The sequence below is a fragment of the Ylistrum balloti genome, unplaced genomic scaffold (genome assembly GCF_031769215.1).
Source record: "Ylistrum balloti isolate Yb309-2 unplaced genomic scaffold, AGI_CSIRO_Ybal_v1 Utg370874, whole genome shotgun sequence".
NCBI classification, from domain to species: Eukaryota; Metazoa; Mollusca; class Bivalvia; order Pectinida; family Pectinidae; genus Ylistrum; species Ylistrum balloti.
Genome location: NW_026782499.1, coordinates 161,956 through 234,044, shown reverse-complemented (window position 1 = coordinate 234,044; position 72,089 = coordinate 161,956). Strand labels below are relative to the sequence as shown.

At 35.9% G+C, this 72,089-nt stretch overlaps 4 protein-coding genes across 4 annotated transcripts; 1 reads left to right on the top strand and 3 right to left on the bottom strand.

Annotated features, from left to right (window-relative positions):
* The first annotated feature begins 414 nt into the window (after window positions 1–414).
* On the top strand, window positions 415–1,521 carry LOC132559204 (growth hormone secretagogue receptor type 1-like). Its single transcript, XM_060223823.1, has one exon. The coding sequence runs from the start codon at window positions 415–417 to the stop codon at window positions 1,519–1,521; it is 1,107 nt and encodes a 368-aa protein (XP_060079806.1).
* A 3,361-nt stretch (window positions 1,522–4,882) lies between these two features.
* Window positions 4,883–30,762, bottom strand: LOC132559198 (uncharacterized). Its single transcript, XM_060223815.1, is given in 11 exon segments — window positions 4,883–5,049; window positions 5,824–5,995; window positions 6,655–6,806; window positions 11,014–11,361; window positions 11,733–12,065; window positions 13,101–13,436; window positions 13,827–14,180; window positions 14,844–14,973; window positions 27,294–27,335; window positions 30,137–30,217; window positions 30,727–30,762. Coding segments are annotated over 11 exon segments (2,151 nt in total).
* A 12,115-nt stretch (window positions 30,763–42,877) lies between these two features.
* LOC132559196 (divergent protein kinase domain 2A-like) lies at window positions 42,878–48,129 on the bottom strand. Its single transcript, XM_060223813.1, has 5 exons — window positions 48,040–48,129; window positions 45,502–46,240; window positions 44,650–44,772; window positions 43,481–43,658; window positions 42,878–43,296 (listed from the first exon to the last, which is right to left on the bottom strand). Exons 2-5 carry the CDS (start codon window positions 46,201–46,203, stop codon window positions 42,932–42,934), a joined length of 1,368 nt encoding a protein of 455 aa, XP_060079796.1. The 5' UTR covers window positions 46,204–46,240; window positions 48,040–48,129; the 3' UTR covers window positions 42,878–42,931.
* A 19,672-nt stretch (window positions 48,130–67,801) lies between these two features.
* Window positions 67,802–71,692, bottom strand: LOC132559197 (uncharacterized). Its single transcript, XM_060223814.1, has one exon. It carries the CDS (start codon window positions 71,690–71,692, stop codon window positions 67,802–67,804), a length of 3,891 nt encoding a protein of 1,296 aa, XP_060079797.1.
* Window positions 71,693–72,089: the final 397 nt, after the last annotated feature.

Genomic DNA, 72,089 nt, shown 5'->3' with positions numbered 1-72,089 from the left:
TTTTACTGCTTTGTGAAATCATTGCATACAGAAATCTACATCCAAAAACACAGATGAACTGTAAAAAGCAGAAACCAACTTGCAATAATGAGAAATGTGACATAAAAGAAATTGTAACATCAATAATAGTATGTTGATGTATATTTCCAAAAGATAAACGAGTATTGCTTTGTCGTTTATAACAGTATGTTAGTTCGATATCGATAATATTACTGATTTTCGTAAATTAACATTTTTCTCGCTTTTAAGATTTGTTTATTCCTTAGAAGAAGTCCGTCTGTAAATATGCTTTTTTTACTAATAAACATTTTCTGTTTCTTAATTCATTTTGCTTGTTTATTTCGTTTAATTTTAAACTTAAATATTTCAGCAGTTTGACTTGACGTGCCCTTGAGATACCGAGCCATTATCATCATGACAAACGACACCACTTTCCATCATTTCCAAGAATTTCAAACTGCCGTAATGATATGGCTATATTTCCCGCCATTTTTGATAATCATCGGCACCATCGCCAACCTTTTAGCGATTGTTGTGCTTCTTCGCAAGCCCATGAGGACATCTAACACCATGTTCTACCTTCTTGTCCTATCGTTTGGCGACATATTTGTTCTTTACACAGGCCTGCTACGTTTTTGGCTAAAGTTCGGATTCGACCAAGATATAAGATTGATTTCAAACGCTTTCTGTAAGTTTCATGGTTTCCTAGTATATGTTTCACTAGATTTCACAGCATGGGTATTGGTTGCTGTCACTGTAGACCGCTGCTTTTCGATTTGTCATCCATTTAAAGCTAAAGTTATTTGTACCCGCAAAGTGGCGAAAATAACAGTTTGTGTTATTTTGGGTACTCTCATAGCGATCAACGGACATCTATTTTGGTCGCTTGCAATTAAGGATCTCGCGGATGAAATCCAGTGTACCGGGGTTACATACTTTGCTAATTCAATATGGCCATGGATTGACTTCAGTGTGTTTAGCGGCATTCCGTTTAGTATCATGATTACTAGTAATATCATCATAGTTCGGCAATTGTGTCGTTCTTCACGGAGACTCATGGCTCATAAAATGACGGACAGGACCCGTTGCAACGCCGAAAGGTCCGATATTGCTGTTGTTAAACCCGATTCAAATTCAACGTCAAATCAACTCAGATTAACATCAAATAGTTTGTCTAAAAATGGAAGTGAACGGAATAGAATTCAACAGAGAACGGGGAAAATTTCTAATGTTACAGTTATGTTACTGTCAATAAATTGCTTGTTTCTATTGCTGACTGCTCCTATTGTCATATACCTTATAGGATACATACAATGGTATGTGAATGTATCCGATCATTCACGTGCGAAAATGAACCTGCTATGGTGTTTCTGTAATATGATGCAATACTTGAACAATTCTATTCATTTCTTCATATATTGTCTTACTGGACCAAAATTTCGAAGAGAATTAAAATCTACGTTTACAAAAGGCAACAGAGTAGCTATAACTGAGCAGATTTCAGGAACTGAACTATACTAAGCTGTGAACTCAAAGACATTCATCCTTAAAACTTAATTTATTTCATAGGATTAGTGAAGTTATAGCTTACAAACGAAGCAGATAATTCATTGTGGTGGATTGTAAATATTTACTTTGACGCCAGCTGCATTTGATAGCGATAGTGTGGAAATGTTCACATTAACACAAAGCAATACCACATGGACCTACACAGAGGAGTTGATTGTGTACAATATAACTTACAAAAAGTTGCAATATCTACGTTGTTGGAAAAAAAATCAAAATATCTTAAAACAATGTAACGAGGCCGGAAGTTAAACAATAGATCTGGGTTTAATTACAAAATTATCTGATATTCTGTTTTATTATTTCGATAAACACATGAACACAAAACCAGGGTGTTTGCATAAATGGCATTGTAAATAAAGGCCATGTTTAAAATTTCCTTTTAGTCTTCATTATGATGTTAATGGATTAACTTTACTCTATAATCATCCTTTGTCTTTGATAGTTTGGGAAAACATAAGTTGTCTTCTTTATATATAAAAAAGTATCTGCGAAACTGAGCTCTGTCGTTGTCACTAGAACGTAGGTAATTTATATAAAATGAAACAAAAAAGTATCTATGTAGAAAAAATTCGTTAATTTATTATATTGGATAGTTAAGCACGTGATCTGATGATACGATAAAACAGATAATAAAGGGAGAAATCTTAAATACAAACCAAATAAAATCGTCATTTTTCTCTACTTTCCAGTATAGATATTTCCCCAACACGGGCATTTGTGTTGTAACTTTGTTACAAACAATCTATTCACAATAAACAACCTGTTACTCTATATCATTTATTTCATGCCTTGTTAAATGAATAAAGTAAGCATATAATCAAAACAAAATCGAAAGACAAAAATAAAATACAAATAAACTACAAGTGAATAACGCATAGATAAATTAAGTAATATACATGTATCACTACACAATACGTTATATATCTGAAAGTCAGTTGAAAGAGGGGAGAATACCTGTCTCTTGATTACAAGGAAACAGACAACTGCTGACCAAACTTCCACAATAAGTCTTCGCAAAGATGATAACTATGTTAAGCGACATAGTTTTAGATAATGAATTAACATATGGTCATTAGAAGATTGCGCGTGGTTGGAAAAGTCAATGTCAATTCTAGGCTGGCATTTACAATGTATCAAAGTATATAAGTACTGCTATCCTGATATCACTTGACCAAGATTTACAAGCAGAAAATTGTTGACTTTCTGTTACACCCGGTCTTTTTCTCCTTGTACTTTCTCTGGAGTCTCACCGTGAATCTTTCTTTTTTCATATTTTCCCTACTTTCTTTGAATTTTATTTTTAATCAAAATTTTGTTAATATGTTGGTATTTTATTCTTTGTTATGAATTATGTATACAGTTTCACATGATAAGTATCTAAGTTTATCAACAGATATACATCTCAAGTACAACAAATACATATTGCTTATACAAGTGATATTAAAACATTCCCGAAAGTTAAATGAGCAATATATCAACCATTGAAAAGGTCCCGATTCTACAATATTTAGAAACAAAAGATTCTAGCAGTGTTGTCTTAACAGCCTCTATAATTTTCAATGTAACTCGTGAAAGTCACTTCATAAGTCAAATTTTGAAGAAAATTATGAAACGGATACATATCACTTTTTAACTCAGCATATTTCATATAAACAGGTTTGCTTGGCGTATTAACTTCTTTAAGACATCTCAATGAATGCCTTAGGTATCAGGCCAAGGAGATTCCATACAAGGAAAAACACAATATCCAGTAATGTTTACAAAACCAAATGTTCAAGTAACAAAACGTATATTTAACTTGTTCCCTCTTTATTTCATATCTATTAATTAAGCTAGTATCAAAAATAAAAAGGCAACCTAGATTATTTTAATATTTGAAAAGGAACCTTGTGTAAGGTCCATATATATTATATAGTAATATATGAAAAATACATTTAACTTCGAAAGCTCTTCATAATATAACGATTTTTAATGAATCTCGAATCAAGTAGAATTATGAAACAAATCATTTTATCAATTCTCTGGCGATTTAAATGGGAACGCTGCATAATTTTGTTTTCACAGATATTGTACACTTTTGTAATCAATCGTCAAAACAGCATTTTATCAGTCTGATACACACGCAACATAGTAAGTAGATGCCCACTCTCTTTATTTGGTGACATCACAATGCATATAACGTCGGTTATATATGACGTATATATGAAAATGCCAGAATTTTGCAGTCAATTCAAGCTCCATTTTATCCTATTTCACATGAATATATACGAAACATGAAATAGATGTTAGCCATGTAACACTAATGATGGTGTAGTCAAGTGATGAAATAAATAAACAATCCATTTTTCTATCCTTGTTCTGCTGTTGACAATATCATATCATCTTAATTATCATACACACCATTTCGTCACACCTTTCGTGTTCGATCAATGATTTAGAATAAATATGCATCCATTTTTGGTAGCAATTGTATTTATCAATCAATTACTGATTTCAGCTGTGAATATGTTGAACGTAAGTTTCATATCACAATAAAAAAGGCAGGCTCTGACTTTTTAATTATTTTTATCAAATTAACTAGTTTAAATTATTAAAGATAATATATAAAAAAAATTATTCCATCTTTCTAAACAACTTTATTTTTTCAAAGTTATGTTTCACAAATAATTGTGCTATACGTTTCTCAATATGTCATAGAAACTTTGAATATTAGAAAATAATTATGATAAGGTAGTGTTTGATTTTAACACTAAATATCACGGACATATTTACTGAACAACTCTACTAACAACTGATACTGATGGTACGTACAGTAACATGATAATAAAATAGAAATGTTTCAAGAATAAGTTATTCTCCAAATCAGAAGTTACAAACGAAATCGTACATGTGGAATGCACAACACGATTCACGGTTTAACATGACATTTGTTTTCCGTAACATAAATAGGATATCTACTGACTATGACTGGAATGTAAAAAGCAGGTATTCATTATACGATAAAAACAATTCTATTCTAATGTTTGTGAAGCTTTATATCAAATAAGCGTGTTAATGCTACAATTTTGAATTAAGGAGGCGACTTAAAAAATCCAATTAGATCGACAGAAAAGTACAAATCTGGGGAGACGTACTTTGATTCATTAATTCCAGCATTTTTATTTACCTGTTCATTTTGGAAGATTATTAAGTACATTCGGAACTACATTAACTTCGCTCAGACATTATAGCTTACTTAGATGAAAAATGTACATACCGTCATTCCAAATATAGTATTTGTAACATATTCATACGAGAAGAAGAAAATAACCTTTTATGCACATTGTCCAAGGCAGTCGGTTATGTCCGGATACTGAAGAATGAGGCCGGCTGGACAACTGTTCACACCTTGTACGGTTCCAGCAGAACTACACGAGACAAACAAGTTCTGGTTGTAAGGATGATTTACGTTGCAATTCTCTTTGTTTTTGCATATAGTTTCTGAAAAGAAAAATGACACGAAATAATAAGTTGACTGTGCTAAGGATGTACAAAAGACGGAAAGTACCTTAAAATGCGAATTTATAATTAGATACACTAAAGTGAAACAAGGAGGTAAAGTTAATCATACAGCTGTTCCGTCCTTCTAAGACTCGTCAGCGATGCTACATCATACAACTGTTTCGTCCTTCTAAGACTCGTCAGTGATGCTACATCATACAGCTGTTTCGTCCTTCTAAGACTCGTCAGTGATGCTACATCATACAATTGTTTCGTCCTTCTAAGACTCGTCAGTGATGCAAAGGGCCTAAATATAGAAATCTACGAGGCGACTGAAGGCAACAAAATCATGTTGAAAGAAATTTCAAGATGGGGAAGTGCACTAGTACTATTGCTATACATTTCTTAATTTTCAAAAGTAAATATGTGTATTCTGAGTCGTGGCGGGGAAAAAAATCTGTTTCGATTTCGTTCGTCTTTTCTTAGTAATCGTATTTTCGCAAATGTTAATGGCAAATGCAACAATATTGATAAGGCATGGTCTTTCATCATCTGTTTCATGTAGCAGTCCTTTGAAAAATAACTTCTGATGAAAGAAACCCCTGTAGCGGCAATTACACTATAAGCCTCATCGATCAGGACCACCTTGGCGATCTTCATAACACAAAAGATCAAATTGCAATGCTGCGCGTAATACTGAAATAACAAAACATTACCAAATGATTTTTGACAAGGGACAGAAAATATAAACGGCCAACAGATGTCTAATCTTACCGCCAAGCACGAGGAGTCTTTTTGACGCTTTAAATTCCTTGGCCACTGTCTCTCCACGGGAGAGGAATGATACAGACGCATTGATGAAGGTGTTTGTTAAGGACATAGTCAAAGGTCTGTATGACCAAACAATCTTGAAAGCTTCTGCATCCCTGATGTCTTCATCCGCAACCTAAATTGGGTGGACAATTTAACAACTAGATAGTCGATATGTAAAACACAAAATCTATAACCACCAGGAAAAACATCTTACCGACCGAGTTATTAATTCAATTGTAATGACATATTTATAATGTAATGTTTAGCATTCATTTGCATATAAATGACCCTTATGAATTTTGATTGCACACAACACGCTTGGTTTCTCGCTAATGTTTTTGTAGTTACTTGACAAATAGCAATACCAGTAATAAAAGTTTAAGAAAGAATATCATTTCTTTAGGTAAACATGCCAACAGACAAGGATTATGACGCAGTGTAAATGTTTTTGGTCCTTCTAGGACTCGTTAGCGATGCTCAGGCCTAAAACCTGGAGGCCAAAGAGCCGACAAGCGAAATTCAAAGACTGAACAATAAACTCATTACTGAATAGCACATCTCTAAATGGAAAAAAAACTACTTCCTCCTAGGCCTCTTCAGTGATGCTAAGGACCCAAATTCTAAAGCCTGGAAGGCGACTGAGGAAAATACAAAGGGATCGAAAGAAAAGTCGAAATCTAGACAGGGAGGTGCTCTAGTCCTATAATACAATAAGTAAGTTCAATAAAATATCATTGCCTGGAGAGGGAGCTCAGTATCGAATAACACATTGATCTAGGTATACTACCTTACCTTCACGTTTTCTGCCGACTGTGAAACGCCGTCCTTCGTTGCAGTGAATCCTTTCACATCACATCCCATAAATCCTTTGAATTCAATATCGTGATCTGACCCAGCAACCAGAGGAGCATCCGTGATTGACGCGTTGTACAGACTTTCAGGTGCTAAGGAACATAGAAAATATCATTTAATTAGTTTACTGTCTACTTAGTAATAATTACCAATATATACATTTGTTAATAAATAATATCCACACTAACTTTCGCAGCTGCATTTTATTTTTATTTGTTTATTTTTTTTTTTTTTTTATTATTTTTATCAAGTACTTATTAATAGCAATTGCTGTCTTGGTCCACTTTATGAAGAATATCAAAGAAGACAATCATTAGAATAGGAAAACAATTATATTCATGTGCCATTTAGTAAATCATTCCGTACAACACAAGAGAAGGCCCCTGAAATGGATTCTCCGTAAGCTCCACAACAGACATAATTAATTTAAAGTATTTTCCGTTTGTTAATAGCTAATATCGGTTTTGTTCGTTATATACCACTATCTATTCATTCGAAAAGAATGATTCACATGTAGTGACTGTTATCCACTAGCTCTAAACGACATTTGTTATATGACTTATTTATCCACTAGCTCTAGACGACATCTGTTATATGACTTATTTATCCACTAGCTCTAGACGACATCTGTTATATGACTTAATTATCCACTAGCTCTAGACGACATCTGTTATATGACTTAATTATCCATTAGCTATAGACGACATCTGTTATATGACTTAATTATCCACTAGCTATAGACGACATCTGTTATATGACTTATTTATCCACTAGCTATAGACGAGATTTGTTATATGACTTATTTATTATCCATCTATATGACTTATTTATTCACCAGCTCCAGACGACATCTGTTATATGACTTATAGACGACATCTGTTATATGACTTATTTATCCACTAGCTATAGACGACATCTGTTATATGACTTATTTATCCACTAGCTATAGACGACATCTGTTATATGACTTATTTATCCACTAGCTATAGACGACATCTGTTATATGACTTATTTATCCACTAGCTATAGACGACATCTGTTATATAACTTAATTATCCACTAGCTATAGACGACATCTATTATATGACTTATTTATCCAGTAGCTATAGACGACATCTGTTATATGACTTATTTCCATCTATAGACACATCTGTTATATGACTTAAATATCCACTAGCTATATCCACTAGCTACGACATCTGTTATATGACTTATTTATCCACTAGCTATAGACGACATCTGTTATATGACTTATTTATCCACTAGCTATATACGACATCTTTTATATGACTTATATATCCACTAGCTATAGACGACATATATGACTTAATTATCCACTAGCTATACGACATCTGTTATATGACTTATATGACTTATATTATCCACTAGCTATAGACGACATCTGTTATATGATATGACTTAATTATCCACTAGCTATAGACGACATCTGTTATATGACTTATTTATCCACTAGCTATAGACGACATCTGTTATATGACTTATTTATCCACTAGCTATAGACGCCGACATCTGTTATATGACTTATTTATCCACTAGCTCTAAACGACATCTGTTATATGACTTAAATATCCACTAGCTCTAAACGACATCTGTTATATGATTATTTATCCACTAGCTCTAGACGACATCTGTTATATGACTTAATTATCCACTAGCTATAGACGACATCTGTTATATGTTATATGACTTTATATGACTTATATCCACTAGCTCTAGACGACATCTGACATCTGTTATATGACTTATTTATCCACTAGCTCTAAACGACATCTGTTATATGACTTAATTATCCACTAGCTCTAGACGACATCTGTTATATGACTTAATTATCCACTAGCTATAGACGACATCTGTTATATGACTTATTTATCCACTAGCTAAAGACGACATCTGTTATATGACGACATCTCTGTTATATGATTATTTATCCACTAGCTAAAGACGACATCTGTTATATGACTTATTTATCCACTAGCTAGTTATATGACTTAAACTAGCTATATGCCGACATCTGTTATATGACTTATTTATCCACTAGCTATAGACGACATCTGTTATATGACTTATTTATCCACCAGCTAAAGACGACATCTGTTATATGACTTAATTATCCACTAGCTCTAAACGACATCTGTTATATGACTTATTTATCCACCAGCTAAAGACGACATCTGTTATATGACTTAATTATCCACTAGCTATAGACGACATCTGTTATATGACTTATTTATCCACTAGCTATAGACGACATCTGTTATATGACTTAATTATCCACTAGCTATAGACGACATCTGTTATATGACTTAATTATCCACTAGCTATAGACGACATCTGTTATATGACTTATTTATCCACTAGCTATAGACGACATCTGCTATATGACTTAAATATCCACTAGCTATAGACGACATCTGTTATATGACTTATTTATCCACTAGCTATAGACGCCGACATCTGTTATATGACTTATTTATCCACTAGCTATAGACGCCGACATCTGTTATATGACTTATTTATCCACTAGCTATAGACGCCGACATCTGTTATATGACTTATTTATCCACTAGCTATAGACGACATCTGTTATATGACTTATTTATCCACTAGCTAAAGACGACATCTGTTATATGACTTAATTATCCACTAGCTCTAAACGACATCTGTTATATGACTTAATTATCCACTAGCTCTAAACGACATCTGTTATATGACTTATTTATCCACTAGCTATAGACGACATCTGTTATATGACTTAATTATCCACTAGCTAAAGACGACATCTGTTATATGACTTATTTATCCACTAGCTAAAGACGACATCTGTTATATGACTTAATTATCCACTAGCTCTAAACGACATCTGTTATATGACTTATTTATCCACTAGCTATAGACAACATCTGTTATATGACTTATTTATCCACCAGCTAAAGACGACATCTGTTATATGACTTAATTATCCACTAGCTCTAAACGACATCTGTTATATGACTTATTTATCCACCAGCTAAAGACGACATCTGTTATATGACTTAATTATCCACTAGCTATAGACGCCGACATCTGTTATATGACTTATTTATCCATATAGACTCTGTTATATGACTTATTTATCCACCAGCTGAAGACGACATCTGTTATATGACTTTATTATCCACTAGCTATAGACGACATCTGTTATATGACTTATTTATCCACTAGCTATAGACGACATCTGTTATATGACTTAATTATCCACTAGCTATTTATCCACCAGACGACATCTGTTATATGACTTAATTATCCACTAGCTATAGACGACATCTGTTATATGACTTATTTATCCACTAGCTATAGACGACATCTGTTATATGACTTAATTATCCACTAGCTATAGACGACATCTGTTATATGACTTAATTATCCACTAGCTATAGACGACATCTGTTATATGACTTATTTATCCACTAGCTCTAGACGACTAGGTCGTTTCAGCGTCGCGATTCTTATTAAAGTAGTGTAAACCAGTCTTTAATGGAGAACTGAGTAAAGGATTGACTACATTACGAGATAAACTTGATATTTCTTAATCAAACTCTTACCGCTTATAGCTTTGACATCAGCGGTTTAGATTGTGCGAGTCACACAACATTAGAACTTTTTATGCTTTCTTTGCAGGTGTGAAAATATTTCAGGTTAATATACGCTTGAGAAAGTCATAAAACTAGAAGTACTGTTACTATACCTTTTTACCGTTACATCGCCTCTCCGTGATCTCCAAGCGGGCAAATGTACATTTTCGGGGAAAGCTTTTAATATCCCTCTCTTAATTGTGTTTCAGGTCAGAAGAAGTAAAATGGTCATCGCAAAATATCGCCATGGAATATATAGTTGTACGCATTGAAAGTCCAATTTTACCATCGTAGCGATATGAAGGTTAAAAATGGACTTTTAATACCCAGACAAATCTAAAGAAGAATGTGACGTCATAAATTGTCACGTTGACGTCAACACGATATGGTAAGGTTTTGCATCTGTCGTGGCGCTAGTCGTCAAGGAAACCAGACTTTGATACTTTGACCACAGCTCTTATTGAAACAATGAAGATAACAGTCATTACCGTACAAAATAGACTTGCGTTTTGAGTTTAAATATACCAGTTTCGTGGAAGGCGAATGATCTTAATATTTGAAGGAGTCTTGAATGCAAATAGCACATTCCACGTCTTGATATACATATGCAATGCTGGATTTGTGATCTCATTAAAATTTAAAAAGACATGAGAATTCTGTGCCTTACTTGTGATGTCCACGTGTATGGTTTTGGTTGATGATCCGGTGGGTGAGAAGAGGGTTATAGTGTATTCGCCACCATCTTTACACCCTACACCTTTTTTTCGCCTAATAACTACCGTCGCCACACCATAAGCCTGGGAAAAATCTATAGTCACGTTCGGCGCTCGAAATGTCGGATTTTCCACAAAAAATGATATTGGAAATGAGGGTTGCTCTGTTGTTTGGAAATCGACAGTTTTTGTGTGATTGACAAAAATCTGATCGACGTCATGACCAGGGCACCACGAACAGCTTAATCTGAATTGGTTGGTGACATGAAGAGCGCTAGTCACAGCTGTGGCACAACTGGCACCTGTCATACATAACACGAAAAACACTTTCAAAGGAATTGCCTCTTCCCAAAAATTTGGAATGAGATACAATAGAGACAACTTATGACTTGAAATATTTCATCATTCTGATACTCAACAGTAACGCTTGGGTTCATAAAAGTTGAAATTCAGGTAGCGAACAAACAGAGTCATAGGTCGAATTAAACGTATAACATTCAAAACAACCAATATCACCAAAAATACTGGAGTTTTACAAAGTCATAAACTCAACACATTATTTTTTATTTCAATGTTTAAGCTCGTACTGAAAATTAATAAAGTTCATGATAATTAATCAAACAATGCTAATTAAAGTATTGAAATATTCATGAATGCCTATTATTTTGTTAACGAGCTATATATCATTTACCTGAGGTGACATCGATTTCAATATTGGTGCGGGAACCGTCTGAGTAATTCAATGCCATCAGTCCTTTGTCGCCACAATGAACTACAGATATAGATATATTTACTTCAATCACGTCTTCAGTTTTCACGACACTGAACGTAAGGCGATCATTAAGTGTATTTGCGCTTCCTTCACCAGAAATTGCCAACAACGTTGTCCAGTCACCAAAGTAGTGGCTTTTCCTTTCCAATATGACGTCTACATTTCCATATGTTCTCTTTTGGCAATTGATAAGTCCAGGCTCGCCGATTGTGAACGTTACCGATGAGCAGTAATCTGATTTGACAAACACAAATAATACATAGATGCTTATCACTTAGAAATATACGCTATTACATATTGTAAAATGATTTAATTATAATGATGTCTCCGGCATATTTCTGTTTTTATCTCAATTGGCAGGAACGCACGAATTGTGACAGTTGTCTGAACAAATACATACTGTAGAAGCTCACATTTCAAGGGGTTCTATTTTGGTTTTTTTTTTCCAAAACTCAATATTTCGTGAACAGTAGATTTCGAGTATATAACTTAATACAGCAGCCTATGCTATGATAACAGTTTGTAAACATATCAATTCTTGAATCGGGAGTACCCATGAAATCAACAAAATAAATCCCCACCAAAACTGATGATTTTACAGAAAGTAACATGTACATAGCTTAACCGTTTGATTTTAATGGAAAGTAGAACGAAACTGGTCGACTTCAGAGGACTCCATTTCTTGAATGGATTCTGAGCTACCTCCTTGAGTAAACATTAGATCGTCCTACTATTTTCAAAGTTTTGTTTTACAGATTGAACGTCCTCGTAACAGCCAATGTTACATAACCACAAGCATTACATTTTACATCTTTGTCATGAATTAATTTCTATTAAGATTAAATGGTTTAATCAAAATAAAAGACAGCCATTCGTTGTGACCACGAAACCGAAATGCTACCATGTACTTCCTCTTATCTCCAAATCATTTGTTTAGTACACAGATAACAATATATTTGACAAACATTGACAAAAGCTACATATTTTTTTTCAAAACTGATAACGGAAGTTAGATTTTAATATCAAAGTGTCATCCTTTCTGGAATTCATTACTTTAAAATCAACTCATCACTGTAGGAATGTTTGATCATTGGTCTTAAAAATAGTTTTTCTTTTTATTTATTACAACTTCATTCAGAGTAAATACATTTACTTGTTCCTTCTGAAGCAAATTGAGATTTCGATTCGTCGATATGTTTTCCATCGTTACCAAGCAATGCTAAATGCTATAGAAAGATTTTAAACTGCACAATCATTACCATAACTTACTTGTCAGATCTGCGTTACTAGTGTTTAGTCTTCCAACTTGAACTCTTGGGTGCACTCCATCATCAGGTTTCAGAGCACATATAACTTCGTCATGAGAAACCCAATCGTCTGATTCAATATCAGTTGTACACGTCACCTCACCTCCGAATGAGTTGTTGAAAGAGTAACTGCACGACGCGCCATGAATGAATAATGTGTCGTCTCCCTTTTTCAGTTCCGGTACGATAACACCATGGTGACATCCAGTTTTCATGGAACACGAGAGATACATTGCTTTGCTGACGCCATCTTTTTTCAGATACGGTTGAACGGAAATGCGGACATCGTCCAGATTTCCTGTGGATTACAGTCAAACCTATCTTAATGACAATCGGTATATAAAGAACAATGTTGGATGGATGACTTCAGCTCTTTATAAAACAATTACAGTAATTGACACATTTATCAAAACACCATTCTCTAAAGGTCACTTTTCTCTGCTCCTTAAGTGACGTTTGTTCACATGTTTGACTTAAATTATAAATTTCGTAAATACAATACTCTAATACATATATACTAGCAAATGTTAAATATATACCGACAAATATCGAATTGGAGTAGAAAATAAAACGGAATTTTATCTCAAATCAAGCCATTTTTAAATAAATCCACATTTACATCCGGACCTAATCGTTAATTAATAGTAAATTCATACTGAATTGTTTCAACTATAGAGTATATACCTACCCAAGTAAATCAGATCGAATCGCTGATAATATACAAGACCATTTGTACGGTTGAGATATTCAAATAAATAGGTCCCTTCCATGTTACATGTCAAAGCGCCTAGAACTGGCGAGATAATAAGGTTATGTGTAATGCCTGACCAATTGATATTCCATATCTCGGCCACAGTGATGATGAAGGGCTCCGACGACATATCCAGATCTCTACTCACTGCCGTCTTGTTGCCAGGGGAGATAACTCTAAATTTAGAAATTTCAAAGGCAACACTAGCTGCAAGAGGGGCACAGTTGGACTGTACAGAAGCGGAATAACTTGGGGTTAGCGATCCAACACAGAAAGGCATTGGCTCTTGAACTGCAAAAAAAACGTATAATGTTACGGAGAAGTTGTTATAGGGGCGGGGTGTTCTCCCTCAAACAAAAACAAATCAATCACGTAAATTCCTTAAAAACTTCCTTAATGCTTCAAAGCAATTACTTCACACCACAAAAAGTTATATACAAACTATCTGACTTAAAGAAAATATGGCAATTTCCGCGTCGGATTTGTTTAATTTAATTACATTTTTTTTAAATGATAAAACGTAATTGATGCCATACTATCATATATCTGAAATCAGAGCAGAGGCAATGTTTGTAAATTCATGAGACTCAAATCTCATATTTTGTGGTTGCAAAATTGTTTCGTTGGTTGTTTTTTTTTGTGGAGAAATCAACACCGTGAAATCCACCAGGAATAAAACTGCATGTCAATTGTTACTGCATCACTTACGGAAAACTCGTGTGTTAATGAACGAAAAGTGATGACTGAACATCAACTGACCTGTTTTATAATAACATAGTAATTGATAAGGAAAAACCAGTACAGGACAGTATAGGTAACGTGTTGATTACTAACTTTTTGCTTACAAATAAAATTATTGACATTTCAAATGAAAATAAATACATCGCATTATTACAACTTAGGTAACGAATTAGGTTTTGATGTTTCCTTCACAGAAACAGTAAACATGCATACCCATTTGAGGCGGTGGGTTGGTCGGTTCTGGCAAAAATATTATCCCGACAACGACAAGGGCGATAACTCCTAAAATAATTGGTATTATAAGGATATATGAGCACGTTCGTCGGAAAGACATCCCCGTAACCTGAAAGACAATGTAAAAATCATTAATATATATTTAAGAAATTAAGGCAGATAATGACACTTCGGGATGATAGGCGAGTATGATGCATACAAAAGAAACTACTTATGGTTAATCGTATATAAATGTAACTCAATAAGGATACTCTTTTCTTGTGGTTTGAAGTTATCAGAGCACCAGTCACTGAAACTAATGTGTACATGAAATCTCGTTAAACGTGTTTCTTCCTCGTTTATTTCGAAACAAATAACATTCAAATGGCTGAGACGACGTGTGTCCATTTTTTCTCTCTTTTTTAAGCAACTTCTACTTGATAAACGATACTTGTTTGGTAATAGTAAATCATAACTATGGGAATCGATGAGTCTTTTTTATAAATATTCAAAGAAGACGTTAAGCATTACAATTTCTTACATATGGCATATTTCTGTGCGCATAAATGGTAACCTTAATGCAATGATAGCCTACAATGATTGGATAACACCAAAAGATTATATGGATATCATTACTGCCTGTTCCTGCAGATTTGTAGATATGTAGTACCTCCTAGAAGGTAAATAATGTGGAGATCCCTGTGTATTTCAATACTTTCGCCTTCGTAATCTGTCGTAGACACAGCGAAAAAGCAACAAACGATATACTAGCTCATTGTTACGTCATCTCCATTGGCGAGACATTCCAAATTAACCGATTTGCATTAGATTTAAGCATACGCGAAGCCAGATCAAATCATACACCAAGATCGGAATGCTGTCAACCCATTTATCTTCGTTGATTTTGTAAGCATTCCTCGATTCACAAATTAATATCTCCATTTATTATTGAGGAATTTCGTGACATTGTTCCCTAAATCATGTGTAGAACTTTCTATTTAAACCATGACAATAATACCCAGGAAAATAAATTAATTCAAAATTTCCAACAGTTCCGTTTTGTTGTTTTTTATGAGGAATGACTTGATTCTGGCTAATTGGCAACCAAGTTGAATTTGGTTACGTTATTTACCATTATTTGTGGTGTTTTGTAAAATTAACACAAGTGGGACATCATACCTACACTAGATAACCACTAGTGTGTTCGTCGCCGGAAAATTAACACAAGTGGTGTGGCACATCATTACCTACACTAGATAACCACTAGTGTGTGGGCGTCTATCATGTAAAATTTTTCAAGTGGGACATCATACCTACACTAGATAACCACTAGTGTGTGGGCAAATGTAAAATGTAACAATTAACACAGATAACCACTAGTGTGTGTGACATGTAAAATTAACACTGTGGGACATCATAACACAATGGCTACATAGATAACCACTAGAGTGTGGGCGTATGTAAAATTAACACAAGTCGGACATTATACCTACACTAGATAACCACTAGTGTGTGAGCAAATGTAGAATTAACACAAGTGGGACATCATACCGACACTAGATAACCACTTGTGTGTGTGCAAATGTAAAATTAACACAAGTGGGACATCATACCTACACTAGATAACCACTAGTGTGTGGGCAAATGTAAAATTTAAACAAGTGAGATATCATAACTACACTAGAGATCCGCTAGTGTGTGGGCGTATGTAAAATTGACAAAAGTGGGACATCATACCTACACTAGATAACCACTAGTGTGTGGGCAAATGTAAAATTAACACAAGTGGGACATCATACCTACACTAGATAACCACTAGTGTGTGGGCGTATGTAAAATTAACACAAGTGGGACATCATACCTACACTAGATAACCACTAGAGTGTGGGCGTATGTAAAATTAACACAAGTCGGACATCATACCTACACAAGATCACAGCTAGTGTGTAGGCGTATGTAAAATTAACATAAGAGGGACGTCAAAACTACACTAGATAACCACTAGAGTGTGGGCGTATGTAAAATTAACACAAGTGGGACATCATACCTACACTAGATAACCACTAGTGTGTGGGCAAATGTAAAACTGATACAAGTTGGACATCATAACTACACTAGATAACCACTAGTGTGTTGCCAAATGTAAAATTAACACAAGTGGGACAAAATAACTACACTAGATAACCACTAGTGTGTGGGCAAATGTAAAATTTAAACAAGTGAGACATCATAACTACACTAGACAACCACTAGTGTGTGGGCAAATGTAAAACTGATACAAGTGGGACATTATAACTACACTAGATAACCACTAGTGTGTGGGCAAATGTAAAATTAACACAAGTGGGACATCATAACTACACTAGATAACCACTAGTGTGTTGGCAAATGTAAAATTAACACAAGTGGGACATCCTACCTACACAAGATAACCACTAGTTTGTTGGCAAATGTAAAATTAACACAAGTGGGACATAATAACTACACTAGATAACCACTAGTGTGTTGGCAAATGTAAAATTAACACAAGTGGGACATCATACCTACACTAGATAACCACTAGTGTGTGCGCAAATGTAAAATTAACACAAGTTGGACATCATACCTGCACTAGATAACCACTAGTATGTGCGCAAATGTAAAATTAACACAAGTTGGACATCATAACTACACTAGATAACCACTAGTGTGTGCGCAAATGTAAAATTAACACAAGTGGGACATCATAACTACACTAGATAACCACTAGTGTGTGGGCAAATGTAAAATTAACACAAGTGGGACATCATACCTACACTAGATAACCACTAGTGTGTTGGCAAATGTAAAATTAACACAAGTGGGACATCATACCTACACAAGATAACCACTAGAGTGTGATAACCACTAGAGTGTGGGCGTATGTAAAATTAACACAAGTGGGACATCACACCTACTCTAGATAACCACTAGAGTGTGGGCGTATGTAAAATTAACACAAGTGGGACATCATACCTACACTAGATAACCACTAGTGTGTGAGCAAATGTAAAATTAACACAAGTGGGACATCATACCTACACTAGATAACCACTAGTGTGTGGGCAAATGTAAAATTTAAACAAGTGAGACATCATACCTACACTAGATAACCACTAGTGTGTGGGCAAATGTAAAACTGATACAAGTGGGACATCATAACTACACTAGATAACCACTAGTGTGTGCGCAAATGTAAAATTAACACAAGTGGGACATCATAACTACACTAGATAACCACTAGTGTGTGCGCAAATGTAAAACTGATACAAGTGGACATCATAAATGTAAAATTAACACAAGTAGATAACCACTAGATAACCACTAGTGTGTAGGCAAATGTAAAATTAACACAAGTGGGACATCATACCTACACTAGATAACCACTAGTGTGTGCGCAAATGTAAAATTAACACAAGTGGGACATCATACCTACACTAGATAACCACTAGTGTGTGGGCAAATGTAAAATTAACACAAGTGGGACATCATACCTACACTAGATAACCACTAGTGTGTGGGCAAATGTAAAATTAACACAAGTGGGACATCATAACTACACTAGATAACCACTAGTGTGTGGGCGTATGTAAAATTAACACAAGTGGGACATCATACCTACACTAGATAACCACTAGTGTGTGAGCAAATGTAAAATTAACACAAGTGGGACATCATACCTACACTAGATAACCACTAGTGTGTGAGCAAATGTAAAATTAACACAACTGGGACATCATACCTACACAAGATAACCACTAGAGTGTTGATGTATGTAAAATTAACACAACTGGGACATCATACCTACACTAGATAACCACTGCTGTGTGGGCGTATGTACAATTGACACAAGTGGGACATCATACCTATACTAGATAACCACTAGAGTGTTGATGTATGTAAAATTAACACAACTGGGACATCATACCTACACTAGATAACCACTAGTGTGTGGGCAAATGTAAAATTAACACAAGTGGGACATCATACCTACACTAGATAACCACTAGTGTGTGGGCAAATGTAAAATTAACACAAGTCGGACATCATACCTACACTAGATAACCACTAGTGTGTGCGCAAATGTAAAATTAACACAAGTGGGACATCATAACTACACTAGATAACCACTAGTGTGTGGGTAAATGTAAAATTAACACAAGTGGGACATCATACCTACACTAGATAACCACTAGTGTGTGGGCAAATGTAAAATTAACACAAGTGGGACATCATACCTACACTAGATAACCGCTAGTGTGTGGGCGTATGTAAAATTGACAAAAGTGGGACATCATACCTACACTAGATAACCACAAGTGTGTAGGCAAATGTAAAATTAACACAAGTGGGACATCATACCTACACCAGATAACCACTAGTGTGTGGGCAAATGTAAAATTAACACAAGTGGGACATCATACCTACACTAGATACCCACCAAAGTGTAGGCAAATGTAAAATTAACACAAGTGGGACATCATACCTGCACTAGATAACCACTAGTGTGTGCGCAAATGTAAAATTGACACAAGTGGGACATCATAACTACACTAGATAACCACTAGTGTGTGGGCAAATGTAAAATTGACACAAGTGGGACATCATAACTACACTAGATAACCACTAGTGTGTGGGCAAATGTAAAATTGACACAAGTGGGACATTATACCTACACTAGACAACCACTAGTGTGTGCGCAAATGTAAAATTAACACAAGTCGGACATCATACCTACACTAGATAACCACTAGTGTGTGAGCAAATGTAAAATTAACACAAGTGGGACATCATAACTACACTAGATAACCACTAGTGTGTGGGCAAATGTAAAACTGATACAAGTGGGACATCATAACTACACTAGATAACCACTAGTGTGTTGGCAAATGTAAAATTAACACAAGTGGGACATCATACCTACACAAGATAACCACTAGTTTGTTGGCAAATGTAAAATTAACACAAGTGGGACATCATACCTACACTAGATAACCACTAGTGTGTGGGCAAATGTAAAATTAACACAAGTGGGACATCATACCTACACTAGATAACCACTAGTGTGTGAGCAAATGTAAAATTAACACAAGTGGGACATCATACCTACTCTAGATAACCACTAGAGTGTGGGTGTATGTAAAATTAACACAAGTGGGACATCATACCTACACTAGATAACCACTACTGTGTGGGTGTATGCAAAATTGACACAAGTGGGACATCATACCTACACTAGATAACCACTAGTGTGTGGGCGTATGTAAAAACAACACAAGTCGGACATTATACCTACACTAGATAACCACTAGTGTGTGGGCAAATGTAAAATTAACACAAGTGGGACATCATACCTACACTAGATAACCACTAGTGTGTGAGGCACACAAGTGGGACATCATACACTAGATAACCACTAGTGTGTGGGCAAATGTAAAAATAACACAAGTGGGACATCATAACTACACTAGATAACCACTAGTGTGTGGGCAAATGTAAAAATAATACAAGTGGGACATCATAACTACACTAGATAACCACTAGTGTGTAGTTATATGTAAAATTAACACAAGTGGGACATCATACCTACACTAGATAACCACTAGTGTGTGCGCAAATGTAAAATTAACACAAGTGGGACATCATAACTACACTAGATAACCACTAGTGTGTGTGTAAATGTAGAATAAACACAAGTGGGACATCATACCTACACCAGATAACCACTAGTGTGTGAGCAACTGTAAAATTAACACAAGTGGGACATCATAACTACACTAGATAACCACTAGTGTGTGGGCAAATGTAAAATTAACACAAGTGGGACATCATACCTACACCAGATAACCACTAGTGTGTGGGCAAATGTAAAATTAACAAAAGTCGGACATAATCCCTACACTAGATAACCACTAGTGTGTGCGCAAATGTAAAACTGATACAAGTTGGACATCATAACTACACTAGATAACCACAATTGTGTAGGCAAATGTAAAATTAACACAAGTGGGACATCATACCTACACCAGATAACCACTAGTCTGTGGGCAAATGTAAAATTAACACAAGTGGGACATCATACCTACACTAGATAACCACTAGTGTGTGGGCAAATGTAAAATTAACACAAGTGGGACATCATACCTACACTAGATAACCACTAGTGTGTTGGCAAATGTAAAATTAACACAAGTGGGACATCATACCTACACTAGATAACCACTAGTGTGTGCGCAAATGTAAAATTAACACAAGTTGGACATCATAACTACACTAGATAACCACTAGTGTGTGGGCAAATGTAAAACTGATACAAGTGGGACATCATAACTACACTAGATAACCACTAGTGTGTTGGCAAATGTAAAATTAACACAAGTCGGACATAATCCCTACACTAGATAACCACTAGTGTGTGCGCAAATGTAAAATTAACACAAGTTGGACATCATACCTACACTAGATAACCACTAGTGTGTGGGCAAATGTAAAATTAACACAAGTGGGACATCATACCTACACTAGATAACCACTAGTGTGTGGGCAAATGTAAAATTAACACAAGTGGGACATCATACCTACACTAGATAACCACTAGTGTGTGGGCAAATGTAAAATTAACACAAGTGGGACATCATACCTACACTAGATACCCACAAATGTGTAGGCAAATGTAAAATTAACACAAGTGGGACATCATACCTACACTAGATAACCACTAGTATGTGCGCAAACGTAAAATTAACACAAGTTGGACATCATAACTACACTAGATAACCACTAGTGTGTGAGCAAATGTAAAATTAACACAAGTGGGACATCATACCTACACTAGATAACCACTAGTGTGTGGGCGTATGTAGAATTGACACAAGTGGGACATCATACCTACACTAGATAACCACTAGTGTGTGGGCTTATGTAAAATTAACACAAGTGGGACATCATACCTACACTAGATAACCACTAGAGTGTGGGCGTATGTAAAATTAACACAAGTGGGACATCATACCTACACTAGATAACCACTAGTGTGTGGGCAAATGTAAAATTAACACAAGTCGGACATCATACCTACACTAGATAACCACTAGTGTGTGGGCGTATGTAAAATTAACACAAGTGGGACGTCAAAACTACACTAGATAACCACTAGAGTGTGGGAGCAAATGTAAAATTAACACAAGTGGGACATCATACCTACAATAGATAACCACTAGTGTGTGGGTAGATGTAAAATTAACACAAGTGGGACATCATACCTACACAAGATAACCACTAGAGTGTGGACAAATGTAAAATTAACACAAGTGGGACATCATACCTACACTAGATAACCACTAGTGTGTGGGCGTATGTAAAATTAACACAAGTGGGACATCATACCTACACAAGATAACCACTAGTTTGTTGGCAAATGTAAAATTAACACAAGTGGGACATCATATCTACACAAGATAACCACTAGAGTGTGGGTGTATGTAAAATTAACACAACTGGGACATCATACCTACACTAGATAACCACTACTGTGTGGGTGTATGCAAAATTGACACAAGTGGGACATCATACCTACACTAGATAACCACTAGTGTGTGGGCAAATGTAAAAATAATACAAGTGGGACATCATAACTACACTAGATAGCCACTAGTGTGTATGTCAATATAGAATTAACACAAGTGGGACATCATACCTACACTAGATAACCACTAGTGTGTGGGCAAATGTAAAATTAACACAAGTGGGACATCATAACTACACTAGATAACCACTAGTGTGTGGGCAAATGTAAAATTAACACAAGTTGGACATCATAACTACACTAGATAACCACTAGTGTGTGAGCAAATGTAAAATTAACACAAGTGGGACATCATACCTACACTAGATAACCACTAGTGTGTGCGCAAATGTAAAATTAACACAAGTTGGACATCATAACTACACTAGATAACCACTAGTGTGTGAGCAAATGTAAAATTAACACAAGTGGGACATCATACCTACACTAGATAACCACTAGTGTGTGGGCAAATGTAAAATTAACACAAGTGGGACATCATACCTACACTAGATAACCACTAGTGTGTGGGTTTATGTAAAATTAACACAAGTGGGACATCATACCTACACTAGATAACCACTAGAGTGTGGGCGTATGTAAAATTAACACAAGTGGGACATCATACCTACACAATATAACAACTAGTGTGTAGGCGTATGTAAAATTAACATAAGAGGGACGTCAAAACTACACTAGATAACCACTAGTATGTGCGCAAATGTAAAATTAACACAAGTTGGACATCATACCTACACTAGATAACCACTAGTGTGTGGGCAAATGTAAAATTAACACAAGTGGGACATCATAACTACACTAGATAACCACTAGTGTGTGTGGGCAAATGTAAAATTAACACAAGTGGGACATCATAACTACACTAGATAACCACTAGTGTGTGGGCAAATGTAAAATTAACACAAGTGGGACATCATACCTACACTAGATAACCACTAGTGTGTGGGCAAATGTAAAATTAACACAAGTGGGACATCATACCTACACTAGATAACCACTAGAGTATGGGCAAATGTAAAATTAACACAAGTGGGACATCATACCTACACTAGATAACCACTAGAGTGTGGGCGTATGTAAAATTAACACAAGTGGGACATCATACCTACACTAGATAACCACTAGAGTGTGGGCGTATGTAAAATTAACACAAGTGGGACATCATACCTACACTAGATAACCACTAGTGTGTGGGCAAATGTAAAATTAACACAAGTGGGACATCATATCTACACTAGATAACCACAAGTGTGTGGGCAAATGTAAAAATAATACAAGTGGGACATCATACCTACAATAGATAACCACTAGTGTGTGGGTAGATGTAAAATTAACACAAGTGGGACATCATACCTACACTAGATAACCACTAGTGTGTGGGCAAATGTAAAATTGACACAAGTGGGACATCATAACTACACTAGATAACCACTAGTGTGTAGGTAAATGTAAAATTAACACAAGTGGGACATCATACCTACACTAGATAACCACTAGTGTGTGAGCAAATGTAAAATTAACACAAGTGGGACATCATACCTCCACTAGATAACCACTAGTGTGTGGGCAAATGTAAAAATAATACAAGTGGGACATCATAACTACACTAGATAGTCACTAGTGTGTACGTCAATATAGAATTAACACAAGTGGGACATCATAACTACACGAGAAAACCACTAGTGTGTAGGTATATGTAAAATTAACACAAGTGGGACATCATACCTACACTAGATAACCACTAGTGTGTGGGCAAATGTAAAATTAACACAAGTGGGACATCATAACTACACGAGAAAACCACTAGTGTGTAGGTAAATGTAAAATTAACACAAGTGGGACATCATACCTACACTAGATAACCACAAATGTGTAGGCAAATGTAAAATTAACACAAGTGGGACATCATACCTACACTAGATAACCACTAGTGTGTGCGCAAATGTAAAATTAACACAAGTGGGACATCATACCTACACTAGATAACCACTAGAGTGTGGGCGTATGTAAAATTAACACAAGTGGGACATCATACCTACACTAGATAACCACTAGAGTGTGGGCGTATGTAAAATTAACACAAGTGGGACATCATACCTACACTAGATAACCACTAGTGTGTGGGTAGATGTAAAATTAACACAAGTGGGACATCATACCTACACTAGATAACCACTAGTGTGTGGGCAAATGTAAAATTAACACAAGTGGGACATCATACCTACACTAAATAACCACTGCTGTGTGGGCGTATGTAAAATTAACACAAGTGGGACATCATACCTGCACTAGATAACCACTAGTATGTGCGCAAATGTAAAACTGATACAAGTTGGACATCATAACTACACTAGATAACCACTAGTGTGTTGGCAAATGTAAAACTGATACAAGTGGGACATCATAACTACACTAGATAACCACTAGTGTGTTGGCAAATGTAAAACTGATACAAGTGGGACATCATAACTACACTAGATAACCACTAGTGTGTTGGCAAATGTAAAATTAACACAAGTGGGACATCATAACTACACTAGATAACCACTAGTGTGTGGGCAAATGTAAAATTAACACAAGTGGGACATCATACCTACACTAGATAACCACTAGTGTGTGGGCAAATGTAAAATTAACAAAAGTCGGACATAATCCCTACACTAGATAACCACTAGTGTGTGGGCAAATGTAAAATTAACACAAGTGGGACATCATACCTACACTAGATAACCACTAGTGTGTAAAATTAACACAAGTGGACATCATAACTACAAATAGTACAAGTGGGACATCATACCTACACAGATAACACTAGTGTGTGGAACACAAGTGGTACCTACACTAGATAACCACTAGTGTGTTGGCAAATGTAAAACTGATACAAGTGGGACATCATAACTACACTAGATAACCACTAGTGTGTTGGCAAATGTAAAATTAACACAAGTGGGACATCACACCTACTCTAGATAACCACTAGAGTGTGGGCGTATGTAAAATTCACACAACTAGGACAACATACCTACACTAGATAGCCACTAGTGTGTATGTCAATATAGAATTAACACAAGTGGGACATCATAACTACACGAGAAAACCACTATTTGTGTTGTGTCAAGGTTCACTACGTGATTGATGAACAATTGATGTGATTGGTGTGTCAAGGTTCATTACGTGATTGATAAACATCAATACGTAATTGATGAACAATTGATGTGATTGGTGTGTCAAAGTTCACTACGTGATCGATGAACAATTCGTGTGATTGGTGTGTCAAGGTTAATTTCGTGATTGATGACCAGTTGATGTGATTGGTGTGTCAAGGTTCACTACGTGATTGGTGAACAATTGATGTGATTTGTGTGTCAAAGTTCACTACGTGATTGATGAGCAATTGATGTGATTAGTGTGTCAAAGTTCACTACGTGATTGATGAAAAATTGATGTGATTGGTGTGTCAAAGTTCAATACGTAATTGATGAACAATTGATGTGATTGGTGTGTCAAGGTTCACTGCGTGATTGATGAACAATTCGTGTGATTGGTGTGTCAAGGTTCACTACAAGATTGATGAACAATTTGTGTGATTGGTGTGTCAAGGTTCAAAACGTGATTGATGAACAATTTGTGTGATTGGTGTGTCAAGGTTCATTACGTGATTGATGAACATTTTTTGTGATTGGAGTGTCAAGGTTCACTACGTGATTGATGAACAATTGATGTGTTGGTGTGGCAAGGTTCACTACGCGATTGATGAACAATTCGTGTGATTGGTGTGTCAAAGTTCACTACGTGATTGATGAACAATTGATGTGATTGGTGTGTCAAGGTTCACTGCGTGATTAATGAACAATTCGTGTGATTGGTGTGTCAAGGTTCACTACAAGATTGATGAACAATTTGTGTGATTGATGTGTCAAGGTTCACTACGTGATTGATGAACAATTTGTGTGATTGGTGTGTCAAAGTTCATTACGTGATTGATGAACAATTTTGTGATTGGAGTGTCAAGGTTCACTACGTGATTGATGAACAATTGATGTGATTGGTGTGTCAAGGTTCATTACGTGATTGATAAACAATTTTTGTGATTGGAGTGTCAAGGTTCACTATGTGATTGATGAACAATTCGTGTGATTGGTGTGTCAAAGTTCAATACGTAATTGATGAACAATTTTTGTGATTGGTGTGTCAAGGTTCACTACGTGATTGATGAGCAATTGATGTGATTGGTGTGTCAAAGTTCAATACGTAATTGATGAACAATTGATGTGATTGGTGTGTCAAGGTTCACTACGCGATTGATGAACAATTCGTGTGATTGGTGTGTCAAAGTTCAATACGTAATTGATGAACAATTGATGTGATTGGTGTGTCAAGGTTCACTACGTGATTGATGAACAATTGATGTGATTGGTGTGTCAAAGTTCACTACGTGATTGATGAACAATTCGTGTGATTGGTGCGTCAAGGTTAATTTCGTGATTGATGAACAAATGATGTGATTGGTGTGTCAAAGTTCACTACGTGATTGATGAACAATTGATGTGATTGGTGTGCACATTACACGTTTGATCAGTAAACAATACAATTTTATTATGGATCAAATTGAACTGTGTTAATGGTCTGCAGTGTTGTGATATTTACAGCTGCCGGATGGTTTGTTATACAGCCCCTTCCATATATATATATATATATCCATCCTAATATGTCATTAACCTCTTACCAAATGTTTATATAGAACAAGTATATGTTATTTAGAATAGATGAAAGCGAATATTAAAAAGATAATAAGAACATTAATGTTTACATCAAAGCTTCCCTATTACAAAGCAGTGTACTCTTACCTTGAACCTCTTCCCTGCCAATCTGTCTTCTAACGTTGGCACCTTAATTAATGTATTCATGTTATGTGGGTCTATTTTGTATGGACATAACAATTCCAGTTGTTTGTTCAAATAATTTCTATTTCAATGTTTCAAAATTGGATATTTACCTGTAAACACCTAACATATAGTCACAAGTTAGGCTGACATATTGTTGTTAGTCGTTACAGACGTTCGTGAGTCAGCACACGAGTATAGTTCCTTGTGCACTACATACCCCACCCAACAATGAGATTTATGGTATCGCTATTTTGTTACAGGCTAGTTTGTACGCATCAGATAAATCGTATTTATTGATATCATAAATCCGATACCAGCTGATTTATACAAATACAATGTTTGCAGTACATTTGATTTTGCCTCCCATCGGCTAATATCTCTTTTGTTTTACCATGATGTGTAGTATACTATTATGTAAGACTTAGTAATGATACCTTAACAGTAAATAGACAAAACAACATTAAACACGGTCCAGTTGGTATCCTAAATAAAGGGCATACCAACATTGTTTACAGTTTCTATAACAGGCATGCAACCGGGCCCGATTTAAATAGAAATTTTCGTCATTAGCTATTTTTTAATATACATTTGATCTTTCATCAACTCCATTTCGGTTGTATTACCTTTGTATTTGGGATCTTCACAAAATGTAGATGTTAAGCTATACACCGATAAGTTATTATTGTGGTATAAAATTATCTACACATCTCAGAACATCAACTCAATGGTATATGTAATTGGCGTGTGGAAGGAAACTGATGAACACCCCAACTCCAACCCCACCCCAGCCCACCTTTACAAAAACAAAAATGCTGGAGGACATAAACTATTTCCAGAACAGAAGTTCTTACAACACAACCAGTAGAAGATTAGAGAGTGACGTTTCGATGACTTCACGGTCACCTTCATCTTATAACACAACCAGTAGACGATTAGAGAGTGACGTTTCGATGACTTCACGGTCACCTTCATCTTATAACACAACCAGTAGAAGATTAGAGTGTGACGTTTCGATGACTACACGGTCACCTTCATTTTATAACACAACCAGTAGACGATTAGAGAGTGACGTTTCGATGACTACACGTCACCTTCATCTTATGACACAACCAGTAGACGATTAGAGTGTGACGTTTTGATGACTACACGGTCACCTTCATCTTATGACAAAACCAGTAGAAGATTAGAGAGTGACGTTTCGATGACTACACGGTCACCTTCATCTTATAGCACAACCAGTAGATGATTAGACTGTGACGTTTCAATGACTACACGGTCACCTTCATCTTATAGCACAACCAGTAGATGATTAGACTGTGACATTTCGATGACTGCATAGTCACCTTCATCTTATAACACAACCAGTAGATGACTAGAGTGTGACGTTTCTATGACTACACAGTCACCTTCATCTTATGATACAACCAGTAGAAGATTAGAGTGTGACATTTCGATGACTACACAGTCACCTTCATCTTATAATACAAACAGTAGAAGATTAGAGTGTGACATTTCGATGACTGCATAGTCACCTTCATCTTATAACACAACCAGTAGACGATTAGAGTGTGACATTTCGATGACTGCATAGTCACCTTCATCTTATAACACAACCAGTAGATGACTAGAGTGTGACGTTTCTATGACTACACAGTCACCTTCATCTTATGATACAACCAGTAGAAGATTAGAGTGTGACATTTCGATGACTGCATAGTCACCTTCATCTTATAACACAACCAGTAGACGATTAGAGTGTGACGTTTCTATGACTACACAGTCACCTTCATCTTATAATACAAACAGTAGAAGATTAGAGTGTGACATTTCGATGACTGCATAGTCACCTTCATCTTATAACACAACCAGTAGACGATTAGAGTGTGACGTTTCTATGACTACACAGTCACCTTCATCTTATAATACAAACAGTAGAAGATTAGAGTGTGACGTTTCTATGACTACACAGTCACCTTCATCTTATAATACAAACAGTAGAAGATTAGAGTGTGACGTTTCTATGACTACACAGTCACCTTCATCTTATAATACAAACAGTAGAAGATTAGAGTGTGACGTTTCTATGACTACACAGTCACCTTCATCTTATAATACAAACAGTAGAAGATTAGAGTGTGACGTTTTGATGACTACACGGTCACCTTCATCTTATAGCACAACCAGTAGATGATTAGAGTGTGGCGTTTCAATGACTACACTACCTTCATCAGACAAATGACAAGTGTGGAGCATACTAGCACTGACGTACATAATGTGCGAAATGCTACGGAATCGAACAACTTTTACGGCTGTACTATAATCCTATAATTCATTCACACTCTAACCTTGTACTGGTTGTGTTATCAGAACTTCTGTTCTATTGACATTACCAACCTGTAGAAAATGTTCCAAAAAATAATGTTTCATTATTTAGATTAGCAACCAGCAGAAACAGATCAACCAAAAAACCAATCGAGCCCTACTGCTCTTAAACAGGTTTTGTTGTACATAAATGATGCCTATTAATGACGTTTGTTTCGTGTTCTGTATTGTCTATTATTTCATTCAATAATATATTATTAATTTTACACAAAAGTCGATATTATCGGCGCTATAGATATAACGGACTACATATGTACACCATTATCGGGTCACAACACCTTTCTTCTCCGCGACCTCAAATACACTGTATATTAAACCTGTTTAACGCAATACATCTCACTTCTGAACTGGACATTTTTTCAACTTCTAACGTCTTAATGTCATAGAGTTACTTCGTTTTCCCTTATGTTTCTATTACTTACCATTGACGCCATGTCCGAGGAAGATTTATGGAACCCACGATTAGCATACGATACCCCTCTTAATATGGAATACGGCTTATCCTGAAATCACAAAATGATATACAGATATATAAAGGAACTTATCTAAATATCAAGTATGAACTTATGTACATGTGCAGGTAAACTATGTTTATAGTTTCACCTTGATTAGTCTCCTAAGAGTGAAGCTATCATTTCAGCTATTAAAATCTTTTAAAATGTTAATCTATCGCTGCAAGTTTTCATTTTAGAGGTAATTCCATTCTCGTGCTTTTCGCGCTTAGGGTACTGCGCTATAAGTATTTACTATATATATATCTGTGTTGTTGATATGGTAATTATTGTAGAACCCGAAATTAGTGAAAAAAGTAACAGTGTAAAATAACACCCTTTTCAGTGTAACGTGTTTAAATATTATGCAGCAATTTGTACAATCTGAGTGAGTGTAGGTAAACGCACTATTGAATAAGAAAGGGAATGTGACAGAATTACATATCGTTTTTTTTTTCTTGTTTACCTTGCAACCAATGCATTAAATGTCAGTCAATAGCATGTATGACATGCTTATCTACCTGTTTAACTTTGTTAACATTCACTTGAATAACCATGACGTCACGGACAAGATAAGAAAAATCAAAGCCAGTTACTTTATAAATCATATTTCCTTTTAAGTTCGGATGACGCTTGTCATCGACTGATGTTACGATATCTGTAAAATTTGACAACTTTTAGAAATATAGTTGTTTGTCTATAGTGAGGAATATTTGAATGGAACAAGTAGTTTTGAACTACGACATTTGTCACCACAGCTCGATAAAACCCAACTTAATTCAACACAATAGTGCAGAAAATTAATCCAGAGAATGAAGAGTAGACTATTTTCTCGAGAATCAAGTAATCACAAGTGTACCTATAACAGATTCACGCCTTGATTGCTTCAGAAGGACATACTCTTTATTCACAGCTAGGTTATTTCCTCTGATTCTGGCTGTAGAGAAGGGATCGGGGAGACCAAAGTTCCTGTCATTGTTCTATTATTCGAGATATCGATATACGGTGAAAACATTGCCTGGCCTTAAGTTATTCTATTTGTGCCACAATGAACGCCATATTAAATGCATATATCAGATATCTAAGTATGTATGACTTACACATTGCTTCACTTCAACTACAATAAGTAGATCAATAACAAGTTGTTTGGGGGGGATGGAGGTGGATGGAGGTATTTGCATTAGTTTTTAATTCTATTACAGCCATTTAATATTCGTTATCTTGAGCATTAATTCAATCTTCTGTGGGGTGAGGTGGGGGTTGACGAAGGAAATGGTAGAACGGAAACATAATCATTTACAGATTATCGATTTAATTTCGTTTGTATTTTTTTCTATTTTGATCATATTCTGGTCTACATAGACACAGGTTGTTTTTTTTTTTTTTTTTATTTCTATAATTTTAAAAAACCCAAACTCCAAATCATACCTATTTATATAATTCTGATACAACCACCAATGTTGTATGAAGTGTTCCCACCTACATTGAAGATTAATATAAATCTACGCGGGATAACCCTCCATATACACATAACAAATCTTGCTTTAATGAAGCTCAGACTGTTTAAGTTTTTTAATTTCTTGTCTCATTTGCTCCGTTGGCATGAGATAAATTTGAAAAACAAAAAATACAGTAAAGATTTCGCCGAGACACATAAAAACTGGGAGAGCGACTGAGACAGAGAACTAGACAGAGGATTTGAGGACAAGATAATCCACATATATAATATGTCTACATCCATTTTAGGAAGAAGGATAAATTATACATCATATCACAACAAGTGTTGATCTGAACATGACAAAGTATCAACTGTGCATCTGCTTCTCTATGTCATGAAACGCGGAAATTAACTACAGCCATTTTTCAAAAAATAATTAAATGCTTAAAATTTGACATTTTGTGGTAATGATACCAGCACTTACACAAACACCCTCAACATAAAATATGCGTACACACCTAAAACCTTATCAGAACATACCTTGTGATGAGGAGGTTCTATCTAATGTATCTAATACTAGATTCGACCGTCAAATTTATCTGTCTATTGGACATTTTTGTCTAATTCTGAAACTACAACGAGTTGATAAAAGTGGTCTCCCATTACCTCTGACGCAAGATGCACATCATCGAGACTTTGTCAAATGGAAACTCTGTAAGGTTTGTTTACAATTGTTGTTAACCAGAAGCTTAGTACACGCATGATTTAACATCTCTTAACGGTTAGGCTACACGAATCATCTTATCACTATTTTACCCGCTTCTTTTTTCTGTCACAATGTAGACACAATTAATAGCATATTGTGATATATGTATTTATTTATTTGAGTAAGGAATTATAGATGTTGAGTAGATATCACTCTACTTGTATATTAATCTCAACTGAAACAAAGCTACGGAAACTTATATGACTACGATTGCTGTACAAAATCATTTCCATTTATCCGGACGCAGAAATTGCCACTACATAAAAATGTAACGAAATGCAGTAGATTTGATCGATTTAACAGGAACATTTTATCTAACAGTTCTTCCTAGATTGTGTGTCGATGACTCTCTTATTATAACCAGTAATGATATCATAAGTTTAAACAACATTCTGTACATGGATTCTGTGTACATGTAAAATTGAATACGGGTATAGTGCTAGTGTATATGTTTTTGTTGGACAATCTTCATGTGTGTGTGTGCGTGCGTGTGTGTGTGTGGGGGGGGTGTACTTTGTGCTGAGAAATCCAGCACGCGTTCATTTGATTTCGTATCCGCAGGTTAACTTCAGCAGTTAGAAATAGTAATGATGATTACAATATTGTACAACCGATTCCTAAGAGAACAGAAAACGTTTGATTGCAAATTTAGAAGTAGATATAAGCATAAGATCCGAATGACGAATAAGACTACATCATATAGCTGTTTTGGCCTTCCCCGAAAACAAGAAGAAGCCGTGACAGTGACGTCACATTCCCAAATAAGAACAAGCTCTACATCAAACATCCCATCAGACATAATAATGAGTATTCAACAAAAATTCCGCATTGAGGTTACCATGACAACCATAAATCTTCCCCACAATCCTCATCAATCTGCTTTTTTCCTCGAATCTCTGTGTTGTGTTTTTATTTGTCAACTGTCTAAATCTATCATAGAAATGCTGATAGTGGGAACAAAATACCATATACTGAACTATTCACATATTTACGATAGGTATTGTTGCATTATCGTGCTATTGAACCTTCCAGTCTATACCTTAACATTTGTTTCGGCCAAATTTGAAATTCTAAGCTGCCTCCTATATTATCACAGACGAGTTCCAGAAGAATCAAACAATAGTATAATACATGTTACTGTGGGGTTTTTTCCACTGTATCCAAACCTTTTATAGAATTGTGCTTTTAGCTTTTACAGACCGAAGAATTACTGACGAAAACTCAAACGTTCTGACTAAAAAGTCCCAAAGCGTTTGGTACAAAAACCACAAATTATTTATTAGTTATTTAAAGGGATGTACGCAGCTTCTTCGACCGACCGTATGAACAGTGTATCTCACAAACATTAAAGTGCAGATCGTGTAATAATTGTTTACATACAACTGCCATCCATTTAAATTACTCACCTTAGTCCAATCACATGACCTAGAGATCTATTACCTACTGTAAAATCAGGTATGTTCGTGGCGCTTAATATATAGTTTTATATACTATTTCGTGGACACTTGATTTCGTGGATGAATAATGCTCAATAAATCTATTTTGTTTGAATTTTTATAATTAGTGGACATTATATATCGTTGTTAAAGAGTACGCACAAAGTGAACGAAATAAAACCTCCACGGAATTTAATGATTTCACGGTATCTGATCTAAACATGTGATTTTAAAAATACGCAGTCACAAGGATGATAATAATCTTTGTATGAAAGTAGCAAATAACTTGACAAATATTATAATCTTCATTCTAATATATAATTGGTAGTTTTATGCAATCTTGTGGTGAATTCACCTGTGCTATATATCCTAGACGCCGCCCAACAATAAAAGACTACTTCTCTAACACGGTTGAAAGGATCTGAATTATCATTGGTCTGAAGCATCACTTTATCTTTTAACATATGATATGATATGATATGATATATATGAAGCAAAACAAGAAAACTCTGTATAACTATCATTTGTCTTTTATATAATCTTAACATTCAGTGAATGTATAACCTTCAACGTACATAACTACAAGCTCAAACTACAAGATCAAACTGAAAGAAAATATTATCAAGAAAACAAAATATGAAATGAGTTTAATGCATGTATTTGTACTGTTCAGCTTGATATATAATTCAACTAGACAGAATGATTTTTTAATACACCCTGACAATGCATTTACTTCCTAGATTGGATGACAGTGTATGAGCACGCATACAACTGTACAAAAGAACTAGTTAATTCTGCTTGGCTCATTCACGGTACACTGCAGACTTGTGCTATCTACAATACTTATGAAATTATGGTATTGTGATCGACAAAGCAATATAAAACATATATTTGTATTATATATTTATAATATGGTATAATATGGGAACTGTATATTATATATATATATATACTAAAAATCCATTGCGATAATCTAACATAATATTCTCCATAATATTTGCGAAAGTCGTTTGATAGTTTGGAAGTTTGAGAGGAGGAAGATGACACATTCTCACAGCTGAAGGTTTGGGAGTGATGAAGAAAGTTATGTAAACTCGCAGGCATTGAATTTGCATTACAATACATTATCTAACTAAATCACTTTTTCATGAAAGTGTTCTACATCTATCTAATGATATCAGAGATAATATGTGATATAAATATTCATAAAACAGAACAAATTAATCAATAATAATTATCTATGAAGTGTTTATATCTCCAAGGAGATGTTATCACAGATTCTTGAGACAACAAGGTGTCAGGACATGTGTGTGTAGACGACTAGGTGATACTACAGTATATTGTTATAAACTTATTACTTAAAGTACACTTTTAGCACAAAACGTGTCAAGAAATTAAGCTGCTACATGATACTCAAACCACAATACACTGCACCTACCTTACGGAGACAACTGGAACAGAAGTCAGATATACGCACCATGTACAATGCCAATGCACACTTAAGTAATACAGTAATCTGTCGATTCACCCGAGTTACCTTGATATTTAGCATAACTTACCATTCGGAATATCAATATGGTTTATGAAGAACAACGCTACCAAAAACACGGTTCACGTATATAAATATACCAGCGACTTGAGCTACCACTTAAACAAGGAAGTGAAAAACATTGGAACGAGCATGATTGTGTGGTCTGTCCAATCACTGTAAAGCGATTTGCTAAAGCTTGTGTTAGCTTTATGTAAACATTGAACAACATATCAAAATTGTACAGAATATTTTATTCAAAACATTATCATGGTGATGATGAACAAGAATCTAAATTTTGTAGGGATGGTTAATCGTAGACCGAAATCTATATAATATTGGTAAATCGGTTATTTATCAAACTACCTGATGTAAGTGTCGGTAAGACAGCACGTCACGGGTGAATGATTTCGCGACTATGTCTTCTCTGAATGACAACAAGGGTGAACACATATACATCCTATTATGTGCGTATACCGTTGTGCATAGCATTCAACAGGCCGTAAACAACCTACATGCATTGAAAAACGGTACCACGTTTTCTGTGACAAGTTTAAGTCGTTTCAGAGCAATTAAGACTACTTGTTATGTATAGCAATATGTACCAGCCTGGATAATTTTCTGTCATTATTTATGCAGTATTCTATACCCCTTATTCACCAGTGTGTTTTTTATCGATCAGAATGTTCCACAGACCTGCTTCAGGATATTTATTGATTGACTGACAGGGATGTTCAGCCCGTATTGTTATACTTCTCATTTCCATTGTTGATATGTATTGTTGATACCCAAGTTTAACTGTTTGTTATGGTTCCCCTAAACACGGTACATACATTCTATTTCATTACAATTTGCTAGAACTGAGAACATGCACAAAGAAAATGCAACAAAAATGGAGCAATACACCCTTACATCATTTAAAAAATTATCACTTCCTAATGTATGATTTTCGAGATCCAATTATTTGTGAAATCCAGATTTACTATGATAGTAAAATTATAATTATAAACAGGATAGTTACACGATACAGCTGATTCTAGAATCATACACTAATATAGCTTTAATCCTGTGTTATATATATTTCCGCTTTCGTACGTGTATCATTGAGTAATACACTCCAAATACTCTAGGTTGTATGCGACGGACATCCCGTAGACTGTTCAGTGAGGTTTTGAATGTACGAATAACCTCTGCCTCAAAAATGTCACTTGGCTTAGACGGAGTCAACAAACAAACAAATTATTAAGTTAAATACTGACTTCTTTCTTTATCTTTTTAAAGTCATTTTCAAAAAGATGTTACATTATTGCCTTATTCGCAAAGAAACAGATATGGTCCCTTACACACACCAGTATATTGTAACTCTATCAGAAGTGTTTCACCTCGTCAAACAACACGGATAGGAAAACAATTTTAATGATCTGAAGGTAAGGTGTTGTTGATGTTTGACAAATAAGTTTGACAATAATAGCAAGGAACCCGTGGTTTGTACGAGGTAAAATAGGAGGCACACATATTTGTACAGTATAATGAGTGTTCTCTGAGTAACTGTCATATCCTCACCGATCCCTTGTGTTTAATGTTACAACGACAATGGAAATCTTAAAAGAAATGAAAAAAACATCTAATAGTATATACAGTATGGGACACGTGTTACATATGATATACTGTATGTGACACGTGTTACATATGATATACTGTATGGGACACGTGTTACATATGATATACTGTATGGGACACGTGTTACATATGATATACTGTATGGGACACGTGTTACATATGATATACTGTATGTGACACGTGTTACATATGATATACTGTACGGGACACGTGTTACATATGATATACTGTATGGGACACGTGTTACATATGATATACAGTATGTGACACGTGTTACATATGATGTACTGTATGGGACACGTGTTACATATGATATACAGTATGTGACACGTGTTACATATGATGTACTGTATGGGACACGTGTTACATATGATATACTGTATGGGACACGTGTTACATATGATATACAGTATGTGACACGTGTTACATATGATATACTGTATGGGACACGTGTTACATATGATATACTGTATGGGACACGTGTTACATATGATATACAGTATGGGACACGTGTTACATATGATATACTGTATGGGACACGTGTTACATATGATATGCAGTACGGGACACGTTTTACTGATGATATACAATAAAGGACACGAGATATAATTTGAGGAATAACATCAATTATAAAATTATTACCAATTTTACTGTCGATGATAAAAGATCAATACCATATTACTTTTTGTGTTTTTATTAAGAAATCTTTCAAAATAATCTTTCAAACATTCAGGAATATTTTTCTTTAATAAAGTGATTATCTGTATTAAGTTTCCACGTGCAACGATCCTTTTAAAATGATAATTAATCTTAAATCTTTGATAATTTAGGATATCATTTCTTCTTGATGAAATATGACGTCACAAATAAGGGTAATGTTCATGAAAAAATAAGCCAAATGCATTTTCAGTGTAATGATAGAAGACCACAAGGAGAAAGTTTAAATATCAAATTCAGTATGTAGCCAAGGTACAGTAAAAAGTCACTCGATAACTACGTATACTAAGTCAATAGGCATGCCAACAGTCATTGGAAGCGTAAAGTCATTACCAGGCAATTATCTTTCGTCAGTCTTCAGATTTCGTGAAAATATTGGAACGTCTTCTTAAAAGGCTCAATTAATAAACTAGTTAAACTTTACACGTGTATCTACCTAGTTTCGCCAAAGGGGTACACTGGAGTATATGTTTTGTACGATTCATGAGGAGCCAGTGACTACTCTTCGGTAATTTCATTTTATGCACCCGGGTCGAAAGATCGGGAATATTGTCGTCATCCTTTTGTCTGTTGTCAGCTTTAACCTTGCCCATAACTATTGCATCGTTAGAGGTGTGGTTTTCATGTTTGACATGAGTGTTCCTTGTGAAAAGACCTTTTCTGGTGGTACAAAAATACTTGACTATGAGATCTAGGCGTGACCTTTGACCTGTATTTGAAAGTAAAGAAAAACCATTACTACAATGAAGTGTTTCAAATGCAATTAGCACATGCTTACACAGTGCCTTTAATGTCCCACTTCAGAATTTTGTTGCAACTGGGGACATAGAGTTTCATAAACACATCTTGTTTGTTGTCATGTAAACAATTGTTACATAAATCGAGATGAGGGTTGTAGGGGGTGGGCTTTAAACAAGCTGACTACATGCTACTTCTGTTACATGAATGTATGTTCATTTCCACAATCCTGATTTTGTAGTTCAAAGCTGACACAACCGACATTATCGATATTGTACGCCTTGTGACATTTTCAGCCACTATACATTTATTGACATATCGTAATGTGTTTATTGCAATGAAACAATCAACACTGGATATTTTACAATCCTCCTTGTAAATAATCACTTGTACATAAATATGACCTTAAGCTATGAAGTGAGAAGTCATCGACGATGACCGACATGTCTGCGATGTTTCGAAAGCTCCCCTGTGCTTCGTAATGATTCAGAAATATTTTGGATTCCGACCATCAGTTATCATTTATTTCTTGATATCAATCTCATCGATCACTGTAAGAAATCTCTCAAATCAAAGCCGTGCGGGAAAAATACAGGCCTGCTCTAGATCTGTGTCAATGCATGCAATGAGAGATACCATCCCTTCCCCACCAAGTAGAAGAGCCCGAGAGTACGGTATGCTGTTTTCCATTGCTCGTCGGTGTTTCTTGCTCTGCTTTATTTTTTGTGTACCTCTTAATACCCGTCCCCACATCACTCTGATTGACGTGAGGACAAAAACAAGATCTCCGAGCTCCTCACACGAGGAAAAACTTCTGCATCGATAATACCTCGTCAAATTCAAACAACCACTTACTCGAACAACACCTGGAAGAAATCCTTATTCAGTTTGTTTAGAATCGGGTCATTTCCCGACAATCGCCATAATGTATGGTCTCCAGTCATACACACAAACTGGTGTTGTCAATCAACAAAAACAACAACAAAAATTCAAAATAAACTTCGACGAAACGAGGTAACACGGGGACTCTTCCAAATGCAGCATAAGACCAGGTGTTCCTGATAAAAGCGTCTTTTGCTTCATCGACGACATCCGCCATGTAAATCTTGGTCAATCCAAATAATGATATTTTCTCCCATAGAAATCACAGTAAATGCACGACTGTACAAAAGACACACAAGTAAATAGCATCTTTTAATATAAAGAAGATAGAACAATGAATAAAACTGCATCATACAGCCGTTTCGTCCTGCTAGGAATTATGATATAAATCACTTTTTCTGTTAGTGCTTGCGACGTTTGTAACAAATTCACTTTTCCACTCCAGATGTATGCCTGTCAATTTGATTTCCTAATCCTGTTCTATACCATCGTTCTTGTTTCATTCAATTTTTACGTCCTCTGATATACTAAGTAAGAGGTAGTGTCATTCTAAATCATGTTTGTGCTTGGTAGCTGTAGCGGCCCTGCTAAAATTCTTTAAATATACATATATACAAATCAAGAAAATACACAATATCGATACAGTATCGATCTATCTTTATTACAAAATAAAACATTTTATAAATCCTATCACACGCTTTGCTTTGTTTTCAATTACATAAAAATCAGAATTAATCATAGAAAATTAAAAACAAGACTTGCATGAATCTTTAATATTACAATTTTCATTACTCAATGTCGGAACATCACTCTGGTTATTATAATAAAATAGTTGCAATCAAGCACCAATCTCCTCATTAATTAACACGGACTTATTTAATCAGATATTTCTGACTATATCAGACTTTTCTACTCCATGGAATTAGTAATTATGTATCTGTAAGATTGTGGAATCTTCATCCATCTTCAAAATACAATTTTACAATTTTAATGATCAAATTACATAAATAAATCAACATTTTCTGATTGTAACTGAAAAACAGTTATATCCTAGTGAATAAATTAAGGGCAGACTTTCGATAAGGGAGGTAACTCGCATATTTTTGGTTCATATAAACAATTCGGGAATGGATGCTTGTGTACAGTGTATGTTTACACAAATAAAAGTGTACACTTCTGTATATAGTTTGAGAGTATGTTTACATTTATGATTGTGTACAAATTCATTGTGTTTTCTTGTCGATAATTAGACAGATGAAACATACAACAAACTTGCAGTCAGGTTTGTCATAGTACAAAATTTCCACATCCAAAAAGAGGAACTTGCTAGGGACATATATGGCGACTTAAACAAACAAGTATGACACTTAAACAGAAAAAATAAGTGAAAAACAAATAAAAGTTATAAACCCAATGAAATACCCAACCACAATTTAACATATTGCAGCCGCTGCAACATCATTGAAACATTGGATACAATGTATCAATAAATATCACTTATTTCAACAGTATGAATAACAATGGAACAGGTAATTCATGATTGAGTCTGGTTCCTGAGGACGAAAATAAAGATAAGTAACTTTAGCAATAAATTGGCAGTTAAACAGGAATGATGAATAGATATTGCAGTAGTAAGCATTTTGATCATTTGTCTGCAGTCCTGCACAAACTCTCAAGGAGAAAATAACTATTTCAAACTTATATTTAAATTTTTTGAAAAATCAAAACCAATCATTTTAATTTTACAATGAAACAGAGCATGTTTTTTATAATTGACCTTGAGGTGAACAGACAGGAACAGTTGAGTGTCATTCTGTTGCCACAGAGTAATAGCAGGAGCATTCCAATCAAAGTCAATATAATTATTTATTTGAATGTGAACTTTCTTACCCCTAGTTTATAACCCAGGACATGATTTACCAGGTTCAGAATGAAACACGTCAGCACACATGTAAATATGAAACTGATGCAAGTTTAATACAGAAATAGTTATCTCCTGTACATAAAGAAATCGTTCCAGTAAACAGATATGTTGAAAAATGGATTTTCATCAAATAGTAAGAAAATAAGAAAAGAATGATTAAATTGAAAAAAAATGATATGGTTATGAAAACAACACCATGAAATATATAGAAAATCAAAACTTAAGTAACTCTGTCTATAATGAAACCTTTGACAACATAAAGTACTGAGCATCTGAGTAGTACTCCAGAAATATGTTAATTATACAGCACTTGTTGCCCTGTGATTACATGCAGTATATACCGTATTTCTATAAATAGTAACTCAGAGAGAATACAGCTGTACATACAAAACTGGATTTTTTATAAAATCTACAGTCAACTCATAAAACAGGATTATCTCTCTGTTCCAACTACATAAATTATAGGTATAACCTATTCAGGGGCTGATTAAATTCAATGTGTTTTTCATATCACTTAAGCATCCTTATAAACAGAATATGACAAAAATCACTTCAAACTTAAAAGAATTATGAAAAGTTATTTTTCTTGTGCACGTTATTGTTGAAAATATTTTAAACTGTTAACTACACCAATCTGATTGATTAAAACATGCGTAAAACATATCATAATGAATGTTTGAGGAAGACGTGATCAATTTACCTACACCAATCATCCCAAACAATGATAGGCAAAACAAATAGGATGATATTAATCTAATAACCAAACGCCCCAATCAAACAACGACACTGTCTTACTTTTCCAATAAAAATCTAAACTTGCATTCAGTTTATATCAGAAAAACTTTTAAAGAAAGTAATAAAACATCTATACAGTATTGGAAAAAGAATTTCTTTGTACACTAAATATACCGATAACAGTGATAAACAACTATAATCCACTTGCATACTGATATGTACCACAGGAGAGATAACAAGAATTTTAAACAAACATAAATTACAAACACAAAAAGTTTATAGCAGAATGAGATCTGATGGCAGAAAATTGATGGTCGTGCTTTCCTTAAAAATATTTTGAAGAAATGTTTCTGAAGTATTCATAAATAGCATAGATAAACAAATAAATGTTTAATGCTCAATGATCAAATTAGGATGGGATTTAAATTTCATCTAAAAATTCACAGATTGAAGCCATGCACCAAGTTTACATCTCCAAATGTAAGGGAGATAAGTCCAGAAAACTGCCATTTTTGCAAAATATTCTTATTACAAACGGCCATAACTCAACCAAAATTAGTTTGTTCTGTTGGGATTCAATCTTGATTTATAACTTCACAGTCTGGAGTCATACATAAGACATAACATCACGGTCTCCAAGCATAATGGAATAAAATCCCCAAAAATGTTTTGGGTAATATGAATGGATGAAGGAGGGAAGAACATTCCTCCCCAGCCCCCATTTCCTAGAAGGGGCATATAAAGATGTTTTTTGCAATGCCTGCTGAAGAATATTTTTTGTATGGCAATGTATATCACGATAACATTTTTAAAGGAAAAAACAAAGAAAAAATTGTATTTCTTAAAAAAGCCTTAAAAAGCTGAAAAAGAAAAAAAAATGTTGTTGATGGCACAAACTTTTTCAGATACCAATCAATACTAGATCATTCATTTACATCTGCACTAGGAGATACGATGTGCTGCGTCTCTACTGTCCTCTACATTACGTAAATTCTCCAAGGCATGAAGAATCCTCTCCTTGGCCTTGATACGACCTTCAGCCACTGTTGGATGTACACATTCATTAAGTAGATGTTCAAGGTCCCAATCATCTACTGCAAAGTTTGGCATGTCATGAAGCAGTCCATGAGGCATGCCAAGGTCTGCATCATTTGCATATTTTGATAAAAGGTTTCTGCACACTGCATAATAATTAAGATCAGAATCCATTCTAGAACACAAGTCTTCTGTTGAGAAAGTCAGACAATTTTTCCCATCACATTCGTCAAATCTGTTCTCATGTAGATCATTCCATAAAGGCTTCTTCACTGAGAAAATGAAATAAGTAAACAATTCATTAATATCACATGTATTTTTTGTAGCATTCAAGTACAATATATTTATAATGAAATGGTATTGAGCCATTAAGCAACATAAAAGTCCAGTTTTTTATTTTTATACATCAGACAATAATTAACTATAAACAAAATTCAGTGACAAAAAAACAATTACATCTTTGTATTGCAGTTCTGTCAACCACGATGATATTCTCAAGATCAATGAGAGTGACTTTCCCTGCACCATCCACAACCAGATTCTCGTAGTTAAGGTCAGTCATGTATAATGCGAAATCTTTTCCACTGTTGGTCAATCTGTCAGCTATCTTCATAATCTGGTACGCAAGATCTGCCTGTCAACAGAAAATATTAGATAATAAAATGGGGCAAAGCCACAGTTGGCCAGGTTGCGGGATGACAGTTAAGGGTGTTTCATTTGTTGAGTATGTAGAATATTTGTTATAAGAAAGAAAGTTTGGTTGTATTTGAAGAAAGAAGTTGTAGCCATTTTTGATTCTGAGATGTTCAAAAAATTGACAATGGACATCTACAAAGTTTCAAGCTTCTATGTCAAAAACTCTAGGAGGAGATGATTCTACAAAACTGGTACCTCTTTTCCCCGCCCGCCCGACATTCACCATACTATAACCTAGATTTGCACTATGTGCAACCCGGCCAAAAATGCACATATGGCTTGTATCATGCATAAAAAGTTTTTAGAAAATTAACATTTTTTTCGTGATTGAAGTACTTAAGAGTTTCAATATACTGCGTAAGGGTATATACCAAAATTATCAATACAGCCCATTTTTTAATTCATCCCAAAATACATACATTCACAAGCTTCTATTTTTGCCTTAATGGAATAAAGATAAAAAAGGTGAAAGTTTAATTGAAATTGAAGTTTCACCATATAGAGAGGATCTTTTATGAGAGTCATTGAAATATGCAATTTTTCAAACGAGTTCAATAATCTGATATTTGATATGTCACAAGCCTTTAGGCACAAGTGTAACATTCTAACAAACTATAGAACTTGTATTTCTGAAAGAACAAATCTCAAATCATTTTTCCCTATAACATCGAGACAGTCATATGACGTCACAACAGTGTTATCACATATGTGTCATACAATATTTAGTACATGGCCGTATGTTATGACATCACAGGCCGGTTATGTGACAGAAAGGTATTCAGCTCTATAGTAATATTCAGTTTTTTAAGATACATATGAAGATTCCTGTTTTGGGGGTGCTTTAAAACCTGTGAAACATTTAATTGCTTTCTAAGATCAATATATATATATTTGTTTCTTTTACTGTTAAACAGGGATATCTAATGTACCCTTTTTTGCCATGGAGCATTGTAGTAATTATACAATGGCTCTCCTTCATAACTGACGGCAATGAATCTTCCACACGCCCCAAAATATTCTGGAAACGGCCAACCTTCTGAGGAAGGGAATGTCTGAAATGAAATGTGAATCATAATTATATGTTGCATATAAAAGTATAGATATTTATCACGGTATATAAGGGTTAAGAATAATAACCAAAGCAATCACAACCTTTTCATTCAAAAAGCTGAAGTGTATGGTCAAGATACATGGGCACTTTTCAGTTAAATGTACATTGTACATGTATTTATGAACAAAATATATGGTACCTAAAAGATGCTTTACCAGAAAGACCACAGTATCCTATCATAGCATTTATAATTAAAGGTTCTGAGTTGTAATCGAATAAAACAATACACATTCCTGTTGATAGCCTCAAAAGGAAATTAATTCAGATTTCTGGTGTCATAATCATATAATCCATGGTTCTTCCAGCCAAGTCAATGAAGCAGGAGTCAGCTGAGTGACAAAAACCTGTATTTAAGCTCTATATGCCATGTAGACTACCTCTTCAAACACACCCCCAACCATCACTTGATATTTCTAAATACAAAAAACACAAAATGCCACAAGTGAGATATCAGGAATCCAACCTGGGTCCACAACTTCATAATACTACAACACTACTGAAAGTAAGCATGCAACATCAGAAGAAAGACAGACCACAATTAACACAACGTACAAGTCACAATGACAACCTCATTTCATAGCTATTTCAAGCCTTAGACCCAAATTTTTTTCAAAATGAAAGAGATTTTAAAATTCTAAACAAATCATGCACATAATATTTATATTCATACCTGAAGCATCAAAGGCTCGGGGTTAGTGATGGCTGTTACATACAGTTGTAACTTATCCCTTGTCATCACTTCTGGGTTGTCAGGTTTCAGCTTCTCCTTGTAATTTTCCATGACTTTGTCAATCAAGGTATAGGTGGGACAAGAAAACATGGATGCTGTTCCTTTCAGATGTTTCGGCAAAAGTCCCAAACGCCGAATCTCATCTCCAGTATTAGTACGCATTAAGACTCGGGCGACATCACAACCAACTGGACGTACAGCATCTTTACATAATTTTTCATCAATGTCATCAAGCTCTTTGTCATGAGCCAACTTTTTGAGAACAACAGTATGACCAAGGTGTGAATGTTCCGCAAAATGAACATTTTTTATATTTACAAAGTCAAGAAGTCGAACCTGTGACCAGCCCTTTAGTTTAATCTGGCTGTCTTTAAACGCCCAACAAAGACTATGTCCATAACAGGCTGGGCATTTATCTGTTTGGAGAAATTTGTCATCTGCTAAATGATTCTGAGTAAGGGACATGATCAGACTTCCATAGATATACAATGACAAACATAAGGTCGATAGTAGGAAACATTTTGTCCGCCACGACAATCTACGTATGGTTGCTGCAGCATCTGATACTACGACACGGACATTTCTCATTGGACGACTCTGGTTTGACCCACTACGTCGATTTCTAACGTGGTCTGGTATCATTATTTCAATGTAATTTTGTATTCAATGTTGACAGCATCTATCAAAAGAAAAAACAATTATAGTGTTAAAAACTACATTTTGGATTGATGTATTGTCATTAAGGTGGAGTAAGGCGAGTATGGTACCACTATTAACACTCGCTCAGATAAAACATTGCTGACATAATGTCTTGGAGTTCCAGTTTATCCACTTAAAAAGTGAGATGATGGTGAAAACCTGAACCTGCCAATTGCTATGTAGCCTATCAATTATTATTAAATTCATATCATACATTGAACTTTTCGGATGATGAGACCTGGAGTCCTGAACTAAAGCTTCCCCTTCAGTACTCACTCAGCTTTTGAGAACCCATATAACTTTATTTCTTTCATGACTAGAATCATCAAAATTTTGGTAATGATGCTCTGGACTTACCAGCACAAATCCTACAAAAATTACTCTTACTAATTGACATTAATTGTTATCTAAACACATCTTATTGATATTTCTAGAGTAAATATATATATATCCTTGGCGCATTAGTTTCGGACCCCTTAAGAATCATTTTTTGCTATGGTGACGAACTGCCACCAAACAAATACATGAATGACTTGAAATGTGGACATAATATAACATTTATTTATAGACTGATTGGTGAAATACTGGTATTTTTAATAAAAAAAAAAAGTATCTGCAGATATGACATCAAATTCTGAAATGATCGACATGTGTATCAGACATGTGACTATACTTCTGTTTCTGATGACATCACTAAATCAAAGACACACTTCAGTTAGCTTAGTGTGACCAAGAAGTACACATGCATTACATAAAACCATTATTTGAACAGGAATCATTCTGAAGAAAATCAAAATCAAAACAAAGTTATGGTGCAAAAGTGGTGGATATCTGTATTTATATGTCCACTTTTTCTAGTTTTTATTATTTGATATTTTTTCCCCAAAAATGAGCTATATTTCTAGGTTAACTTTTTTTATATAACACTTACTATTTAAATAAAGTTGATTATTCATGTCTCGGTCTACAACTTGCTATTTACATAAAATTGAAAATGAGGCATCAAAAGTGATAATTTATAAATTATCTTTTTTTCAATTCAAGATGAGCAGGTTTGGACTTTCGTAGCCAAAAAAATGCAAGAAGGTATGGCCTTTTATTCCTGTTCATTTTTTATTCACACGACAGACAACAAAATATTTGCATTCAAGGATGAATTGATAGGTTATTTCATCATATCTAGGAGACTGTTGGACAAGAAAAAAAAACACAAATTTGTCAACGAAATATATGCTCATGACATTTTAGAGTGCATAGTTCAAATCACAATTGTTTGAGTCTTTCTGAAAGCGTGACATGTCCCGGCAACCAAAATGATCAGGTTGCATGGTCACGATGGTCAATCGTTAATGTGATACAGCTGAACAAAATGACTGTTCCAAAATATGTAACGGTCCGGAACCGATATCAAGACGATACAGTGTCACATTGGCTATTGGGTCAAGTTAAAAAGATGATGTCCTGTTGCAAATGATCCCGCTTATGACTAACTGCATACTCAAATTACCCATGTGGGTTACACCGTTGTAGTTACTTAATTTAATTTAAAAAAAAAACCATATCCTTTTGTATATCCTTTAGTCCGACCAACAGGATAACGAGACAAACAATGACCGTACACATGTCTCCCGTGGTAGACTAGTCAGCTGCAAGTGTTGTCAACTGTGCTGAGGCGGTCTACATTCATAAAATTGTAGTACGTTCTGTCATAACAACTGTAAAACTATCTGTGATAACAGTAACGGTATTCGTCTTTCATCTGGGAGTGATCGATCTTACCTGATTCCAATCCTCATTCACAAACTAACAAAAGGAATGTCATGTACTGTTAAATTAACAGAAACACATAAAACTAACGACAGAAGTTGTACTTTCGTACAGTTCCGCGTCGATCAACGTCGATGATGTGCTTGATACCCAAATACTATCCAATTCTATAACACAAACGCAGGTCCGACCAACTTAGGGAGTCTTGTAATAAACCAATGCATTAATTTTATTTCCGGATTTATGCGTCGGTCAACTGCGTTTAATGGCAATGAAATATATTGTTTGATCATGTATCAAAACGTTTTGTTTCTAGATCTCCTACAAAACCAATAGTTTATGGTTCAATAATTTATTTTTAACCAGCGTTATGTTTTAAACAAGAAAATACAAACATGGCAGTTTAATCACTATCCTAACTCAAATTCAATAAAGATTTGGGAAAGTATGAACAAAAGAAAGGTCTACAAGGAGATACCGAAAAAACGCAAGGAGAATAAGACCAGGTGTTCCGCTTCATCGACGACACCCGCCATGTAAATCTTGGTCAATCCAAGTAATTAATGCCACGTTCTAAAATACAAGGTATACAACAAGGGAACCAATCTTGCCAGCATAAAACAAATCCAGCTTCATATCGTTCCAATCAACTATTTTTCAATGAGATCATTATTACGACGGTAATTAATTGTCATTAATCTGCATCTTTTGAAACCTTATTGGTTACGTGTTTGACGACTTCTTGCACGACAATCGTGATAACGGGAGCACGCCCTTTACACACAAGCTTTTTTAATTATGATTTTACAAACAATAAAATCACCTCCATTGCTAGTTTGGTTTCAGAAAAGGACACAGGTAGATTTACGTATCTATAACATGAGCACTTCATGCTAAATAATTACATACAAAGTAGGTACTGAATTCCGCAGTGAAGACACATGAAAAGATGGTTTAAATGTACGACTGAAAAAAAGAGGTCTGAATATGATTTTAGGTATTCAACAATTTTTTTAATTTCGGGGATGAAAATTTTGTATTTGTATAGATACTGTTTGCCATACTTTATGATAAATCGAATTCCTAATAGTTTTGGTTCTTTTAAAGTGAATATTGAATTTATATGTATAAGGGAATGTGTATTACAGTAGATATGAAATTGAATATGCCATGTTGACCGAAACACAAAAAATGCAACCGAACACATAAGAAAGACAAAAACGTTCAATACTGACCGCTAACAGCCATATTTATATAACAGAATGACAATTTACAAGTTACCTATCGTATCAAAGAAAAGGAAAAAAACACTGAAATATTTCATCCTTAACCGCTTAATATACCTTTATTGGTCTTGTAAAGACTATCTGGAATGACAATGTGTAAAACATGGCATATTTGTAACATATGTAATTATTTGTTTCAATGCCTCTGCCAATATTCGAACTCGTGACTCGTATTGTGCTCATTCTGGCCGAGACGTACATCTTCCATACTCTTCCTCGTGTTTCAGGGTTACAGCGATGTTTGTGAAAGCAACACCAATGATTATCCTCAAGTCTCTACAAGGATGCTAGTGTAACATAGGTTAATATTTACTGTATTTCAATGCCTCCGTCAGGATTTGAACCCGATATTGGTTACTAGTCTAACACTCAAACGATTGAGCTAAAGACACGACTTGTCCTCGAGTTTCCAGTGGTTACAGCGATGTTTGAGTCCCTACATGGACGCTAATGGAACAAAGGTCGCTTATTTATTTCGGCGACAAGAAACCACGTCACTTTTAGCTTTCTTCACTCTCGCCAAAATGCTGCTTATATTTTAAGACACTGATCGTGTAATCTCTATAAATGTAGCTTTGATAAAATTATATATATATGTAAATAAATATATGGTATCAGCTATCAGATTGCTGTATTGATAGACTGAACAAAGGGAAATAACTCTGCCAGGCCAGAATGGTATTCCCAGGGCTGTACAGGTTTCTGAAGATCTTAGCAGTTAGACAACTTTTGTGACAGCCGTATTTACTGAAGATCTTAGCAGTTAGACAACTTTTGTGACAGCCGTATTTACTGAAGATCTTAGCAGTTAGACAACTTTTGTGACAGCCGTATTTACTGAAGATCTTAGCAGTTAGACAACTTTTGTGACAGCCGTATTTACTGAAGATCTTAGCAGTTAGACAACTTTTGTGACAGCCGTATTTACTGAAGATCTTAGCAGTTAGACACTTTTGTGACAGCCGTATTTACTGAAGATCTTAGCAGTTAGACAACTTTTGTGACAGCCGTATTTACTGAAGATCTTAGCAGTTAGACAACTTTTGTGACAGCCGTATTTACTGAAGATCTTAGCAGTTAGACAACTTTTGTGACAGCCGTATTTACTGAAGATCTTAGCAGTTAGACAACTTTTGTGACAGCCGTATTTACTGAAGATCTTAGCAGTTAGACAACTTTTGTGACAGCCGTATTTAAAGCTCACAAGACAGTAACTGGTTCCATTATATGACCTTAACCGAAGCCAGGACTCCCAAGCCTACAAATAATACAGTATTCCGTATTTATTACTACGACTCCCCCAGAAATATCAGCCTCTGTTAGGCCAGCCTGTATTATATATAAATATCCTTCATTATCTCGATTACATCTCTGAAATTATTTCATAGTCTTTAACACCATTATTTACAATAACTTACAGTGAAGACGGACAAAAGACACACAAGTGCATAGCACCTTTAGATTAAAAGATTTCAAACAGTAAAGTGTTCGTTGACTTTAATACTACTTGTACCAAGAGTTTAAAATATGTCCGACTGTCGGAAATCGATGTCTGTTTTTTTTTCTATTAAAAGACAGTGTGGTTTTGCAGTTTTGGAATGCAGTATGCTGTCATATGTTTACATGCAAAAGAATCATGCATCAGTATTTTCCGGAAACTCAGATAAAAAAAAAACGCGATCAAAATGGCACGGTAATGATATAGTTACTAAATATATCATAAAGCATGTCTGTAATTATTGATATTCAACTTGTATGTATGGAATTACAAAGATTACTGGCAAGAAAATGAATCCACCATGAAACAAGCATTATCTATTATTTGCTGTTATCACTCCATAACAAAAAACAACATCATTTTGTAACGTCACGTTTGATTGGCCCATGCGGTAGCGTAAGAAATTAGTAAGACATTGAAAAGGGATCTATTATACATGTGAGCAATATTGTAATATATTATTAAGTTATAACGATGAAATTGAATAATCATTCTTATGTAATCGAGCTGAAAAAAGACACATAGTACAAAAAATAACGACTATGTTCACCACAAAAAAAAAAAAAAAAACATTTAACCGATTTATTCCGGAAATAAAACGACCAGTAAATAGCATTATTATCAAACGTCATTTCCTGTCTGCTGTAGATTAGCACAGATACTTCAATAGACTGGCGAATAAAACGTCACGAATTCTGATAAAAAATCATAAAATATTAGTATATATGCCATAAACAGGCTCGAAATATGAACTAGTAACGAGAGCAACGATATACCATTAGAAATAGTGATAACAAACAGAGGACTGTAATATCCGACTTTTGCAATCATAACCGGATTTTAATTTGGGTAGATATGATCTATTGTTCATGCAATGATACTAAAATTTACAAACAAAAAAGTGTGTTTTGTTAAGAGATATCATTCTTAGATGCTGTTAAAAGAACTATCGAAATTAGTTTTGTAATGCGATAGTTTTACGTGCTGTTATTGATATTGTGTTGATATGGATCAGGTATATTAATTTAAATGATTCTATAAAGCTGGATCCATAACCGATGATAAACAGACAGTCTATCAGAATACGGTGTGCTTCATCAAAGCTTTTCTTCATTTTCATTTATTATGGTATGATAATTGTATGAACATCGACTGCTGAGGCTTCACTGCTACTTAAGCCAAAGTGACAAGACTTTTAGTGTCTAAACATTTTCATAGTGTATGCATTCATTCGGAAATTGCTGCTTTATTTGTACTTATTAGTCAAAATGTGTAGATGGTATATTCTGGTCGTGTTGCCATGGCTTCCGATTGCATCAGGATCTTTATGTCCTGATGGCTGCAGTGGAGTTTTACACAAAGACACGTGTTTCCAGAATGCAAACAATAAGTCATATTGCTTGTGTTCAACTGATAATATTTGCAGAAGTTTTTCAGAGTGTGGACATTTGACAGATGACGCCAGAGGTTCTTTATATAATGACACTTCCTCTGAAAGCAACCTCATATTCTCTAACATGTCATCGATCTGCTTTATCGAGGATTCTTGTCCTGTCGACTTCACGGATAACAACATCCGGGTTCTATGTGAAGCCATGCTCGAAGGATTAGTTCATTATGACTTGTTTCCAGTCCAGGTTAAAGAAAATGGATTTCCAAACTTGAACTTCAAGAATAAATATTGTGCCATATGCAATGGTAAATTCAACTATACCTTTTGGAATATAGGTGTTGATCTAGATACATGTGATTTATTTAGCTTGGAAACATATGTAATGTCCACGGATGAAGACAACCTGTTGACGACCTTGTCTCGGACACATGGTTGCCATGTTTTCCCAATCGAACTTGACCCAGTCTGTGCTGTCTGTGAATATCTTGATAGCGTGGTTTTTTTTGAAGGATTGCCTGTTTTGTCAGCCCTTTTTAACTTCAGTCCAGTCAAGGAGGTGAAAGCAGACGACAAGTCGACAAAATTAGGCTGTGGCAATAAGGTATCCAAAGTTAATACCAGGTTAAATTGACAAAGGGCAAATTTAAATGTGAATATCCCAGAACCCGCCTCGTCTCCGTTTATAAAAGCACTTCTTTAATTTCCGTAAATGTATAGCCTTGTAGAAGACATCAAAATTTGATAAGTTAATTTTGTCACTTAGTATTGGTGTATTTTAAAAGATATCATCAATTTCGGGTTTGAATCAATATTTTAACATGTCGGTGTTTTGTAGTTTTGCTTATGTGACTGATTTGGTCCCGTTTTGATCATACAAGAAATATCAATTATATAGTTTTGTGTTAAAACTTACATCCATTGTTTACACATTGACACACAATCAAAAGATCGCCTTTTTATCATGCAAAGTAAAAATAAATCGATGTATTTAGTTTTGGTGTCTATAAATGTCTCTGAGATTGGTTCATGTTGACGAAAGAGTAACGATCCAATACATTAATTGGTTATATTTTCATTAGCCTGTTTTTAAGACTGGTATTTGTATTTATATGTGCTCCTTGTACAAATCATGAGTCGATAAGTTAGGTTTATCAAGTTAAATGTCTTCAGTTTTCTTTGTTAAACATCATTTGTTCCAGACACCCAGCAACGTTCTGGAGACCGCGGGTGTATGCCGTTTGGGAGAGATGAATGTTTCTGGAATTTGTCAAAAGGTTTTCAGCAACATAAAAGGAACATATGAATTTCAGTTATACGAGCAAATGTTTCAACATAAAACAAACGAACAAGCGTATGAGCTGACAGACACGTACATTGCATTATTACATGCTACAGGAAAGCAGCAACTGAAAACAGACAAATCCTTCGTCAAGCGATGGAATGTTGAAGTACACCAAGGTCAGACAATCAAAGGCGACGCATGCGTGGAATTAAAACTTACAATTATTGTTCATATAACAAAAAGCAACGTTGATGAAAACTCTGTACGAGATGCAATCATCCCTTGTTCCAAGGATTCGTCTTCTTATGTATGTTTTGTTTCAGCAGAGAATCCTGTTCGTGACGACTTCTGTCAGATACCAGTACAATGTGACCATCTCCACACTAATGTCCAACACACACGTTTGGAACGGTTACACGTAGTTCAATATATCATAACATTTATTTCATTGTCATTATCTATACTCGCTCTTCTGATTTCCGTTTTTGTTTTTCTCAAATGTCCAATATTTCACAACTTACCTGGTAGAATCAATCTGTGTATGATGATGTCCATTCTTTGTGCTCAGCTACTCTATTTGTTGTCAGCATCATTTTACAATGCACGTTTCGCCTGTCTGGTCATAGGAGTAGTCACGCATTATATGTGGCTCTGCTCTTTTGCTTGGATGTCGATATGTGCCATTCATACCTGGTTTACGTTTGGTCGCACAGATTTATCACGAACTATTCATCCTTCGGAAAAGAAATTTTGGCTAAGACGTTACTGTCTTGCTGCCCTATCTTTCCCATTACTCCTAGTTCTTTTTTGTCTTTTCCTTGATCTTTTTTTACCAGGATTCACCATGGGATATGGCAAAGGTGTGTGCTTTATCACAAATCCATTAGGAATAACGATAGGATTCGCTAGTCCTGTAGGAATCTCGTTATTAATAAATTTGATTCTATTTGTAGCTACAGTTATAAATATTCACAGAGGCCCAAAAATAGTAAACGATATTAGATCTAGTCATACGTTTTTCTTTATCTACACTAAGCTTAGTTCTCTTATGGGTTTTACATGGATAAGTGCTTATATTGCCGAAATCGCCGGTGTCAATTGGCTCAAAACTCTCTCGACCATTGTAAATGGACTCCAAGGTGTGTTTATTTTCGTTTCGTTTGTTTGTAACAAACGCGTCTGTAAATGGATATGCCATAATGTCACCCGTCAAAATCACAACACGTAATCATAATTTTCTGTCGTCTTTAGATGTAGAAGAAAATTCATATTAATTGAATGATGTGGTGTGTAATCCTGTATATCTTTAATACTTTGATCCTTAATGTGTCGTGTGATCCTGTATATCTTTAATAATTTGATCCTTGATGTGTCGTGTGATCCTGTATATCTTTAATACTTTGATCCTTAAGGTGTCGTGTGATCCTGTATATCTTTAATACTTTGATCCTTGATGTGGTGTGTGATCCTGTATATCTTTAATACTTTGATCCTTGATGTGTCGTGTGATCCTGTATATCTTTAATACTTTGATACTTAATGTGTCGTGTGATCCTGTATATATTTAATACTTTTATCATTAATGTGTCGTGTGATCCTGTATATCTTTAATACTTTGATCCTTAATGTGACGTGTGATCCTGTATATCTTTAATATTTTGATCCTTAATGTGTCGTGTGATCCTGTATATCTTTAATATTTTGATCCTTAATGTGACGTGTGATCCTGTATATCTTTAATACTTTGATCCTTAATGTGTCGTGTGATCCTGTATATCTTTAATAATTTGATCCTTGATGTGTCGTGTGATCCTGTATATCTTTAATACTTTGATCCTTGATGTGACGTGTGATCCTGTATATCTTTAATACTTTGATCCTTGATGTGACGTGTGATCCTGTATATCTTTAATACTTTGATCCTTGATGTGGTGTGTGATCCTGTATATCTTTAATACTTTGATCCTTGATGTGACGTGTGATCCTGTATATCTTTAATACTTTGGTCCTTAATGTGTCGTGTGATCCTGTATATCTTTAATATTTTGATCCTTAATGTGACGTGTGATCCTGTATATCTTTAATACTTTGATCCTTAATGTGTCGTGTGATCCTGTATATCTTTAATAATTTGATCCTTGATGTGACGTGTGATCCTGTACATCTTTAATACTTTGATCCTTGATGTCGTGTGTGATCCTGTATATCTTTAATACTTTGATCCTTAATGTGTCTTGTGATCCTGTATATCTTTAATAATTTGATCCTTGATGTCGTGTGATCCTGTATATCTTTAATACTTTGATCCTTGATGTGACGTGTGATCCTGTATATCTTTAATACTTTGATACTTAATGTGTCGTGTGATCCTGTATATCTTTAATACTTTGATCCTTGATGTCGTGTGATCCTTTATATCTTTAATACTTTGATCCTTGATGTGTCGTGTGATCCTGTATATCTTTAATACTTTGATCCTTGATGTGTCGTGCGATCCTGTATATCTTTAATACTTTGATCCTTGATGTGACGTGTGATCCTGTATATCTTTAATAATTTGATCCTTGATGTGTCGTGTGATCCTGTATATCTTTAATACTTTGATCCTTGATGTGGTGTGTGATCCTGTATATCTTTAATACTTTAATCCTTAATGTGACGTGTGATCCTGTATATCTTTAATACTTTGATCCTTAAGGTGTCGTGTGATCCTGTATATCTTTAATACTTTGATCCTTAATGTGTCGTGTGATCCTGTATATCTTTAATAATTGTTTTGATTGGTCGTTAATGTACCGTGTAGTCCCGTAACTACCGTGTGATGTATAACCTATTAATAAGTAGTTACAGTGGTAACTATTATCAATATATATCATATATCCAGTAATTTTTAATTCGTCATGAACTATTCTATACTCAAATGTCCCGTCAATCTCCCCAATGTTCCTTGTCTGTATAAATTGATTGTATTGATGACCTGTCAATCTCCCCAATGTTCCTTGTCTGTATAAATTGATTGTATTGATGACCTGTCAATCTCCCCAATGTTCCTTGTCTGTATAAATTGATTGTATTGATGACCTGTCAATCTCCACAATGTTCCTTGTCTGTATAAATTGATTGTATTGATGACCTGTCAATCTCCACAATGTTCCTTGTCTGTATAAATTGATTGTATTGATGACCTGTCAATCTCCACAATGTTCCTTGTCTGTATAAATTGATTGTATTGATGACCTGTCAATCTCCACAATGTTCCTTGTCTGTATAAATTGATTGTATTGATGACCTGTCAATCTCCACAATGTTCCTTGTCTGTATAAATTGATTGTATTGATGACCTGTCAATCTCCACAATGTTCCTTGTCTGTATAAATTGATTGTATTGATGACCTGTCAATCTCCCCAATGTTCCTTGTCTGTATAAATTGATTGTATTGATGACCTGTCAATCTCCACAATGTTCCTTGTCTGTATAAATTGATTGTATTGATGACCTGTCAATCTCCACAATGTTCCTTGTCTGTATAAATTGATTGTATTGATGACCTGTCAATCTCCACAATGTTCCTTGTCTGTATAAATTGATTGTATTGATGACCTGTCAATCTCCACAATGTTCCTTGTCTGTATAAATTGATTGTATTGATGACCTGTCAATCTCCACAATGTTCCTTGTCTGTATAAATTGATTGTATTGATGACCTGTCAATCTCCACAATGTTCCTTGTCTGTATAAATTGATTGTATTGATGACCTGTCAATCTCCACAATGTTCCTTGTCTGTATAAATTGATTGTATTGATGACCTGTCAATCTGTCTAATGTTCCTTTAGTTTTGAGTTATCGTTAACCTTTGCTGTGTGTTTTGAAAGAAATATATCGTTGGTTACAAATATACCGAAAGTAATTTTCTTGTCTGTTCTTTTACATTGTATTTAATTTCATTTTAATTATAATTTTGAAGGTTTGTTGGGTCACCAGATTCCATATTTTGGACTCGTTTTAGACAAAATTGTTTATTTGTTCTGAGAACTCACATGATGTGTGTCAGACACTTATTGGTTTAAACAATAGTTAATTCAAGTCTCAACATTGCAATTGAATCATGTTTGCGGGAAAGACTTTATTTTATTATAACGTGCATTTCATCTTCCGACTTCAGCCAACTGTGTATTGTCACACCTTTGACTAAAACCCACATTCGGAGTAAATCAATCTATGGCAAGACTTTCCCCAGACACATTGTCTCAAAATACTATAATATATATAATATGATAACTTGTAAACTTTGTCTCAAAATACTATAATATATATAATATGATAACTTGTAAACTTTTCGTCCATATAAATGTGCTTTTGAATATAACAGGTTGATCAACATTTCATTTTGAAAGAAAAAAAATACGATAGAATGACAGTTTCATTTTTTTTAATACCTTGAAGAGTATTTCAACAAAAGAAATAACATTATATAACATGATAAAGACAACAGAAGAAATACTGATATGGTAACATAATCTGACAAAAATTCTATCAAACTAGAGCAAAATATTGAGAATATAATAATTTTATATCTTGATTTGTTGAATTTCCACGAGCGACACAACTGGGTCGTTATAGATACAGTCAGAATCACTAGATAGGAAACTCACTGTATTTCCCGATCAGGAACTATATGTACTGTGCGAACCCACAACTGAGCAGATGACGCCGGGAGAGCTTCCATCACACATTTCACTATTTTGTGTTCGTGTCGCATACATAGCCTTATCGATGTGAAAATTGAATTACGATCAATTATACAGTTCCTTCCTACTATCTGAAATGAGGCTAAAATGTTGAAATGCCGGGATATAGGTAGCCGAACATATCGGGAAGAGCGGTGGATCTGAATAGACCCGTTACTGGAAGAAAGTTGTCTCCAAACTATCACATGATCTGAAATATAAAATTGATTAATTAAATTACATCCTAGGGAGAATGTACAATAATCCAAAATTTAGGAATTATATATTTTTGTTTTGTTTACTCGTTGTCAGTTATAACACTAAACAACATTATCAACCTATTTTGTTACACAGAAGTGACGTCATTTTTATCCTTAATCTGGTATTCCTGTAGCAGTTTATGAAATAAGCTTCCAATGGGTTGATAATTCTTTATCAGTTTGCATTCACGAGAGAGAACCAAAACATGGTTGAAATGAAAGTGAAAGGGAGGCTGGGTATCCTCACCAGAAGCTGTAGATATGTATTCGGCTTTCATCCATATTTTGTTTCTACCTTCTGGATGGAAGGAAAAACGAAACACTTATTTACAACAGGTAATAAAAGTCACAAGCGTGTAATAAACTATTCAAAAACGATTGTTTGTACATGATAAATGGTCAAGTCATGTTGAAGTGGACGATGCGGGCTTTCATTTTTCTCAGAATAATAGTTTATCTTTGTGTTGAAGATAACTATTTGGTCAGTCTCGAATCTGAACCTACGCACTAAAAACCAGCGTTACAGGAAGTGAATTTTTCATAGTGTTTACATGTAGTCATGTTATGAAGAATTTCCGAGTTGGAATTTGCTGAAATGTAAGTACTTTGTTACCATGACAGTGTTGTTGATTTTAGGACAGGTGTTTAGAAATATTTTTTTCTATGGAGTTGTAGTGTTAGGTTGGAATTAGCAGTATTTTTGCATTTTTAGCAATTTTTCAGTAGGTAACCATGGCAATCACATGTCAGAAATCAGAGGAATTTTTTGATTTGCGCAAATTTTATCTCTTTACTATTAATATTATTGTTATGTCGTTTATAGATATATATACATGTAAGGATGTATTTTTCATAACCAATCTGCTATACCTATACATCTCAAACATGACCAAAATTTCAGGAAAAATGCAAATTAACTGTTTCCAGCTACCTCTAGACCTTGTATAACTTCGGATATTTTTCAAAATGTGTTACCTAAAATAGCAATTTTTAACTTTGACCCCTACCGACAGCCGGAAGTTGAAATTTCATACATCATTTTATATATCCTGTAAAAAGCAATTGATCACAGCATGCCACTGACAAAATTGCAGCTTCGTGTGGGTGTAGGAACAAAAAGTCCTAATAATAGACTATCAAAGGAGTGAGACTAGGACAATGTGTATATATATACTGTTACATAATCATTAGCCATCATCGTCTCAATATTTACACAAAAATAAATTTACCTGGAGATTGCGTCTTATCGTTGTAAATAGATATCTTCCTGCGAAAACAAAGAAAAATACCAGCATGTTAACACAATCCTAATTCAGTTTCAAAGTTGGTGATTTTAAGGTAAAATATGTACAGAAGGAAATTACACGGATGAAAGGATGATAATCCAGAAATGAATAGCACTGCACATACAAGTATACGACGCCAAAAGCATGCCTCAATATCCGACAATAATTATGAAACGAAGAAATTAAGGTTACATTACCCATAGATATCTAATTCCAGACGCCTGTGACGTGTAAATCGGTCCGCCATCTTGGGAAGGTATTGTACAATCTGTCGAGTTACTACCATGTTCACATTGATGTTCTACAGAATGTGTGCCTTATCCGATTTACTTTTGTATGATAGGGCCTATTCATTTTGACTTGTAAACATATATATAGTTCTAGGTAGTAGATGTCACTGTAACAGGCCGTGTATCAAGTAATGATGAAAGGGTTTTTTGAAGTGCTATCTTGAATTATTTGAGCAGCTATACTAAGAGATGGTCATTCGCCTGATGTGTAAGGAGTAGTTTTTTTATTTTGCTGTAACATGCTGTTGTGCACTGACATGTTTGCAAAGTAGTGTGATTGATTACAGTTACCTTTTGTGTTTGACAGTAGTATCATTTTGGTCACAAAATGAGCAACTAGCCTATAACATGTACAATACATAGTTATCTTGGGCTTATAAGTGATGAATACAGAACATGTAGACAGAAGACATGATTTGTAGACTGGTTTATGGTATCAGTGCTGCGTATGAAGAGAGTGTATACTTTGTATTTAACTGGTACAATATGGGACTTAAGATAAAGTAGTTTGCACTTCAAGCAAGGTCACACTGTAATTGTTTTCATTATCATCATGAATGATGTGATTGTTCCTAATGTATCAAAATTCAAGAAAGGAACCAGTGGGATTACATTATTTATAAATTACCCATATAAATATCAAGGCATACTTTTATTGGGCACCTGATTTTCTTGTGCTATTTTGCAGATTCACCCTGCTTATTGTTATGTATTAAAATCTGAATGAAAATGTCTCTTAGTTTCATGTTTTTACTAAGACTCCCACATATAAGCTTAAGTTTGGTCTAGTATGTTGTGATCTATAATTAGCTTGGTTTTTCCAAGCTTAATATAAACTAGACGGTTGAATAGTTTAGGAGCTGAAAATTGGGCTAGTCCGTTGTGATCTATAATCAGCTTGGTTTTTACCAGCTTAATATAAACTAGACGGTTGAGTTGTGTATGGACATCGGAATGTGTGTATCAAATTTGTCTAAATTTATATATTTTGTCATTTATATTTGAATTCGCGTAATAATATCGCGCCATATTCCCCATAATTGTGTAGATATTTATCCACGAACAGTGCAGCGTTAATATAGATATATACTTCATTGATACATGGGTTTGACGTGGGGTTTTTCATTGCAGTGTGCCCTTTTTTGTATATGTCTCGTGCTACTTTGTGACTCAGTACGGTAGTAATAGTTGTATATACATACGAAGCTTACATAATCAACTAAAAATAGATTGGGAAAACCAAATGGAAATATTACACGGCATGAAAAAAAGCGTTTTTCCGTTCTTAACCATAACACATTTTCTCATTAAAAAAACAACATCAATGTCGCCAGGTTAAAAAAAACCTTAATGTCTATTATAGCGCTTAAGGACAGATAACCTTTGATTCTTGAAATAGAAAAGAAATTTTAATTATGTTAATCTTCCTTACATCAATATATCAAATTTTGATTTGAAATTTATATTTATTACTAATATATCTATTTTTAACTAGCAACTGCAAAACCATGACTTTAGATAAGTGTTACTTAACGGAAGCCTCACCTCAAAATGACCGCATGCAGCGACAACAGAGCAAAGAAATCATTATCGCATCCTGCGTTTTGTTTGTTCGAATGGTAAGAAAATCGTCTTCACTCTGTCCTGGTACACTACCTCACATTAACAGGACTAGTAGAATGTCACTCTGTACTGGTACACTACCTCACATTAACAGGCCAAGTAGAATGTCACTCTGTACTGGTACACTACCTCACATTAACAGTCCTAGTAGAATGTCACTCTGTACAGGTACACTACCTCATATTAACAAACCTAGTAGAATGTCACTCCGACTGGTACTCTAACTCACATTAACAGGCCTAGTAGAATGTCACCCTGTACTGATACACTACCTCACATTAACAGGCCTAGTAGAATATCACTCTGTACAGGAACACTACCTCACATTAACAGGCCTAGTAGAATGTCACTCCGACTGGTACACTACCTCACATTGACAGGCCTAGTAGAATGTCACTCCGACTGGTACACTACCTCACATTAACAGGCCTAGTAGAATGTCACCCTGTACTGATACACTACCTCACATTAACAGGCCTAGTAGAATATCACTCTGTACAGGAACACTACCTCACATTAACAGGCCTAGTAGAATGTCACTCCGACTGGTACACTACCTCACATTAAAAAGCCTAGTAAAATGTCACTCTGTACCGGTACACTACCTCACATTAACAAACCTAGTAGAATGTCCTTCTGAACTGGTACACTATCTCACATTAACAGGCCTAGTAGAATGTCACTCTGTTCTGGTACACTACCTCACATTAACAGGCCTAGTAGAATATCACTCTGTACAGGTACACTGCCTCACATTAACAGGCCTAGTAGAATGTCACTCTGTACAGGTACACTACCTCACATTAACAGGCCTAGTAGAATATCACTCTGTACAGGAACACTACCTCACATTAACAGGCCTAGTAGAATGTCACTCCGACTGGTACACTACCTCACATTGACAGGCCTAGTAGAATGTCACTCCGACTGGTACACTACCTCACATTAACAGGCCTAGTAGAATGTCACCCTGTACTGATACACTACCTCACATTAACAGGCCTAGTAGAATATCACTCTGTACAGGAACACTACCTCACATTAACAGGCCTAGTAGAATGTCACTCCGACTGGTACACTACCTCACATTAAAAAGCCTAGTAAAATGTCACTCTGTACCGGTACACTACCTCACATTAACAAACCTAGTAGAATGTCCTTCTGAACTGGTACACTATCTCACATTAACAGGCCTAGTAGAATGTCACTCTGTTCTGGTACACTACCTCACATTAACAGGCCTAGTAGAATATCACTCTGTACAGGTACACTGCCTCACATTAACAGGCCTAGTAGAATGTCACTCTGTACAGGTACACTACCTCACATTAACAGGCCTAGTAGAATGTCACTCTGTACAGGAACACTACTTCACATTAACAGGCCTAGTAGAATGTCACTCCGACTGGTACTCTAACTCACATTAACAGGCCTAGTAGAATGTCACCCTGTACTGATACACTACCTCACATTAACAGGCCTAGTAGAATATCACTCTGTACAGGAACACTACCCCACATTAACAGGCCTAGTAGAATGTTACTCCGACTGGTACACTACCTCACATTGACAGGCCTAGTAGAATGTCACTCCGACTGGTACACTACCTCACATTAAAAAGCCTAGTAAAATGTCACTCTGTACCGGTACACTACCTCACATTAACAAACCTAGTAGAATGTCACTCTGTTCTGGTACACTACCTCACATTAACAAGCCTAGTAGAATGTCCTTCTGAACTGGTACACTAACTCACATTAACAAGCCTAGTAGAATGTCACTCTGTCCTGGTACACTACCTCACATTAACAAGCCTAGTAGAATGTGACTCTGTCCTGGTATACTACCTCACATTAACAAACCTAGTAGAATGTCACTCTGTACAGGTACACTACCTCACATTAACAAACCTAGTAGAATGTCCTTCTAAACTGGTCCACTACCTCTCATTAACAAGCCTAGTAGAATGTCCCTCTGTCCTGGTACACTACCTCACATTAACAAGCCTTGTAGCATGTCACTCTGTACAGGTACACTACCTCACATTAACAAGCCTAGTAGAATGTCCTTCTGAACTGGTACACTACCTCGCATTGACATGCCTAGTAGAATGTCACTCTGTACAGATACACTACCTCACATTGACAGGCCTAGTAGAATGTCACTTCGACTGGTACACTACCTTACATTAACAGGCCTAGTAGAATATCACTCTGCACTGGTACACTACCTCACATTAACAAGCCTAGTAGAATGTCCTTCTGAACTGGTACACTAACTCACATTAACAAGCCTAGTAGAATGTCACTCTGTACAGGTACACTACCTCACATTAACAAGCCTAGTAGAATGTCACCCTGTACTGATACACTACCTCACATTAACAGTCCTAGTAGAATATCACTCTGTACAGGTACACTACCTCACATTAACAGGCCTAGTAGAATATCACTCTGTACAGGAACACTACCTCACATTAACAAACCTAGTAGAATGTCCTTCTGAACTGGTACACTAACTCACATTAACAAGCCTAGTAGAATGTCACTCTGTACAGGTACACTACCTCACATTAACAAGCCTAGTAGAATGTCCTTCTGAACTGGTACACTAACTCACATTAACAAGCTTAGTAGAATGTCACTCTGTCCTGGTACATTACCTCACATTAACAAGCCTAGTAGAATGTCACCCTCTACTGGTACACTACCTTACATAAACAGGCATAATAGAATGTCACTCTATCCTGGTACACTAACTTACATTAAAAAGCCTAGGAGAATGTCCCTAAGTAAATGTACAATTCCTCACATTAACAGGCCAAGTAGAATGTCCCTCTGTACATGTACACTGCTTCACATTAACAGGCTTAGTAGAATATCACTCTGTACAGGCACACTGCCTCACATTAACAGGCCTAGTAGAATGTCACTCCGACTGGTACACTGCCTTACATTAACAGGCCTAGTAGAATATCACTCTGCACTGGTACACTACCTTACATTAACAGGCCTAGTAGAATATCACGCTGTACAGGAACACTACTTCACATTAACAGGCCTAGTAGAATGTCACTCTGTACAAGTACACTACCTCACATTAACAAGCCTAGTAGAATGTCCTTCTGAACTGGTAAACTAACTCACATTAACAAGCCTAGTAGAATGTCACTCTGTACAGGTACACTACCTCACATTAACAAGCCTAGTAGAATGTCACTCTGTACAGGTACACTACCTCACATTAACAAGCCTAGTAGAATGTCACTCTGTCCTGGTACACTACTTCACAATAACAAGCCTAGTAGAATGTCACTCTGTACAGGAACACTACCTCACATTAACAAACCTAGTAGAATGTCACTCTGTACAGGTACACTACCTCACATTAACAAACCTAGTAGAATGTCCTTCTAAACTGGTCCACTACCTCTCATTAACAAGCCTAGTAGAATGTCCCTCTGTCCTGGTACACTACCTCACATTAACAAGCCTTGTAGCATGTCACTCTGTACAGGTACACTACCTCACATTAACAAGCCTAGTAGAATGTCCTTCTGAACTGGTACACTACCTCGCATTGACATGCCTAGTAGAATGTCACTCTGTACAGGTACACTACCTCACATTAACAAGCCTAGTAGAATGTCACTCCGACTGGTACACTACCTCACATTAAAAAGCCTAGTAGAATGTCACTCTGTACAGGAACACTACGTCACATTAACAAACCTAGTAGAATGTCCTTCTGAACTGGTACACTACCTCACATTAACAGGCCTAGTAGAATGTCACTCTGTACTGGTACACTACCTCACATTAACAGGCCTAGTAGAATGTCACTCTGTACTGGTACACTACCTCACATTAACAGGCCTAGTAGAATATCACCCTGTACTGGTACACTACCTCACATTAACAGTCCTTGTAGAATGTCACTCTGTACTGGTACACTACCTCATATTAACAGTCCAAGTAGGATGTCACTCTGTCCTGGTACACTCTCTCACATTAACAAACCTAGTAGAATGTCACCCTCTACTGGTACACTACCTGACATAAACAGGCCTAGTAGAATGTCACTCTGTACTGGTACACTACCTCACATTAACAAGCCCAGTAGAATGTCACTCTGTACTGGTACACTACCTCACATTAACAGGCCTAGTAGAATGTCACTCTGTACTGGTACACTACCTCACATTAACAGTAGTAGTAGAATGTCACTCTGTTCTGGTACACTACCTCACATTAAAAGTCCTAGTAGGATGTCAGTCTGTCCTGGTACACTCTCTCACATTAACAAACCTAGTAGAATGTCACTCCGTACTGGTACACTACCTCATATTAATAGGCCTAGTAGAATGTCACCCTGTACAGGTACACTGCCTCACATTAACAAGCCTAGTAGAATGTCACTTTGTACTGGTACACTACCTCAAATGAACAAGCCTTTTAGAATGTCACCTGTACAGGTACACTGCCTCATATTAACAAGCCTAGTAGAATGTCCCTCTGTACAGGTACACTACCTCATATTAACAAACCTAGTAGAATGTCCCTCGGGCTGGTACATTAACAGGCCTAGTAGAATGGCACTCTGTCCTGGTATACTATCTCACATTAACAAACCTAGTAGAATGTCACTCTCTACTGGTACACTACCTCACATTAACAGGCCTATTAGAATGTCACTCTGTACAGGTACACTAACTCACATTAACAGGCCTAGTAGAATGTCACTCTGTACTGGTACACTACCTCATATTAACATGCCAACTAGATTGTCACCCTGTACTTGTACACTACCTCAAATTTACAGGCCTAGTAGAATTTCGCTCTTTACTGATACACTACGTCCCATAAACAGGCCTAGTAGAATGTCACCCTTCACTGGTACAAAACCTCATATTAACAAGCCTACTAGATTGTCACCCTGTACTGGTACACTACCTCATAATAAACAGCCGAGTAGAATGTCCCTCTGTACAGGTACACTACCTCATATTAACAGGCTGTGATGTCGAGTGAGTCCAAAGAAATACAAACTAAACGCCTTTAATGAGTTCCTTTATTACATATACAAAGTTCCCAGTTCCTATAGCCATAGTTCACAATCATCACAAACACAGTGTAGGGGTTCTTGGTTGCACCTAGCTTGCGCCCCAACCTGCGGTAAAAAACTGAAAAATACAGAAATTAACCTGTCCTTAGTACATATTTCAACAAAATTAATCAAACTTCAAACGTTTAAACCGTATTAAAGTTACCTCATGGGTCACCTAAGCCTTGCTAAATCCGCAAGTCTGTTTCCTTTGGACTTTCACGTAAACATATCCCACGATGCATTTTTCCACGACGTACAAAGAATGAACTCTGAACCCTGACCTGACTACCAGAGCAGACGGACAATATAAAACTAGCGTTTCACTACATTCCTCGCCTGATTGCTAAATCACTACTACATTTAAACCCTGTAAACATTCATATTATTTATAACCCGATGAAAATATATAATATCAAAACTTATCTGAATAACAATAAACTAAAGTTTCTAAGCAATAAAATTCACTTGTCGCTGTCAATGTTCAACACAATAATTCACTCTGCCATCAATAGTACTAACTGAGTAATAAGACGGATATACGAAACCGATCGTCCATTACGAATTGTCTTAACTCTGACTTTACGAACAAGACCATCGTGACTAGGGAAAACACATTCAACAATTCCCATTGGCCAGTCATTACGATGAGAGTCATGATCCTTCAGCAAAACAATGTCACCTTGTTTCAAGTTTGAACGTTCGTGATTCCACTTTTGTCGCGTTTGTAGCGATTGTAGATAGTCTCTTCTCCACGCGTTCCAAAATTTCTGGGCCAATACCTGAACACATCGCCATTGAGATCGAAACATGTCTTTCACTGAGAAGTCTACCAAGGTTATATCTACATTTGGAACGTCAGTCTTTTGCGTAATGAGAGTACTTGGCGACAATACCACTGGGTTTTCAGGGTCGTCAGATACGGGTACCAGTGGTCGCTGGTTCACGATAGCACACCTTTCGGCTAGAAAAGTCGTAAGCATTTCATGCGTGAGGTGTTTAGTGTCAGTATTACGCAACATGTTATCCAGAATCCTCTGTACAGGTACCAATAAGCCGTTCCCAAGATCCGCCCATATGGGAGGCATATGGAGGATTAAAAGTCCATGTGATGCTTTCCTCTGAAAGAAAGTCTTTCACGGCTTTGTCCTCGACGTCAATAACATTCAAGTTAAGTTCCTTAACGGCTCCTACGAAGTTAGATCCTTTGTCCGACCTAATGTGCTTTACCGGTCCTCTGATCGCGATGAATCTCCGCAGTGCGTTAATGAAGGAAGATGTGCTCATCTCCTCTACGACCTCAATATGTATCCCTCTCGATACCATGCAACAGAATATTATAGCCCAACGTTTTGCGTTAGCTTGTCCTCCCCTAGTTTTTCTCGCGCGCACATTCCATGGTCCAAACGTATCCAATCCAATGTAAGTGAAAGGCGGACATGGTGTCAAACGATCCTGCGGTAAAGTACACATTTTTTGTTCCACAAACTTTCCTCCCACTAGCCAATAACCAGAAGAACGTATTTTACCCTCCGTAATATGTCGGCCTTGGTGTTCCGATTTCTCGTGATAATGTCTCACGATTAGAGTAGCCACGTGATGTTTTGCTGGGACAAAGATCGGATCCTTTCCAGGTAAGTCAATGTCACTATTCTGAATCCTACCACCAATCCTCAGGAGCCCCTCGTCGTCTAGAAACGGCGACAATTTCAACAAAGAATTGTTCCTGTTTAACGGCAGTCCTTTCTGCAAACAGTCGATTTCCATCGAATAAAACTCTTGTTGAACAACCTTCAGTATGAGGTTCTTTGAATCGTTAGCAAAACGCAACACGTCTGGATTGTCTGTTCCGTTGTGATGACGATGCGCGACTTGTTTCAGTAAGGTTATTGCACTAACCAACCTAGTCCATGACGAAAATCTCGCGAAACGGTCAGAATCGAGAGCGAAGTCCTTCCGAACGCGAGTTTTCATGTCATTTGTTTCGTTGACGAACGTTATTTCACCGTCGTCGTTACCGATCAACGGAAATACTTGGTCTCTATACGAACTTTGCAAATCACTCATGACGTCAACGGGTCCGTTCAACCACACTGATTTTCCAACGTCTTTCGCACGCATTGGCCTAGTCGCACTATCGGCAGGGTTACATTCACTAGAAACGAAACTCCACTGCTGTTTGGAAGATAACTTCAGAATCTTGTCAATCCGATTAGCAACATAAACGAAGAAACGGCGCGTGTCGTTAAATATATACCCTAGTACTACCTGACTGTCGGTATAGTAGTAGGTGGCGTCAAACACAACATCGACGTGTTCGGATATAAATAAACCGAGTTCAGTAGCAAGAACAGCCGCCCATAGTTCTATTCTTGGAATGGTATGTCCGTGGGAAGGCGCTACTTTCGATTTGCCAAGAACGTATCCAACAGAAGCATTTTCCTGTACGTCATAAATTTTCATGTATGCTACTGCGCCTATGGCATCCTTTGACGCGTCTGAGAATACGTGTAGTTCACGACGAATTGCCTTTTCCAATGACGAATTGGAGTAACATCTCGAAATTTCTAACTGTTCCAGATCTTTAAGCGAAGAGCTCCATTTTTTCCAATCAGAGTTCAAGTCCGGAGGTAAAGGGTCATCCCAGTCAAGATCCTTTGACGATAACACATTTCGCATTAATAGTCTGCCTCCGAGAATAACTGGTGCCACAAAGCCGAGGGGGTCGACTACACTATGTATTGTAGAAAGTACGCCTCGTTTGGTGAACGGTTTCACCTCATCAGAAACACTAAACGTGAACGTATCACAACCGACTTTCCAACGTAGTCCGAGACTCCTATGAACGATATCATCGAAGTCCATATCGCAAATTTCGCTGGTATCCTCTTTTAGAAACTGCTTTAAAACATCAACACTGTTCGACGAGAACTCGTGCAAGTGAATGTTTCCGTTTTGCCGTAATCGAGCTTGAGTGTCTCTCAACAACTGCACTGCGTGACCTTCGTCAGATACAGAGGTCAACCCATCGTCAACGTAGAAGCTCTCTTTGACGAAACAACACACCTCGTCGCACGCGGAAGAATCGATATGGTCGCAAGCAGATTTCCTTAATCCAAGTGTGGCAATACACGGAGAAGACGAGTTGCCAAACATATGCACGCACATACGAAATTCCCTTAGCGGTTGTGTGGGGTCATTATCTTGAAACCATAAGAAACGTAGAAAGTTTCTGTCACGCTTGTGCACATAGAAGTTGAAGAACATCTGTTCAACATCGGCCATAATCGCAATTCGTTCCTTCCTGAATTTCATTAACACACCAACCAAACTGTTTATGAGATCCGGACCTGTCATGAGAATGTCGTAAAGCGAATGTCCATTAAACTTCGCCGCCGAATCGAACACGACTCGGATTTTGTTGGGTTTTTGGGGATGATAAACCCCGAATATCGGTAGATACCATGCTTCCTCGCCGTCTTGTAACTCGGGAGCTATCTCTGCATGCTCCTTGTCAAAAATGTTTTGCATAAACGCACAAAACTCTTCGCGCTTAGTAGGATTTTTCAGTAACGACTTTCGTAGATTTTCTGCGCGATGCCTTGCCTGATCCATATTGTTTGACAAAGTAGGTCGTTCCTTTTTTAGCGGTAACGGTGCACTCCAATTACCGTACTCGTCCTTAATAAATTCCCCTTCCATGACACGCATGAATTCCTTATCCTGTTGCGAGTAACCAGGAATATCATCGAATTTTGTTCTTTGAAATATGTCCATTCCAATTGGCAACTTATCGGATTTTTCAAACTGAGCCATGAAGTAATTCGGACACGGATCCATGAGAGTAGGTCTGCCATCCGGTAAAACGACCGTTTTGCTCACAGTTATGACCGTAGGTTTGTGAACGAGACCTAGGCACGATTCTCCTACAACTACCCAACCGAATTTTAATTTCTGTGCATATGGTTCACGTTCATGTCCAGTTCGCTGTTCCAACACATGATGCGCCGAAATGAGATCTCTGCCAACGAGAAGCAATATGGGCGTATCGTTTTCATACTCTGGGATAAGATGAGCAATGTCCTGCATGTGACTATAGTGTCGTGCAACTTCCGGTGTAGGTATTTCCTGTTTCACATTCGGAATATGATTGCATTCTGTAATCAACGGTAATTTTAATGAGTATTCCTTGTCCAATGATTCCATTACGTATCCGCTGCCTTGCCTCCCGGTTACCTGAATTTCACCGGCACATGATGAAAGTACGTATCCGGTTTCCGTAGAATGATCTCCAAAATAATCGAAGAACTCACTTTTGGCCAATGTCCGATTGCTCTGCTCATCTATAATGGCATAAGCACGCAACACATTATTAAGTTGTCCGTCCTTGTGGATATTTACTAACACCGTTTTTGCACACGATTTCCCCACGAAGGGACCAGTTTCACCGCACAACTGTGTACACTTGGAATTTATCTTACGATTGTCTCCCCTGATACTTGTCCTTTCCTCGCCGTGAGACTGACGGGGCTGATATTTGTCATCATGAAACATGGTGAAATGCGATGAACCTTTACACACAGTACAGATTACTTTTTCTGTACAGTCCTTGGCCAAATGTTTGTCCTTACAACACTTAAAGCACACGCCGTGTTTTAAGAGAATTTCCCTCTTTTCGTCCTTGGATTTCGATAGAAACAGGTGGCAACCTGATAACAAATGCTTCACTTCTCTCGCACTGTCATGAAGTGGGCACAAAAATTCTGTAGGCACATTATTAACTTCCGTTTTCTTTGAAAAGACATATGCATTCCTACTTCCAGTAGACGCAGTACGACGTTGTTCTTTGCTGACGCTAAGTACCGCAGTACCATCGGTGTAATTGAAACTCGGGTTGTTCATTCGCGAGCTCATTTCCTGTATGAACCTCTCGAAAACACTGAATTTCGGATATGTAACATTGTGCTCGGTTTAATATCTGCACGCATAGTCAGTCCATTTGTTCTGTATGAACACGGGTAACTTGCAAACAAGTGAGTTTATACCGCTGGACGAATCGTAGTACGTCATTATCGAGCTGAACGCCGTGTTTTCCTTTACTGCCTGAATTTCCGCCAATATGTTCGAAAGATCAAATAATTTCTGATCATCTCGGTTCGTTAATTTCGGGAATTTGTTTAGCCTTTCCCTCAAAGATAACTCAATTTGCTCGGGCGCGCCGTACTTCTCACTGAGCCTAGTCCAGATTTTACACAAGGCTTGGGGTGGGTCGTGTATGTTTGCAGCACGTAGACTTACAGCCTGTTTTCGA

Bases quoted from the DNA above. Each gene is read 5' to 3' on its own strand.
- LOC132559197 (XM_060223814.1), bottom strand. From the start codon at position 71,692: ATGAGCTCGCGAATGAACAACCCGAGTTTCAATTACACCGATGGTACT.
- LOC132559196 (XM_060223813.1), bottom strand. From the start codon at position 46,203: ATGATACCAGACCACGTTAGAAATCGACGTAGTGGGTCAAACCAGAGT. The intron at 44,773-45,501 runs GTATGAATATAA...ATTTCATTTCAG, and splicing joins CCGAGCCTTTGATGCTTCAG to ACATTCCCTTCCTCAGAAGG. The intron at 43,659-44,649 runs GTACATTAGATA...TTCTGTTGACAG, and splicing joins ATGCTCCATGGCAAAAAAGG to GCAGATCTTGCGTACCAGAT.
- LOC132559204 (XM_060223823.1), top strand. From the start codon at position 415: ATGACAAACGACACCACTTTCCATCATTTCCAAGAATTTCAAACTGCC.